The sequence below is a fragment of the Oryza sativa genome, chromosome 11, assembly GCF_034140825.1.
Source record: "Oryza sativa Japonica Group chromosome 11, ASM3414082v1".
NCBI classification, from domain to species: Eukaryota; Viridiplantae; Streptophyta; class Magnoliopsida; order Poales; family Poaceae; genus Oryza; species Oryza sativa.
This window is the reverse complement of record NC_089045.1, coordinates 10,177,686-10,243,139: the sequence shown is the minus strand read 5'-3', so window position 1 is coordinate 10,243,139 and position 65,454 is coordinate 10,177,686. Positions and strand designations below refer to the sequence as shown.

Sequence of the window (65,454 nt, the reverse complement as noted above, 5' to 3'; positions counted from 1 at the left end):
AAACATATGCCCTCTTCACTTGATCTCTAATCTCAAATGGATACTCATCAATTTGCACATTCCTGGATCACTAACAATATCTGAGCAAGTGAACTAGACCCTTGCCAATTTTTGTTGTCTTATGTTCTCATCGTCCTCTGATGCAGTAGTACTGCTACTGCCACTTGAATAATAGTTGAACAATGTTCTTTTCGAGATGCTGAGATTCTAGTCTAGACAAAAAAAGAAAATGAAACTGTGCTAAATTGCTAATGGATTGAATCATTCCAAATTTCCAATCAATTAATCATTAATCACAATTGCATTGCATATTTGCATAAAATTCTAAACATTACATACCTTGTTTAGTTATTCTGCCTGCCTGTTGCTCGCCTGGTCCTGCCTCTTGCTCGCGTGCTCCCGTGACGTCGCCGGCGCCGCCCGCCGCCGACGCCGCGCGCTTCCGCCTGCTGCCTCGCCGGTAGGGGTGAAAACGGTTCGGAATTTTTCCGGATTCCGGACCTGTTTTCGGAAACGGAATCAGCCGGTCGGAATTTTTTCGGAATTTCACGGAAACGGAATCGAAAACGGAAATATTTTTTCGGAAACGGAATCGAATATGATAATATCAGTTTCCGTCGGAACTCGGAATCGGTCGGAAAAATTCCGGAAAGTTTGTCGGAATTTCCGAAGTTAAAAAGGCCCATCCAAATAGTCCATAATTCCTCCCCAAATTCCCAGCCCAACCCAAGTCCCTAACTGGCTAACCCTAGAGAGGAGAGAGAGAGAGAGATCGAGAGAGGCGGCGCATCAGAGATCGAGAGAGGCGGCGGCGGAGCGGCGCATCCAGGGGTCGAGTGCGCCACCGCTGGCCGCCTGGCCGCCGTCCTCGGCTAGTCGGCTCTCTCGCTCCGTCCTCGCCCCCACCATTTTCGCCGCCGCCACCACCACAGACGACGCCGCCGACGCGGACGACGCCGGCCACTGGCCACACCGTCGATGCCGGCTACCCACTAAATCACGGAAAAAAATAAAATTCCAAAAAGAATTCAAAAAAAGAAACCCTAGCCGTCGCCCAAGCTCGCCGCCACCTGCCCCCGCCTCCTCGTCGTCGTCGGCGGCGGAGGTGAGGAGGAGATGGCGGTGGCGCCACCGCCCGAGGTCGCCGCTACTCTTCACCCAAGGCCGCCGTCGGATTCGGGCGGGACGAGGTCCGCCGCCGCCGGATCCGGGCGGGACGAGAACCGTCGCCGCCGGATCTGGCCCGTTGCCTCCTCGTCGTCGTCGGCGGCGGCGGTGAGGAGGAGATGGCGGTGGCGCCACCGCCCGAGGTCGCCGCTACTCTTCACCCAAGGCCGCCGTCGGATTCGGGCGGGACGAGGTCCGCCGCCGCCGGATCCGGGCGGGACGAGAACCGTCGCCGCCGGATCTGGCCCGTCGGCTCCTCGTCGTCGTCGGCAGCGACGGTGAGGAGGAGATGGCGGTGGTGCCGCCGCCCGAGGTTGCCGCCCACTCTTCGACCGAGGTCGCCGCCCCCGCCACCGCCAGCTCCAGGCCGGAGCCCAAGGCGGCCGAGCCATGCCGCCGCCGCCGCCGCCAGCTCCCGCCACCGCCACCGCCGCCCTAGGAGGAGTGGAGAGGAGAGAAAGAGAGTTAAGGAAAGAAAGAGAGTGAGGGGAGAGGATAGAAAGAGAGAGAGTGGAGGTAAAAATATCAGGATAGGGAGAGAGAAGAGGAGATGAAAAAATTTGAAGCGAGGAGGAGTGAAAAACAATTAATTTTAAAATATTAAAACTTTGAATCGAATTTTATGATATTAAATGAACTTGTGTGAAAAAGTTATCAAAAATAAAGTTGTAGAACTCGTTAAGATCTACCAATTTTCTTTTGGCCATTTCTCCATTCAAGTTTGATTGGACTATATAAAGTTTGAATTTTAAAATATAAGAAATTCAAATAATTTTTCGGGTAGTAAATGATTTCAAATGGGAAAGTTGTCAACAACAAAGTTGTATAACTCATCAAGATCTACAACTTTAGTATTGGTCATTTTTCTATATGACTTTGTTTGAACAGTTTGAATTTGAATTTCAAATTATGATAACTTCGAATAATATTTTTAAGTATTAAATGATTTCAACTGAAAAAGTCATCAATAACAAAGTGGTATAACTCATCAAGATCTATAACTTTTATTTGGGTTATTTCTTCATCCGATAAAGTGATTTATAAGATCGTTCACAAAATGTACATATCTCTTATATAGTTTATAGACTATAGGAGATATATGTAAATTTTGTGAATAATATTACTATCACTTTATCGGATGAAGAAATGACCAAAATAAAAGTTATAGATATTGATGAGTTATACAACTTTATTGTTGATGACTTTTTCAGTTGAAATCATTTAGTACTTGAAAATATTGTCTGAAGTTGTTATAATTTAAAATTCAAATTCAAATTATAGAAACAAAGTCATATAGCAAAATGATCAAAACAAAAGTTGTAGATATTGATGAGTTATACAACTTTGTTGTTGATGACTTTTTCATTTGAAATCATTTAGTATTTAAAAATGTTGTTTGAAGTTGTCATAATTTGAAATTCAAATTCAAATTATTGAAACAAAGTCATATAGCAAAATGACCAAAACAAAAGTTGTTGATCTTGATAAGTTATACAACTTTGTTATTGACATTTTTTTCATTTGAAATCATTTACTACCCTAAAAAATATTTGAATTGAGAGGAAGGAGGCATTATAGACTTCTCGGCGAGGGAGGAGCAAAAGGGCTGGGCCGGCGGCCCGAAGAGGGAGGAGGGGAAGGGGAAGCCGGCCCGTGGAGGGAGAGAGAGGCTGCGGGCTGCGGGCTAATAGTGTATACTTTATACCTTATACCATGGTATTTTGCTGTAATTTTTTTAGAATATTTGTTATACAAATTATATGAAGTTATAGAAGAATATATTTTGCTGTTGAGACTTACCAATTAGACTTCATATAATTGTGTTTTATAATGAATTGTTGACTGTTAAAACTTGAGAATTGAACTTCACAAAAGTTTGAAGCTCAGTTTGAGGGGTTTCTGTATTCCGATAAATTTTCGTTACCGTATCCGCACCGGTTCGTTTTCGCTCTGTTTTCGGTTTCGATAATATTCGTTTCCGTTTTCGTTTCCAGGGTTTCCGATTCCGATTCCGATTCCGAAAAAAATATGGAAACGAAAATGATAAAGGTTGTTTCCGTACCGTTTCTGCCGGCGCGTGCTCCGCTGCGCCGCTCGTCTTCACCTCGCCGCCTGCCCCCGCGCCGCTCGCCTCTTGAGCCGCCGAACGGGGAGCTCACTGCCTTGGCTGCTAGGGATTCGGGGCCGGGTACTGGGGAATTAGGTAGTGGAAAAAGTGCACCGAAGGTCCCTTAACTTGTCATTGAATTACAATATCGTCCTCCAACCGCAAAACCAGATATCCGGCAGGTTCTTCGGTGGTTTTTTGACAAATTGACCCTTTTCAAAAACTTATTTCGAAACTAACCCCTGCCAAAAACTTCAACCAAAACTAGGCCGTCGGCTCAGCGCCAAGCGCATTGGCGCTGAGGTTGGCCGTGTCAGCGCCAACGGGACTGGTGCTGACATTGTGCCACCGTGGCGGCCGGGCCGATCCCCTAGCTGACGTGGCAGCTACCTCAGCGCCAACCGCTTCGGCGCTGAGGTGCCCAACCTCAGCGCCAAGTAAGTTGGCGCTGACCTTGGCTACTTAGAGCCCGGCCGAGGCCGCCCCAGCCAGTTCTTCCTCCGTTTTTTCCCCAGCCGCCCGCCTAGGGTTCGATCGCCACCGCGTTCTCCTCGCCCAATCTCCCCCAAAAACCTCTCTAATCGAAGGTGATTTGTGCGGCATTGAGTTTGGGATCGGAAGAGAAGGTAAACCCCTCTATAAACCCTAAGCTCCCCAAAGTTTTATTGGATATTTTGCATTGTTTTGGTTGTAGACGTGGTTTGATAATAGTTGGCTAAGGATGGATTATTAGATGGATAATATGGGTGGGGATGAAGTGTGGAGGTGGCATATCTTTATCTATTTGGTTGTTATTGATACATTTGACAAAATATATTTGGGATGGATGTTTGGTGATGCACTAGGGTTTGATGGGAGATGGATGTGTGGTGATGGCCTAGGATGTGGGATGGATTTGTGGTGATTGAGAGGGTTTGAAAGGGGTTGATGTGTGGTGAAGGGTAGGTAATTTGTAGGAGTAGAGTTTTTTTTTATCAATAATGTGTAGTATTTGAGTAATGTACTTATTTATTGGAAAAATTATACATGTTGTTAGCTTTTGAAGTATTGGTATTGCAATGGTAATTACATATTATTTTCAAGTAATTAATGTTTATGCATGGGTTAAAAATTGTAGATGGATAGATTGGTCCGGCTTCATTATGGTGGTTGTGTGGTAGATGAAAGTACACATGGAAGCCAATTTGAGGGAATGACAGTTAGACAATTAGTGTTTTTTGCGAAGCCTACCTTTGAGGAGTTAATGTCTCGCATCAAGCATGAATTGGATTGGAATGATGAGTCGGTTGGTATGCAAGGGAGATACGATGTGGGCGGCGGTGTCATGTCACATAAATTTATGTTAGACTTGAATGGAGAGATCGAATGGCAAACATATATAGATATAGTATTGGGGTCACATTTCAAATCTCTTGAGGTGTTTGCATGGAAGAAAGATGGTAGGATAGGGAAGAAAGAACTTATAGAGCTTAATGAAAGTCCACTCATAGAATCACCCATTAGCTGTCACGAACTGTCGGAGAGGTGTAGTAGGAAGGAAGAATTGATTGAGGAAGACGTGGAGGGGGGCGAGGGAGTAAATGATATGGCGGATGTGGAGGTCAGGGAAGAGAATGACCCGGTAAGGGAGGAAGTACATGCTGAGGAGAATGTGCCGTTAAGGGAAGAAGTACATGTAGAGGACAATGTGCCGTTAAGGGAGGAAGTTAATGTGGAGGAGAATGTGCCGGTAAGAGAGGAAGGAGATGTTGAGGATGGTCGGGAGGTAGGAGATGATGTGGAGTTGCCTGAGGAAGAAGCGAATGCTAAGAATGTAAGTATGGGCCTAAGGGAGTTGGCTAGGCTGAAATTCTATACCCGAGAGGAGTGTGAGGAGGCTATGATACGCAGTGGATTGAACCCAGGCTGGTTGGAGTATGATACAGAGGATGAATTGGATGAGTCCGCTTCCGACTCCGATGATGATCGTCCAGTGCGTAAGATGTCAGAGCATGAAAGGACTGTGTTTGCGAAACTGGTGGGTAGAAACCCGGAAATAACACAATTCGAGGATCTTACCAGATCTGGTGTTGGTGAAAGATAGCGGCAGACGGCAGCACTTTGTTGGCAGAAGATCTTCAGTGGGTGATTGATGGAAAGAGAGGGGAGGCGCAGGGTATAGCTATTTCGGAGGGAGCAGCTCAGGTGGTTGTGCGTGGCGACGACGGGGGAGATCCTGAGCGGCGTAGGGGGCGGCGATGTGGGAGGAGAGCGATGGCTGCGTGATTTGGGGAGGTCGTGGCGCGGTTGGCGTCGCCAATCTTGCAAAATACTGAAGGAACACAAAGAGAATCAAATCCAGTATGAGTAAAAACTTTTGAAAGTGCAGTGTGACAGTGGAATTCTTCTGTTTGACCATTTTAGTGAATAGTTTTAACAATTGTCAGGAAACATATTCATCTAGATTAGAGTGTTTATACTCAACAAACCAATGCATATGGAAGATCAATATGTACAAAGGTATATTACTACAAGGTTTCGATGGCAATCCATGCAGAAACTAAAGGGAAAAAGATAAATCAACAGAATATTAAGAAATTAGCTCTAAAAACAATGAGGCATTCATCAGCTGCAATGAATATCATGAAAAATTGCACAAACATCAATAGGTTTCGTACGGAATAACATGACGATGAAATCAGAACTCATTCAACTGCATGATTGTCTAGGGTGAACTGAATTTTCGCCTCAACTTTTTTGCCCCCCCCCCCAAAAAAAAAAAACACCCTAAAGGCATATCATCGAGCACTACGGGAGCAATGCCACAATGGTACCTTCTCAGGAGCCACAGTATTTTCGGGCTGGAGGAGCGCGCCACGTGCAGGGGGGGGAGCACGGCGGGGGGGTTGGACGGCGATTCAAACTCCGGTTCTGCCGCCCCTGAATTTTCTGATACGGGGCGGCGCGATAGCAGCTGGGCGGCGGCGAACTGCGGTCGGGGTGAGGGGTCGCCGGCGGCGTGATTTGCGGCCTTGCGGGTGTGCGAGAGAGAGAGGAGAGAGGGGAGGGGCGGCGGCGCGATTTGCGGGTGTGCGGGCGATCTGAGAGAGGAGGGGATAGGGGCGAGAGGTGAGAGAGGAGGGGGAACGTGGCGATACGAGGGGCGTTGGCAGGGTTTATACATTCCAGCACGGTTTTCGACAAGTTTTGTACTAGTACCGAATTTTAATTTTGACCAAATTTACTGTATGATATTTGAATTTGTCTGAAAGCATTCGAAATCCCAATCAAACCGAGCCTTGTCAAAACGTCGAAAAACCGCGAAAATCGATCGGCTTTCATTGGCTTTGTAAACCATGGGCGTTGGATTAGATGATTATATGGATCATCGGATTTGATATAATATAATAAATAATGAATAATAATATAATATATAATAATAAATAAATCATAGGTTAATAGACTATAGTGCAACAGTAACCGTGTAGGCGTGTACTAGTCATGATGAAGGAATTGAACATGGTGAAGGAATTGAACGTGTTGACTTGTGTAACTGGTGGTAAATCTAGCTATCAATTTAGTCTACTATGTTGTAGCGTATCGGGTGAAATTAAGAGAAGAAAGTGATAGTACTCATTATTGAGTGAATTTTTTTAATAAGTGGTTATAGCTTTTTAAGTAAAGGCCAAAATTTTTTGTTCCATTATTGAAAAAATAGCAAAGCCCAGCAGGCATTGAGAGGGTAGAAATTAGCAACCAAATTCAGATTGCAGACACTCATTGTATTCAGCCTGCATACATGGCTGTTCATGCAAATTTGTACACGGACACCGGTAATTTATTCTGAATAAACAGTCGCATGTTCTTTCATGTATTTATTAAGTTTCATCACTTCAAGTGTTTCTGAAACCAGTCCAGCATTAAGGCGAGAGCTTGTTTCCCGGTTTCGAGAGCAAACGGGTCGCTGGTGTTATATCGACCGGCAAATCCATGGGAAACTCCTGGAAAAATCTTGGCGTAGAAATCAATCTGCAACAACAAAAATATCATGGTGTTACTCTGTATTATATGCTAGAAGAATAAATTGGGTCAAAGCCACAGTTTTTTTTAATTGATTTACAAGTGCCTTGAACATTGATGGACTTGTTAACCTGCCAAATATTTCAGTTTCAGTTATTCAGAGCTTTCAATCCTTTATTAGAACACACATAAGTTTTTTTTTCTTTCTCTATTTAATAAAATTTGCCGCATGTGCCGATTTATTAAAAAAATCCCTTATTTATTCACGATGAGTCATCAACACGTGGATTTAACCTATATGTGATTGAGAGGATGAGGGACAAATTAGAAATCGTGTCAACTTTTAGTGGAAAATGAAGATTTTATCCGAGAAAAAAAGGTAACGAGACAAAAACATGCTGGACGAAATCAAACAAGAACTCACATCGTTTCTTTGACGCAAGGCATGCACATACTGGTAGACTAATCTTGGTGGTGTAACTGTGTCATTCTGGCCTCCAAGGATCTCGATGGGCCATTTAACCTCTGTTTATCAACGGGAATAATTAATATGAGTAAATAATACAGATTAGATCAAATGATAAATATTGCATAGCGCCAAAAAGATCAACTTCACCTTTCATATCATCAGCAGTCACTGCGTAAGGATGAGAGATGACAACCGCTTCTACCTCATTGGTTTTCGCTACCTCCACAGCAAACTTTCCTGCCAGATAAACATGTTTTTAGAGACTTTAATTTCTATCAAACATAGTATAATGTGGATAGCAATTGAGGAAGTTTCAAGAATATATGTAGATATAAACACATAAATACATTTTCTTTTGTTTGATCAATATGACTCACCACCCCAACAATATCCTCCAACTCCAACAAGTGATTTCCCTTCGTTTCTTAGAAAAGCAAAGATTGATTTAGCTTTTTCAGCTTCTTTCACCTGCCATGCATGGTCAATTGAATATGCTCATCCCTCGCAAAAAAAAATTGAATATGCTCATCAATATCTACTTGTTGACTCAATTTCAACCTTTTGACTCATTGATATGCATCTTAATTTTCTAAAAAACAGAGGGGGAAACCCTCAGCTTCCTACAGAAACCATCCCTTACCCTCCATAAGCATCTCAGACAGGTCAAGGACTGAAGGTTTTGTTATGCAACTAAGATCAAATCACTCCTTAGTAGGTAAATCATTTGTATTTATTCAACTAAGATCAAATCACTCCTTAGCAACTAAGATCAAATCACTCCTTCGTCACAACAAACTTGAATAAATCATTTTTCACATACCCCAAAATCTAAACTTTAAAAGGTTTTATTTTTTAATGATCAAAATTAGCTCGTATTGACAGCACGTGTTCCAAAACGAGGCCCTATTTGTTTCAGCTTAAGATTATTGTGATCTAGATTATTAAATCAGATTACTATAAGCCAGATTATAATAAGCTGACAAAGAATAAGCTGTGAGTTGTTTGTTTCTCTAGATTATTGGAGGCATCTAAGGGTAGTGAGTCTTTAGCTACTCAATAATCTAGAAAAAGCTCCTCCAAAGGAGATTATTAGGTTATAATAATCTGGTTTATAGATTATAATAATCTACTTATTTGTTTCAGCTTACTCCTAATAATTCAGATTATAATAATCCTAAGCTGAATCAAGCGGGGCCTACTCCCTCCGTCCCATAAAAAACCAACCTAGGATCGGATTTGACACATCTCAATACTACGAATCTAAACATAGTACTAGGATATGTCATATCCGGTTCTAGATTGATTTTTTATGGGATGAAGGAAGTATTTCTCGGAGCATAAGTACTGTAAGAACAAATCACTTCAGCCTCGTTTCAGTGGACCAGTTGCCCCATCCATGTGTATGGGGTATGACTTTGAAATTTTGGCCTATCCAAACGACGGCTTAAGATGGTGATCGAGACGAATTGTACCGGAGAGTGAGACTCGAGCCATTCGGTAAAGTTCACAGTTGTGGTTGCTGGATCTCCATGAAACAAATCAGGTACCACGACGTAATATCCGGCATCACCAACTTTATCAGCTATTTGCCTGTAATTGTCAGCATCATTATTATCACGCAAATGTGTTCTGTTTTCCGAAGTTATAGAGAAAACATATAAGAGCAAAAACACACACACACATACATGTGTTAGGGACTTAAGGTGTGTTCAGAACAACATTTTCCCAATTGCTAATCCCTCGTTTTCCATGCGCATACTGTCCAAACTGTCAAATGATTTGTTTTTTTCAAAAGAAAATTACATGAAAAGTTACTTTAAAATCATATTAATAAATTTTTTAAGTTTTTTTACCTAATACTTAATTAATTATATGCTAATTTGCCACTCCATTTTATATGCTGGAGGTGAAGGGTTCCTAACCTTCAACACCGAATTCAGCCTTACAGCATCTCCAAGAGACTCTCCATTCAACTCTCTAAGCTAAATTTTAGCCAACATAGCAAAAAAAAAAAAATAGTGCTCCAACAGACTTTCCGTCTATATGGCCAAGCCATCTAGCTGGCCAAATATGGCCACTCAATGCTATCGTCTATTTTCCTCCTCCCACGTTCTCTCTCTACCTCCATCAACCATAGCAACATTGTCGTCCTGGGAGCCGACTGTGGCCGTGGCCGAGTACCCTACCAACCACTGACTGCATGCGTGCCGAAGAGGTCGTAGCCGCGCACTAGGTCTGCCGCCTCACCGGACTTCTTCCAAGCACCGTCCCTACCGGTTCCCACTGCCACCCTGCCCCGCCCCACGCCGATTCCTACTGCTGCGGGTGATGACCACCACCACCACCATCTGCCGCTGCCCCTTGAGACCACCACCGACCCCGACCCCATCACCGCCTAGACTAGCGCCCTCCTCCATCGCTCCTTCATCCCTCTGCCAGCTGGACCCGTGCCATTGTGGCCATGGTAGCGGACTAGCAGTTGCTTCGCGGCATCCGCACCCGTGGCCTCCACTGCTTCCTCCCCCGCACCGTCTCCGCCTCCGTTCATCCTTGTCACCGTTGCTTTATGCCCTCATCGCCATCAACATCCCACCCTCCCTCCGTCACGTGTCACCCCACGGAGCGGCGACGTGGAGGAAGGGACGAGTAGCTGATGCACCAGGGAATGTCGCGGCGGCTACACGGAGGGTGGCCATCTAGAGGCACCCTTCCCCTCCCCTTCGTCCTCTCCGCCATCGCCAGCAGCTGCTCCCAGGCTCCCAGCTCCTCCCGGCTCTGCAGCTACTGCTCCGGGCCGAGGAAGTGGCGGCAGCGTGGAGAAAGGGGGAGAGACAGCGGTGTGGAGGGAGTGGAGAGAGAAGAAGAAGAGAAGAATAGAGAGGATGGGTGAAAAAGGGTGGGAAGGTCAACATGTGGGACCTACTGTCACAGACGTAGAGGATGTTGAAGTAAGTAATGAATCTGATTTGACAAATCAGATGAAGAGTTAGCTATATGAGTGTTTGAAGAGTCTAATTTATATAATTTGGATAGTATGTTGGAGAAACTCATAGGACTCACCAACATAGGTGTGTGTTTGTATGTGCGTGAGTGTGTTTGCTTCTGACTTGTACATGAAAAAAAAGTAGGATTTGTCAAAAAGAATTTAATTGGAATGAGAAACTTGGGCAAGCGTTGGTGCATCTTCCATTTAATTGAAATAAAAACAGTTTACCATATAAAATGAACATTTTTCCACGCCATTATTTTCTATGTAGAAATTAAATCAGTCTCTTTCCATAGCAGTTCATGTGTCAATTTTCTTTCCATGCGATTGTGACATGGCTACAAATCGGACACCCGATTTTATGGTGAAAAAGTAGGTGCTCTCCCCTACTACACTGTTGCATTTTTGGCTAGTGCAAAGAGGAGTCTACCCATACGCATGCAAAGCTACACACTTTATATCTCATTCCCATATATTTTATTTTAGCCTCCTTCTCGTATCTTCAAACTATTTTTTCCTAAATTATTTACCATATAAACGATTTGATCATACCATTATATTTGTTATAATTAAATTTTTACAGTAATATCTTACACGATTATATTTTAATCAAAAAAGTAATATGATTTGTGCTAGAAAAGAAAACTAGAAAAGAGGAGGATGACAAAGAAAATTTACCTCAGTAACGGCGCTTGGAAACCTGAGGAGTTAAACCAAATTAACAATCACGCATGCAGCAGCAAGCAATGAAATTAGCAGTTCATCATCAGTCCATAATCACCAAGGAATGAACAAATGGCAGTAGTGATCACTGATCAGTTAGCTAGCTAGCTCAGGCAATCATATGCGTACTAACCGTAGACGTCGGAGGCGAGGACGATGGCCCGGCCGGAGTGGGCGGCGCCGGTGACGTAGGCCTCGTAGCCCGCCAGGTCGTGGACGACCACGCCGGCCTCGCCGCCGCCGGCCTTCATGTCCGGCGGGTGCTCAAAGCACTGCAAGCGCGGCGGAACAGCCGCGGCGGCGGCGCCGGCCGCCGCGGCGAGGCAGAGGAGGAGGCTCAACGAAGCAGTTGCCATATGGTTAATTTGCATACTGATGGGTGAGAGACGATGCTTGGGCTTTTGTAACATGGATTTAACCGGTAGAGTCAGATGAACGCTGCAATCCTGCCCCCCTTTTTTTCTTGGAAAAAATAAACAGAGTGAAACTACCACACTTTGTAGGACGTACTCACTCCGTCTCATATTATAATTTGTTTGGTTTTTTTTTCTTAGTTAAATTTCTTTAAATTTGTTCGATTTTATAGAAAAATATAGTAACGAACATATTAAAATATGTTCAATGTCAAATTTAATAAAATAAATTTAGTATTGTAGATGTTGCTATTTTTTCTATAAACTTGCTCAAACCCTGAAGAATTTTGACTAAAAAATATAATTAAATGACTGTAATATGGAACGGAGGGAGTACTCCCTAACTATTTGTCATTGTCGTTTAGAATTATATGTTATTGTCCTTTCGAATTATTTGTCGTTGTCGTTTCAAGGTGGTCCAATTTAATGTTTGGAATATAGTGAGTTGAACCACATTCGCATCAATTCTACGTGTCCCAAGCTCAAGAAATATTTCGAGGAGGATGAGAAAGACAACAAGGATAACAACGACTTATCTTAATTTGAAGATAAAATTAAAGGAAGAACTACAAGTGCAAACTTGTGTGTCAAATGCTACAAGCTTTCAAAGGAAGTTGAGTTTAGCGATGAAGAATAATCGGAAAGCGAGGATGATAAAAAAGCAGATGCAAAAAGGTAGCCATTTGTAAGTTTATGTCTTACTGTAAAATGCTCGTGCGTTGCAACATGAAAACCTACCCACTTAAAACTGTGACACCTTATTACACATGTAGTATTCCAGTGAAACGTGACATTGCCTCATGTGAATTGTTATCTCGTCACGCTCGCTTCATACAAAATGGGAGGTATCGAATCATATGTGTTGAAATCACATCAATATTGGGGAAAACAACAAAGAAAATAATATCATAAACAATGACTAACCAAATGTAATATTATTTTCTTATCGCCCAAAAATTTTAGACCATTTAATAATTGAGAAAATTCGATCGATAGCATAGGAAAAAAAACAGTACCAAAAAATAGCACAAAAATTTTTCGCTTTCGACTAGAAGCACAGGCCACCGGTTTTTCTTCGCTCTATAGCACTTCCGTCAGGTTTAGAGTTAACAGCATTAGATTGAAGTATAGAAAAATTTTGTTGGACCCATTTGCCCTTCGTCTTCCTGTGTCATCTCGTCCTCTCGGACCGGTGCCCACGATGACGGCGCCATCGCCAAACTGCGACGCGGCGACGATCCCCGTCCCCATCCCCGCCGCCGCCATCCCCGTCCCCAGCCACGTGCCATTCCGTGTCTCTGTCGGCTCCCGTCGCGACGACAACAGTAGTTGTAGGAAGCTGTACGAGCCCCGGCTGGTGGCCATCAGGCTCTACCACCGTGGTCGGGACGAGCACCATGCCATGGAGCAGCACAAGTGGCGCTTCCTCCAGCGAGCTGCACCCACCGTCCCGCTCTCCGACTTCGTGGACGTGGTTCGGGCCGTCGAGCAGCGTGCTCGCTGCTGCTACAGCGAGAGCACGGCCATCTTGAACGACGACGGCGACGGCTTCGCGGAGATGCTGCTCCTCGACGGCTGCTTCATTCTCGAGTTCTCGGCGAAGCTGAGCCGCACGAATTAGTGCACTTGCAAAAAGCTAATTAGGATTTAATTAATTAGTTGATTAATTTGTTGGCGCTGGCGCCGCCATGGTTGCAGATGCTCCCGATGGCCGCCATCTCATCACCGCTGCCCTGTGGAGACGACACGAGCGAGCTGAGCGCGGAGTCGAAGTGCGCCATGGACTCCGCTGCCGCCGGCACCATCATCACCATCTGTTCAGCCGCCACCGCCCATGGCGGCATCATTGTCATCGTCGCGTTCGCCGCCACAGCGGGCAGCAATGCGCCCGCACCTGTGCCGGCGCTGGACGAGGAGGTGAAGGAGGAGAAGTAGTCGCGCAGCGGGGAAGAAGTGCTCGTCGGCCATCATCGTCGTCGGCGGCGGCGTACAGCGGCCCACATCCATCCACGCTCGGGCAGTCGGGGAGACGAGGCGGTCGCCCGGCACGCCGATGGTTGCCGCGCCGCCGTCCACGAGGGAGTGGAAGAGGAGACCTGGTGGGGAATGTGGGGAGCGAAGGGCAAATGTGTCCGACGAAAATTTTCTCTACTCCGATCTAATGCCGTTACTTCAAAATGCGACGGAAGTGCTACGTGGCGAAGAAAAATCGGTGGCCTATGCTATGGATCGAAAGTGGAAACTTTTTGTGCTATTTTTTTACCACTTTGTTTCCTGTGCTATGGATCGAATTTTCTCTTAATAATTTTGGTGATGGTGCTCAATTGAAAAATGAATTGAATTCATGCGTTACAGAGACAAATTCTCAGTGAGAAAATGGTTAATACCAGTGTTGAATTAGCAAAGGATACCATAGTTTACCTTGAACCATGACAATCTCTAAAAGTTAATGTTTTGATATCAAAAGAAACTGATAAACATCAAGCATGTTTTTTAATCACCGGGAAAAAAAAGGCTTGTTCTATTTTTTTTAAAGTAAATTTCAGAAAACTGTAACTATAATGATAAAATTATCAGTTTACTACAATATTAGTGATCTATTTCAGTTTGCTGCAATAATAGCGTGAGAAATTATCACAAAACTATTAACTTTTACGTGATATGCTGCTACAGTTGTTACCTACATGTCATGTAGCAGTATATCACATAAAAGTTACAGTTTTGTGATAATTTTCTACGCTATTGTTGTAACAAACTGAAATAGAAGCCCCCTCCAATTTTTCTAAGCTCCACTGCTGTGGGACTTCCAACTTTCTAAGCTCCAATTGCAGAAGTCCTCTCTTTCAGTTTGCATTTGTTCCAACGTTCAAATTTGAAGATTAGTTTTAACTTTGAACTTGAGAATACATGCATGTGCGTTGGGTTGAATTCCCACCGCTGAGAGATTTCCAGGGGAAGGAATCGGAAAGTTTCATAAATCAATTCAGCAGTTAATACATCGACAAGCTCAATTCAGAGAAAATCATAGCCAATTAATCACATTGACATGGCTGGTTATACTTATACATGGACACCGGCAATTTATTTAGATGAAAATGAATAAGTGCAATTTTCTGTATTTTCACAAATGACTATCTATATTGTCATTTTTTTAATAGAATAATCTATATTGTCATTTCAAGTATTTCTCAAACCAGTCAAGCATTAAGGCAAGAGCCTGTTGAGCAGTTTTGACAGCAAACTGGTTGCTGGCGTTATATCTGCAAGCAAAGCCATGAGACACGTCTGGAAAGATCCTGACAAAGTAATCAACCTGCAACAAAGATGCAGTCCATTAGAGGCACTTTGTAATTTGCATCTTTTCTTAAACATCATTGAGTGGTTGTGTTGAAGAAAAAATTAGGGTCTTCTTGCAAATATAGAACAAGTCAAGAAGATATAGGATATTTTCCGAATTTATGGCCATGTACATGTATGGAACTTTAATTGCAATAATGTACTAGTGTTCAGACTTTAGTTATTGTAAATTTCCCAAATGTTCTTCTCAAAAACAACTTTCCAAATGTTGACTACCAATTAGAGCCAGCATGATCTTTTAATATCTCATCATTTCTGGTAGATTTATATCTTGTCTGTTTACCGTTTCAGTTTTTTTTTTTGGGGGGGGGGGGGTTGAATAAACTCTGTTTCAGTTATTCTTGTGCTTTCTAATATGTATTTTTTTTTACAAAATTTAAGATCATTTGGCATCAGGTGCCAATGAAACACAACAGCAACTCACCTCAGTTGTTTGACGCAACACATTCACAAACTGGTCCACCAAACTTGGTGGTGTTATATGGTCATTCTGACCTCCAAGGATTTCAATGGGGCATTTGACACCTGTGTTCAATGTGAACTAAGTAACAAAACAAAGGCTACTTGGATACAACTTACATAAAATGACTAGATAATTCGTGTATATGTAGTGCAACCAATTAAGCATCAAATCAAAACAAGTTAAATTCACCTTTCATATCATCAGCAATCACCTCTGAAGGATGAGAGATGACAATCGCTTCAACTTCATTGGTTTTGGCCACCTCCACAGCAAACTTCGCTGTCAGTTGAACTTGTGCTGAGACTATAATATGATCTAAATCTAGCTGTGGAATCTAACTAGGAATTTGCAAAAAAAATTTAGAGTGTAATCCTAATGTACTGGTGTATGATATGTAAAGACATTTTTCTTTCGCTGGTTAGTTTCGCTTACCACCCCAACAATAACCTCCAATTCCAATAACAGATTTGCCTTCCCTTTTTAGAGCAGCAAAGATTGATTTAGCATCTTCAGCTGCTTTTACCTGAAATTCAAATTGAATATACTGATCAATATCCATTAATTGACTCCACAATAAGCACCATATGGAAAAGGTTTTTTTTATGCAACTATGATCATTATTACTTGGCGTTTTGAAACGAACCATGTAAGATTTCATATTGATATAGCATTAAAAAATTACAAGACCATAGCCCTAAATAGTTATGAATAGGGGGAAAAAAGAAACAACAGTCACACCACGTGTCTACAAGATGTAAACTTCCTCCTGTTTGGATCCCCTTGAGCTATTTTGGGGCTAAAAGGGGTGGGCTAAAAAATATCCCTAGGATCTAAACACCCCCTATGTAAACGGTGAAACAAATTACCGGAGAGTGAAGTGTGATCCATTTTGTAACGTTTATACTTGGGTCTCCATTGTAAGGTTGTCCATGGAAGAAATCAGGTACCACAACGTAATACCCAGCTTCACCAACTTTGTCGGCATTGTCCCTGTAATTGTCAGCATCAGTAACCACACATCAGCTTGTAAATTGTTTTTGGAATCTAGAATGGGAATAAAAGTAGAATTTGTATGAGATAAATTTAGCTGGGATGTCGTACTATTTGAAGCTCAAGGAAGCACTTAAAACTGGAACGTAAAACATAGATTTCAGTAAAATCCACATGAAGAAATCACGGGTTTGTCGTTGTATTGTTGGAATTCAAGATATTTCTACAGAAACTGGAACACTGAAATTGGATCATTGTCAACCCTTCATTGAGTTCCGAATACGTTTGTCCTAAGGATAAAATCGGATAAAATCTGATGGCTTTTTACTTATAAAACTGTCAGAATTTTTATTTATTTCATTATAATGCATAGACTTTACATATTTTTTGCCCCAAAAAAAAAGTTCCGACTTCGTTTGTCCTAAGGACAAAATCTGACGGTTTTTTACTTGTAAAACTGTCAGAATTTTTATTTATTTCAGTATAATGCATAGACTTTACACATTTTTTGCCCAAAAAAAAGAGTTCCGACTACGTTTGTCCTAAGTACAAAATCTAATGGCTTTTTACTTGTAAAACTGTCAGAATTTTTATTTATTTCAGTATAATGCATAGACTTTACACATAGGTATAATATTATTGGCATGTACAGTATTTTCAATAATTTCCACTGTATTTGTCACTTATATATATGCACGATGTGTGGACTTAAAGTTTGTGTGAACATGAAATTTTCCATTAAAATTATATATATACATATATATATATAAACCCGCTTGACATATTTATATCATTAGCGGGAGGATAGAATATGGAAAAATTGCAAAATGAGTATATCACCTCTTTAAATTATAAATTATTTTAGGTTTGTTATAGATCAAACCTCTTTAAGTTCGACCAAATTTATAGAAAAATTAATATATTGAACGATGGTTGTTGAATGAAATTAATTTGATGTTGTAGATGTTTCTACATTTTTTATAAACTTATCAAACTTAATGATATTTGACTTAGGTCAAACCCAAAGTGGCCTATAATATGAAGGGAGGGACGAATAGTTTAAAACCATGATTAGTCCCAAAATGATCAGGAAATTAAACTATTTGAAATGAAAGATGAGCATTGTCTAATATTATTTATTGAAACCCTGATGATGGCCTTATGGGTGATGAGAACTATTATTCACGCATGTCACTGCAGAAAGATAGGGATAATTCAGTAAAAATGACAATATCACCTTTTAAGTCATACAATTATTTGTCATGTTTGCTCTGTTTATTTTCCCTCAAATTCAGTCTCTTTCTAGAGTTGTTCAGGTGTTAATTTCTTTCACTAAATTTGTGGAGCAAATGAAGAAAATTGCGGAGCAAGATGACAGACAACGACGACGAAGAGAGGAGGAGGAGGTTAAAGAAATTGACGAATACTGTACCTCAGCAATGGTGCTTCGAATCCTGAAGAAACCAAATTAACAGCGACAATTAACAGCTGATCACTCGATAATCAGTTGATAATCACTACTAACCATAGATGTCGGAGGCCACGATGATGGCCCGGCCGGAGTGGACGTCGCCGGTGACATACGCCGGGAAGCCTGCCAGGTCGTCGATGACCACGCCGGCCTCACTGTCGCCGTCGGCCGTCAGCTCCGGCGGGTTGTCGAGGCACGGCAAGCGCAGCGGATCGGCAGAGGTGGCAGCGCCGCCGCCGCCGCCGCCGGCCACGGCGAGGCAGAGGATGCTCCAGCAGAGCAGCAACGAAGACGGCGCCATGGTAATTAATTAGCTCTACTGATCATAGTTGCTGAAGCAGCTTTTGTACATGGATTTAGACGGTAGTAGGTAGCAAAAGGAGACGCACCTATGACATGTTTAGTGTCGCATCGACGTTGCAATCCTACGTCCTTAACCAGGAATGAAATAAATAGGTGACTTGGAAGTTTTCAACTTAAATTTGAGAGTTAAAAGTTAGAATCTAAAGTTTTAAAATCTATACATAATTATTTTTTTAAAATTTTCGAGTTGAAAGATTTGAAAGTTTAAATTAGATACAAACTTTGTATACGTGTATATGGTTTTTATACATCAAAAGTATATACATATAAAAAATTTGTATTATATGTACGTATGTATATAATTTACATACATACGTATAACCTTTTTATATGTGTATATAAAGTTGAGAGAATATATTTTATACCATTGAATTTATCCCAGTTTAACGATTTGCCAATGACATTATCTCTTTCTACTATGTACTGATGACTCTATCAATTGTGATAGGCCTCTTTTTAAAAAATACCCAAAATACCTTAGAGATATACATGGTTAACAATTAATTTATCTCATTAGAAAGTTTCAGAAAATATGAAATTTTTTATATGCCCTCCTTACACAACAGAGAAGTATGTACATAAGTTTCAATTTTTTTATATATTTTTTTAAAAATATTTTTGTGTGGTATATCATAGAGAAATAGCTTACACAAAATATAAGAGAAAAAATCTTATGTTGCATATGAAAGATAATTTATATTAAAAACAACAACACAAAAAATATTTTATATAGTATATAACAAATAAGTTATATTTTTAAAAAATAGAAATGAAAAAAACTTATATACAAACTTTTATACTTACAGGAGGCCACATAAAAGTTTTCATATTTTTTTTAAACTTCTAATGATATAAATCAACTGTTAACCTTATATGTCCATAAGGGTATTTTAGGTAGGCACCAAAATCAGTCGAAACCGTCATTCACACAACTATGATACTCGATTTCCACTGATTTTGATAGTTGACGGATACTATATACTCCATCTGTTCCATAATATAAGGCACAACCATTTTTTTTGGATGTTCTATAATATAAGGCATGCATGCATATATACAATTAATTAGAACCTCTTCTCCATTAAATTATTACTTTTCTAAATCCTCCACCCTCAAGATCTCTAATTCTATTGGATACATGCATTATATTTATTAGAGTGGTCCAAATTAGAAGATGATAATAGATAGTTGTGACTTATATTTTTGAACGGAGGGTTTGTGGTTTAAGGACGCGAATGAAACTAAAAAACGAAACAAGATAAATCAGCCCAGTAGCAAACTGGGCCTGGGAAAGCTTCGGCTCGAGCCCCACGTGCGTCGTCAGAAGGATGGACTCATCGTCCTTAGGTCATGGCCCAGCATCCTGCATATGCCTGAGTCGATGATGGGTAATCCTCCTCCTCCCCTTCTCGGCTTCTCGCTCGCTCCCGACCTCTCTCCACCCTCCCCAAGACCGGTGGCGAGCAGCCAGCTGGGGATGCGCCCTCTCTGCTGCCGGAGAATCTGGATCCGGCCGGCATCGGCGACGGCGACGGCGACGGCGAGGGCCGGACGGCCAGATCGACGGCGCCCTCGACGTGGGGTGGAGAGCAGGTATGCCACGCACCTCTACTCCTCCTAGGTCGCTCTGCGCGCTGTTCTTTGGCTCCGACTGAATCCATCCGGTTATGAGTTTTTGTACCATATCGCCCATTCTGAGACAACACCACCTGTTTATTAGCTCGATTTGATTCTATTCCATCGCCACCCCAGGGACACCCACCCCGACTGCAATGGGCAGCGGTAGGGCGTGTATCCGCCCTACCGTTTCAGCTGCAAAAAAAAAAGGCAGTGAAAAGATCCCCTACTTTGGGGCACGGCAGGCGACCCCCTGCCGGCCAGCTGCAAAAAAAAAAGAAAAAAAAAAGGAGCAGTGAAAAGATCCAACTAGACTCAAATATAAATGATATGTCATTGGCACTTAGCCGATCGGCTATCATTTATAGGTTTAAATGCGGTTTCTTTGTTTCTGTTTCTTGTTGATTGCAGGATCAAATCAACTGGTACGCTAGCATACCCGAAGGCGAGTTTTGGGCCTGCACTGGAGTTAAGCAAATCTCCTAGGCCTCGTGTTTTACGTCAACAATAATTAATTGAAATATCAATTTCCTGGAATATTTAGGTATTTTTAAGTAGGTATGTGTATAATTAAATTAATTTATAAGTAAAGTAAGTGTGAGAAATAAAATGATATGTGTCGGTGATATGGGCCCGGGGGTACCAAGACTAGATGGAGTAGGCTGCCCCCATCGCCACGTGGCCCTCTCCTGAGGGCGGTCGGGCCCGGGGCTAGGCGGCGGCTGCCCCCTCCCATGAACCCGACCCCCTCCGTGGGTTGCCACGTGTGGTGGGTTAAGTGGCCGCCTCCGTGCGTCCACTTACCCGTATTTATGGTGGCTTGAGCGGGCGTGCCATGCCTCATTTAATGCGGTGTACTGCGTATCCATCTGGTCTGTGATCGGTTGATTGACTGACGAGACAAGGGGTGTCAGACGCACTACCGCGCATGCCAGGCGGCGTGTGTCTTGCCCTGTCCCATCGGTCATGATGATGAGAGGTCTTAGCCTCCCATCACAACCGGAGTTGGCTCGTCTGCCCTGATTAGGGCAGGGGTTCCGTTTCCCGGTAAAAATGAGAATCTCAGGCTGGTGGGTCCTTCACTGTTACACGTTTGTAACCACCAAGCACAACGATGACGAGCAGTATGAATGGGAACCCGGAAGTCTTCACCCCATAAATGGCGATTGATAGGGGCGTCCCCCGTGTCAAGCGGCAAGATTTGATGGGCCCCATGACCAGCGCAATATTCGTATTGCTTTCCAAGTCAAGGAACAAGACATGCGTTTAATACAAAGAATGTAATCCTTCTCCCCTAAGTTAGGTTTTTGGGCCCATGTGGTAACCCCTTGAGGTATAAAAGGAGGTCCAGGCCTACTGAGGGAGAGGATGAGCCTTTTTGTGTAGAGCGTACACCCCGCCTCCAAAATCCGCATTAGTCTGCTCTACACGTTGAGCGGACCCACGTTCTCATGGTATCCCGCTTACACTTTTGTCCTCACTTCGTGTAAAAGGGTTAACCCGGGGATACCATGGTTGGAGCACCAAGGCTTATAAGCAGGCCCTCACCCACCTAAACTTCCAAGGTGGTACTAAACTACCACTACACATCCACTTCTGGGCCACATGGGCCAAACTCACACTACTAACAGGCTTCAAACGGGCTGGGGTGTTACATTCAGCCTGCCTTAAGGGCTGACGCCCCAGCAGCTCACCGTTTACACGGCAGAGGCCCAGAACCCCCTCCGGTGCAGACCATGGCCCAAAGCACATGCATCATACAACGGAGGTTTATGCTCTGATACCAACTGTAACACCCCGCCTCCAAAATCCGCATTAGTCCGCTCTACACGTTGAGCGGACCCACGTTCGCATGGTATCCCGCTTATACTTTCGTCCTCGCTTCGTGTAAAAGGGTTAACCCGGGGATACCATGGTTGGAGCACCAATGCTTATAAGCAGGCCCTCACCCACCTAAACTTCCAAGGTGGTACTAAACCACCACTACACATTCACTTCTGGGCCACATGGGCCAAACTCACACTACTAATAGGCTTCAAACGGGCTGGGGTGTTACACCCTCATCATCAACACCTTCTAGTCCAACAAGGAGATATTGTAACTTCTTACAGGATCAGCTAAGCACAGGAGTAGGGTATTACGCTTCTTAGCAGCCCGAAACTGTATAAACCTCCGTTACCTCATCTTCCTCGAGAGGCCCGACCCCCTCCTTTTCACACTTCCACCACAGAGTTCCTCGAATCTCAACCGCTATCCCCGGCCGAACTAAAAAAGGAGGATCTCACAATTCCCTAATAGAGGAGTTCACCCTCTGACAATATGGTTGGATTTAATTTTTACTAAATTAAGCATGATTTAATAACACTCTTTGAAATTTTGTTGGGACATCATTTCAGTATTTATTTAAATAAAAATCCTCATTTCTCTCCGGGCCATTTTCAGCCCATTTTATTTGTCAGACCGCAACTGAAGTCTAATTAGCTTCCCCAAACTCCTCCTCTCAGCGCGTTGTGTTGGACCCACCGGCCTGCCAGTGGCCCATCAAGCGTGCGCGGCACAACAATGATGCAGCATGGCGATGGAGGCGGCCCGACACGGAGGCGATCAGAGCCGTCCGATCTGATGGATGGCTCGGATCGCCTCCGCGCTGCTAAAGATTCGGATCGGGGAAAACCCTAACCCTAACCATCACTTTCTCCCCTTCTCTCTTCCGATCCCCTCCCCCGGCGACGATTGTGAGAATGGACGGCGGTGACTGGACGGTGGTCCGGAGAGGTGGAGCACGCGTGCGACGACAAGCGCTGAGTGCATCCTTTTGTGCCGGCTGGGGGTGTGCCCGAGGACGGTGCCAAGTCGTGCCACGGTGTCGGTAGACCGGCAAGGTGGTCACGCAAGTGGCGGTTAGCGCCGTGTGGCTCGGACCTCATCGGCAACCACGGGTGGGGTGGGGAGGGATGGGGACAGCGAAGCCAAAAGGCGGCACAAGGCCAACGCTTCCAATCCCCGGCAAGGGACGGTGGGGAAAATTCCATGGCGGCGCACGCACAACGGTGAACCGGCACGACCCCGACAAGGCCGGTAAGTTTCTGAAACCCGAAGCTTACATTTTATGATTTTATTTGGATTTGATTTGGATTTAATTAGTTAAGATATTTCAATGTCCTGTATAATGAGGTTATTATGGGGAGTGGACGATATATTATCTGTTAACTCAACCGATCGCTTTTTGTGATAATGGTCTCGCAGCAATAATATTATTGTAGGTTGTCCATAATAGTATGAATAGTTGGACTCAGTGGCGGACTCAACTTTGAAATATATATGGGATGGAAAACGGAGATGTTCACTCGATAAGAGCAATCGAACACAACACATATCTTATATCTTATTTATAGTTCAATCACAAAACTGCCTCGATCATTGTTTATGGCGTACGCGTGTGTAATACCCCGTATATTAAAAGATATTTAGGTTTTTTTAGTTTGGGTTGACTTGTTAAAATAAAGATGTTAACAGAAATAAATAAAAGAAAAATATCTTTAGAAGTGGGCCAACCTGAGAAGACCCATAAACCCAGCCCATTAGTTCTCCCCTAAAACCTAGAGAGAGGGGAACCGAATCCCACCTCCCCTCATAGTGCCGCCACCCCTCTCCCTAGCCGTAGCCTCCTTCCTCCCCTCCTCCTGTGTTCGCATCTCTCCGCTCTACAACAAATTGCTCTCCCTAAATCTCCACCTTCATAGCTTGGATCAAGAAGCGAAGTAGAAAAATGGAACGAGGAGGAGGAGAGGAGTAGAGGGAGGGGTTAGACCGAAGTCTCCCCTATTGTCTCCTCACAAGTTCTCTAAAGAAACCCTAGGTGAGACTTATCCCCTTGTTGTATCAGTTGTTCTAGCATGGCTTTAGTGCTTTAATTCGTGGTTAGGGAAAGATAGAGAATGAGTTTGGGTAGTTGTGGTTCGGTTTGTTGCGGTTCGGTTTGCTGCAGTTCTGCATATGGCCAGATTTGTAGTGCTTCAGTATTTCGATGTTTTGGGCTCTAAATGTATAACTAGGAAGTTGTAGATAATGTTTGGATCTATCTTCTGACCAAAGGGCGCAATTTTATCTCAAGTGGTTTAGGAGATATAATTTTTTAGTATGACTGTTGTTTTTGTGTCAAAATCTGGATAATAGTAGATTGAACTGTTTTTAGAGGGGTTAAACAGTGGAATCATGTCACGCCCGGAATTTCTATCCAAAACTCCAAACGCTTACATGTGTGTAAAACCTTTGTCCAGGAATCAGCCGAGGCACACAATAACAAATTGATAATAGAGTACAATTATTAATCTAATTACGAAGCGAATATAAGGTCATTACAGAGGTAGATAGTTTCTCTCAAACAATAAAGATGTAAGTAGCGGAAAATAAGATAAACGGCGCAGGAGACTCTATCCCACAAGCAGCATGACCAGGGCTACGCCTAATCCTCCACACCTTCAGCATCATTATAGAACTCCTCTTCTGATGAATGATTGCAAGGTGAGTATATGACATACTCAACAAGCCATGCAACAAATATGCAAATGCATGGGATAACAAAGGATGGCATAATATAGTCTGATTTGCATAAATGGCATTTAATAAATACTTCAGAACTAGTAAAACAGTAAAGTATTTAATTAAACAATATTAATCCATCGCTATACAACATACCCGTTGCATAGACCCAACCATTCTGAACAACCATTCCTGACTGCACAGTTCTATCTCCAAACCAGGAATATACCATTCCAAACCAGGAGCTAAACAAATTATTAGGACGATGTATGTGGACATCCCTATATCCACATACATTAACTTAGGAGGGGTTACATCCCTTTTAGATTGATTCTTTTTGGATGGAGGGAGTACATGATATGCTTTGTGGTTAGGATATGTCCCATATAATTTGACGTATGCACCAAATAAACAAGGAAGAACAAAACTGATTGATCTCGGTCTCAATTTTAGTACGTAAACATAACAGGAAATTTACTAGAATAACGACTAACTCATCATAAAATTACAAATAGATTAATGCATTTGACATCTTATTATAGACGTTCTGTTCTGTCGCTTTCTATCATTCCAAGATGGCCATTATCAATTCGTGTAATCAACATGTTGAATAAATAAATTTTCCATCTTTTCTTATAAAAAGTATAGTACATGCACGAGCTATTCTAAATTACAACATATCTGCGCTCACAAGTCAAAGATAAGGTGACTTGCGTTTTTGTCCTGTCGATATCCATGGGCAGTCACCCGACAAGATGATGTCGGAAGAGCTTAATTATAGAGAAAAATGAATGATTGTTTTTTTTAGCTAGCGATGTTAGAGTTTACAATTCAAAGTTGACATGAACCAAAATTGTAGTTGTTTTATAATAATTAATGACATGTCATATCTCAACAAACTGTTCAGTGTTTGTGCCTTCGTGGACTGAGGGCATGAGGGTGGGCTTTCCTATAGTCAGCATTACTAAGTTTTAAGAGCAACATTGGGCGTCCGATGAAGGAGTGAAAAAATCGGGCGCTGACGTCAGCATAACGCATGCGTGCAAACCATTTTAAACTATATTTTTCTCTTAAATTATTTATACAAATCATGATTCGATTGCACCATTAAATTCATTGCAATTAAATCTTTAAAACAAGACCACACATGTATATATTCCGACGAAATTATTTTTAGCTTATTATTGAATTATTTTTAAATGTTGCACGCTGTTCCACCAAGTATATCGAAAATGTTTCACTAAATAAATCTAAAATGTTTCAATCGTTTAAATCGGACGTTGTTTCACCTTATATAAAAACAATGTTTCAGCAAATAGCGAAAGAATGTTTCAGTTCACTGCAATATTTGATCCATATATAGTGAAATATTATAAGTACACTAGGTGAAACATTTTTTTATGGAATAAAAAAATGAAACGAGTTCATTTAATAAAGGGATTCTAAAATATGTGGGTGATTTATTGCAAAAGAATGTTTCAGTTCACTGGAGCATTTGATCCATACATAGTGAAACATTTTGTTCACTGCAATATTAAATCTATACATAGTGAAACATTGTGAGTACACTAGGTGAAATATTTTTGGTGGAACAAAAAAATGAAACGAATTCCCTTAATAAAGGGTTTCCAAAATATGTGGATAATTTGTTGCAACGGAGTATGTGGTGGAGACACGTGGCAGGTGGGGGCAGGACACATGGTGGGGCCCGGGGGGGAGCGACCGATTTTGCTCCCCTCCCCCCTCCCGCCGGTCGCCCAACGCTAAGCAATTTCGCTAATTTTTACAAAGTTGTACAATGTTTCGATCTACTCTATATGCTACTTATCATAAGGCAGAAGTCATGGTCCACTTGGCCTACGGGTTCGTCGTTCATTTCCTCGCACGGAAAACAGAGTAGCTCATTAGGCCATAATTTATTAAGTATTAGATAAAAAATAAATTATTATAATATTTGAAAGTAACTTTCCTATAGAGAATTTGTGAAAAAACTACACCATTTATTAGTTCGGGAGTGTGCGTGCAAAAAAATATACGAAGTCTTTTAAACCTGGACACGAAAATTGAGGACGATTTTCACAGACATGACCAGTTATGGTGCGTCTGCAATCCAAAATCTAAAGAGATCTCTTTATAAGAAAATCGTTTTTGTAGGAGTGCTCTGGACACTTAGTAGCATTAGAGCTAGCCGGTGCCTGTCCTTGGTGGTGCCTGGCTTCTGGCCCTTCACTTCAAGAACATTCTTGTTAATTTAAATCTGAATTTAAATTAAAAGAAATTATGTAAATACTTTGATTTTCTTAATACTTCCTCGTTCAAAAAAACCAACTTAGTACCGGCTGTGACACATTAATTCTAGTACTATGAATTTGTATATGCATATGCCTAGATTTATCGTACTATAATAGTATAATAATAGAATATGTTACATCTGGTGCTAAATTTATTTTTTATGGGACGCAGTAAGTACATGTTAGCATTTTTGGTAAAATAATATATTTATTTGTCAGGTAGTTTTGCCCTTGACGATCAATCGTGCGCGACCCTGCTCTCTCACGTTGTATGGTGCCCCACAGCGAAATCAACGGTTCCTCCATGCTGCAATAATAATAATAATAATAATAATAATAATAATAATAATAGTAATAATAATAATAGTAATAATAATAATAGTAATAATAATAATAGTAATAATAATAATAGTAATAATAATAATAGTAATAATAATAATAATAATAATAATAATAATAATAATAATAATAATAATAATAATAATAAATCAGCGGTTCCTGTTGCTTTCTGTCATTCTAACATGCCCTATTATCAATTCGGGTAATCGAAATAACGTTGAACAAACAAATTTGCCATATTTTTCTTATAAAAAGGAGTACATGCAGGAGCTATAAAGTACGTATCACGAGTCTAATAAGTTCACTTTTGTTTGTCATGTCGATATCCAAGGAGAGTCACCCGACGAGATAATGTTGGAAGAGCTTAATTATAGAGAAAAATCAACGATTAATATATTGTTGTTGGTTGAGGTAGCGATGTTAGAGTTTATATTACATAATTCAACGTCGACATGACATGTTGTGTACTATTATGGGCCTATTCGGCTGCTTGTTTTCGCAGCTGCATGCATGGCAGCTAGCTGCAACAGCAAGCAGCACAGCTGCAGCCGTAGCACTGCCCCCAAGAATGGGAGCCGAACAGATCCGATGTCTCAATAAGTTGTCCTCGAATGGGCTAAAGGCTTGGGTGGGCTTCCCTATTGTTTAAAAATATTACTACCATCATCATTGATGATAATATCACTAACTCGGATATATAACAATAAATACCTTATGTATTTAATAATTAAAGATGTATACTTTCTATGTACGATTTATATATTATATATTTAAATAAACGATACTGCACCATAAGTATTTTGTATGGTTTCGTTTTGGGCATTTGCTTGGGTAAAACTAGCTTGGCTCGACTCGAGTTCGGCTTGAGTCTGTACCGAGTCCGAGCCTAAACAAGAAAACTAGCTCAGCTTGTGTTGACAGTACTAGTCCCAGCCAGGCTGCCGACCCCTCTATTGTTCTTCTTCCCCCTTCACCTCTTTGTCCAGTCAAACAACCACGCGCACAGTCATGTCATTCCACCTTAGTTGTCTCAAGCTGACACAGTGCAGTGCCAACCATCGCCATCAGATGTGACACCAGTGACACCGCCTCTCATCCACCATCACCGAACCTGCAATAACCTAAAGCATTATGATCAAGTACTGGGATGGCAGTGACAAAGACAAGTAATGACACATTAAGTAGTTTTAGTATTAATCATAAGTGTGAAGTCTGACTTTTGTGAATTCATTTGTATTTAGGCGCTGCGTTCATTCCTGCAACTTGCTTCCATTTCACTGGCATATAAAACAAGATGAGGGGTTATAGTATAATTAATGAAGTATTAATTATATCAACATGGAAAATTGACTTATTTGATTTTTTAATGATATTTTAATATATAAGTTATAGTAAAAAAACAAACCTTTTAGTAGGTTAGGAAATGAGGAAGTTCCCATTTGGAGTTGAACAAAAGAACATACCTTTTTTTACCTCAGTTATTTGCTGCTGGCTAGGGAAAAGATAATAATTACCCGCTACCCTATGGATGGCACCAAACAACAACTAGGGTGGCGTCAAAGCAAAAACAAACAACCCCCGTAGAGCTAAAGCAGATCAATCCGTAGGATCTCCTATGGCTTTCCAAAAAATGGGTGGAAATGCGCCAATTACAAGATTTCTGTATATTAGAATTTTGTATCTACATATGTATATGTATAACAATATAATGTAGTGGATATGTGAAATTTTTAACTCACGTAACTGATCAAAAAGTCTACATGAACAAAAAGAAGGAGTGCCAAGCGGTGGAAAAACAAGTTATGGCTCAACATTTGTTAGATACTACCTCCTCCCCATAAAATGCCGCTTTTAGCCACAAATCTTGACAAAGAATGAAAACAATATCATGACGTAGATTTGTACTAGTTGTTTAGTATAGTAATGAGATTATGTCTAAACGTTATCATGACACAGCAAATTGTCTAGTGTTTGGTGCCTTGGTGGAATAATAGGGTGAGGACCTGGACTTTCTCGTAGTCAGCGTTACCATGTTCTACAAAATAAAATAAAAATAACAAGTAGAAGTATAACAGGAGACCAAGTAAAAGGGGAGGGATGTTGTTGTGACAAAGACTGTAAATTACACATTAATTGTTTTTGGAAACCATAAATGTAGAGTTGTCATACAATATGTATTATATATACGGACTCTACGCTAATACGGGGATCTCACCATGTGTATATATTAATCATGAAATTAGAAGTCGTCACCCTCTCCTGGCTTTGGACAGGGTGGAATCACAACAAGGGCAGGAACGACTTCCGTCGCCTGCTAGAACAATAATGTATACTTTTTGACAGGTTGTCAATTCGATTGAATAAGATTTGTCAATATTTGTTAGATACTACCTCCGTTCCCATAAAACGCTGCTTTTAGCCACGAATCTTGCCAGAAAATGAAAACAATATCATGACGCAAATTTATACTAGCTATTTAATATAGCAGTGAAATTATGTCTTAATGTTGTCATCAGACAGCAAACTGTCTACTGTTTGGTGCCTTCGTGGAATTATTGGGTGAGGACATGGACTTTCCCGAAGTCAATGTTACCAAGTTTTACAAAATAATATAAAAATACCAAGAAGAAGTATAACAAGAGACCAAGTAAAAGGGGAGGGATGTAGTTCTGACAAAGACCCTAAATTGCACACTAACTGTTTTTGGAAATCATAAATGTAGAGTTTTCATACAATTTATATTATATTGATTTACTCTACGCTAATGAGGGCATCTCACCATGTGTATATATTAATCATGAAATCAGAAGTCATCGCTCTCTCTTGGCTTTGGACTGGGTGGTGTCACAACTAGGGCATGAACGACTTTCGTCGCCTGCTAGAACAATAACGTATAATTCTTCACAGGTCGTCAATTCGATTGATGGAGATTTGGCCACATTTGTCAGATAGTTCCTCCGTCCCCATAAAACGCTGCTTTTAGCCACGAATCTTGACAAAGGATGAAAACAATATCATGATGTAGATTTGTACTAGTTGTTTAATATAGTAATGAAATTAAGTCTAAACGTTATCATCACACAACAAATTGTCTAGTGTTTGGTGCCTTGGTGGAATAATTAGGTGAGGACCTGGACTTTCTCGTAGTCAACGTTACCATGTTTTACAAAATAAAATAAAAATAATAAGTAGAATTATAACAAGAGACCAAGTAAAAGGGGAGGAATGTAGTTGTGACAAAGACCCTAAATTGCACACTAATTGTTTTTGGAAATCATAAATGTAGAGTTTTCATACAATTTGTATTATATCGATTTACTCTACGCTAATGTGGGGATCTCACCATGTGTATATATTAATCATGAAATTAGAAGTCGTCACCCTCTACTGGCTTTGGATAGGGTGGAATCACAACAAGGGCAGGAACGACTTCCGTCGCCTGCTAGAACAATTATGTATATTTTTTCACAGGTCGTCAATTTGATTGATGGAGATTTGTCCACATTTGTTAGATACTACCTCCTTTCCCATAAAACGCTGCTTTTAGCCACGAATCTTGCCAAAGAATGAAAACAATATCATGACGTAGATTTGTACTAGGTTTTTAATGGGACAATTTCGTTTTTGCCCCCACTTTAATTTGTAATATTTATTTTGCTCCTAGTTTTTAGTGTTTTCGTTTTTACTCCCACTTTTTTGAACTGAAAGAGGCGTTTACCTCTGGTTTGGATGGAAGTTAGTGGGACCGGGTTTATGGCAGGAAATAAAGAATTTTTGAATTAGTGATTTACCATTTTACCCCTGTGGAAGTGTTAACCATATGGACTCTCTCTCTCCTCTCGCTACACAGCAACCCGAAACCTAGCCCGTGTCAAAAAAAAAAAAGAACCGTAGACCTAGCCTAGGCGGCGGCGGAGGAGGAGAGCGGCCGGGGAGAGGCGGCGCGGCAGCGAGCGGCCGGTGCCTAAGCGGCAGCGGCGAGTGGGTGAGGGCGAGCGGCGCGGTAGGCGGCGGCGAGCGGGCGGCTGCGGCGGCGAAGGAGGGGAGCGAGCGTCGGCCTGGTGCCGCTCCTCCCGGCGCGTGCAAGAGAGCGGCCGGGGAGAGGGCGGCGCAGCGGCGAGTGGCCATCGCCCAAGCGGCAGCAGCAAGTGGATGGTGGCCAAGCAGCGCGGTAGGCAGCGGCGGAGGAGGAGGAGGAGGAGGAGGAGAGCGGGCGTCGGCCAGGCGCCGCTCCTCCCGGCGCGTGTAGGAGAGTGGCTGGGGAGAAGGTGGCGCGGCGGCGAGCGGCCAACGGCCAAGCAGCAGCGGCGAGTTGTTGAAATTTTGTTGAAATTTGGACAAAATTTTTGTTCAATTTCTATCAAAATGCTGCCAAAATTTTGTCAAAATTCCATCAAATTCAAAATTTGTCCAAATTGTAATGTCAAGATCCGTCCAAATCTGTCATTTGATTTTAAACATATTCACAAAAATAATTTTCCAAAGCCATTGCAGGTGGCCGTGCACCACCGCCCCAGCTTGGCGTCTCACCAGCCGAAAATGATCATGCGATGGTCACCAGCGGCAAGGCCGGGATTCGTCGCCCGGTCGATCGGCTCAACCTCCACGCCATGCCACTCTCGCTAGTTCCTCACACATATCGTGTAGCTCTAGCTGATCCCCACTGGCGCACCGCTATGGAAGAGGAGTACAACGCTCTTCTGGCCAACCAGACATGGGACCTGGCCAACCAGACATGGGACCTTGTTCCGCGTCCACCCGGCATCAACGTCGTCACTAGGAAGTGGATCTTCCGCCATAAGTTTCAGGCTGACGGGACCCTTGACAGATACAAGGCTCACTAGGCCTTGCGTGGCTTCACTCATCGCCCAGGTGTTGATTATGATGAGACCTTCAGTCCGGTTGTCAAACCGGCCACAGTACACACAGTTCTTAGTATTGCTGTCTCCAAGGATTGGCGTGTTCATCAGCTTGATGTCAAGAAAGCCTTTCTTCATGGCACTCTTCAGGAAACAGTCTACTATTCTTAGCCCGCTGGTTTCACTGATCCTACCAAGCCTGATATGGTCTGCTGCCTCAACAAGTCCTTGTATGGTCTGAATCAAGCACCCCGCGCATGGTACAGTCGGTTTGCCAACTTCCTGCTCACCCTAGGATTCACCGAGGCTTGCTTTGACACATCATTGTTCATATACACTCGTGGCTCTGATGTGGTCTATATTTTGTTGTATGTTGATGATATTGTGCTCACCGCCTCTTCTGACAGTCTCCTTCGATGGACTATCGCTGCTCTTCAAGCCGAATTCTCCATGAAGGATCTTGGGACTCTGGATCACTTTCTGGGGATCAGTGTTTGCCGCACTTCTGCTAGTATGTATCTCAGTCAGCGTCAGTACATTCTGGATATTCTCGATCGTGCTGGTATGTCAGATTGCAAGCCATGCTCCACGCCGGTAGACACCAATGCCAAGCTTTCTGCTGTTGACGGTGATTCAGTTGCTGACCCAACGGACTTTCGGAGCCTTGCTGGTGCTTTGCAGTATCTCACATTCACTGACCTGACATCTCATATGCTGTCCAGCAGGTCTGTCTCCACATGCATGACCCACGGGAGCCGCACCTTGCCGCTCTCAAGCGCATTCTTCGGTATGTTCATGGCACTCTTGATCATGGACTACACATTCAGCGATCTCGAGCAGTTGATTTGGTTGCCTACTCTGACGCCGATTGGGCGGGTTGTCCTAACATGAGGAGGTCCACCTCAGGCTATGTCGTATTTCTTGGGGATAATCTTGTGTCTTGGTCTTCCAAGCATCAGAATACCTTATCCCGCTCCAGCGCTAAGGCAAAGTACAGAGCCGTGGCTGAAACCTGTTGGCTCCGCCAACTCCTGAATGAGTTACATTCACCTCCCTCCAAAGCTACAGTGGTCTATTGTGACAATGTCAACGCAGTTTATCTCTTCACCAATCCAGAACAACACCAACGGACTAAGCATGTTGAAATCGACCTACACTTTGTTCGTGACCGTGTTGATGCTGGAGTTGTTCGTGTGCTTCATGTGCCTACCACTTCACAGTACGCCGACATCTTCACCAAGGGGCTACCTAGTTCTGTTTTTTCCTAGTTTCGGTCCAGTCTCAATGTTCGTTTCACCGACGTTGCGACTGCGGGGGAGGGGGGTTAGAATATATCTCGTGTATAGTTGTTTCCTTCTGCTGATCCTATCCATATCGTCTCTCTCGGTTTTGTTTCTATAAACCGGTTGAGTAGATAAGGTAGGGCTTGTGCCTATATGTACTCCACATCGATGTCAATCTAATAATTGCGTTGAGTCTATTCCGCTTTCACCTGCCAACCCCTCCCCAGTCGTCTTGTTCCTGTCCTTCATGTCCATGCCTAGTTCAAGGTCACCTCACCAAATCAAATTATCTTAGTGAAGGCGCTTACTCCAACTACCCAAAACAACTCAAGCAAGCACACGCAAACATGTCCTTTCGCTCAACTTGGCTCAAGTTGCCAGCTGTACGGGGCCAGCCTTCGCTACTAGATGTGACACACCACAGTCACACCACCTCTCATCCACTATCTATTAACCTGCATGACCTAGCACATTAAATACGAAGTCTGACTTTTGTGATTTAATTTGCATATATTCATTGCTAGGTATGGATAAGAGAATAATCACCCACTACCTAGAAGGAACGGAACAAGAACACAGCATAAAAGTGAAAACAAACAGCCCCCATACAACTAAGTCAAACTATAGGTTGCTATGGGCCTTTCATCAATCTGTAGGATCTCCCATGGCTTTCCGAGAAGTGGGTGGCATACGCTGCTGAAGTACCAATATGATGTTACAGTTAACAGATGAACCTTATCATGAAAAATAATTGTACTAGTTGTTTAATATATTAATGACATTATGTGTAAACGTTATCATCAGTCATCACAGCGCAAACTGTCTACTCTTTAGTGGCTTACTGGAATTGGATGAAGACCTGGGCGTTCCCGTAGTCAACTTTATATTACCAATTTTTTCAAAGGAAAATAATAATTACTTTCTCCGTTTCATAATGTAAGTCATTCTAGCATTTTCCGCATTCATATTGATGTTAATGAATCTATGAATGCGAAAAATGCTAAAATGACTTACATCGTAAAACGGAGGGAGTAGAAGTATAGCAAAAGAGACCAAGTAGAAGGGGACGGGTGTAGTTGTGACAAAAACTCTAAATGGCCTCGTTGATCGATTCGCGACGGCGGTTTCGCTGGCACGACGCACATAGAATGATATTCTGTTAATGAGATCTGCAGCACATACATCAATTATATCACAGCGGCCAAAAGATCAGTGTTTGAAAAGGACGAAAAATACTGAATCAAAAACATGAGAAACAGTTGGGAACTTGGGAGGGTATTCGATCGGCTGGGAGTTGGATCATCACACAGCACAAACCGGGCATGCTCCGTCTGATCTACCGCCCCCGTCTCCCACCGAGATTCCTATCACGCGCAAACCCGCCGGCTAGCCAAATCGCGAGCGTTTTCGGCCCATATCCTCACGCGCGGCCCACTAGCTACAACTTCTTTTTTCTTTTTTTTCGCAGCGACTCAGACTTTTTTCCCTTTAACTCCCGTTATACGCAAGTATGGTCTATTAAACAAACCATTCTTTTTTTTCTCAGCACAAAAAAATTGAAAATCTACAACTTTCAATGTAAATTTTGAAAACTTTTAACTCAAAATTTGAACTTTCAAGTTAAATTTTGAAAACTTTCATCTCGAATTTAAAAAATTTCAACCTGAATTTGAAAACTTTCGACCCAAATTATAAAAACTTTCAACTCAAATATTCAAAACTTTTGACACGAATTTCAAAAACATTCAACTCGAATTTAAAACTTTCAACTTAGGTTTGAAAACTTTCAACTTAAATTTAAAAACTTCCAACTCAAAATTTAAAAACTTTCAACTCAAATTTTAAAACTTTTCAACTCAAATTTATAAACTTTCAACTCAAAATTTAAAAACTTTTCAACTCAAATTTAGGAACTTTTCAACTCAAATTTAAGAACTTTCAAATCAAAATTAAAACTTTTTTATTCTACATTTGTAAAGAGGTGTGCGAAAGATTGAAAAAAAATTGGGAAAAAACGGCGAAAAAGAAAAAGAAAAACGTGCCCGGAGGCACCAAAATCGGGGAAAAAAGTGCAAACAAAAAAATAAAAAAAATACGGGGAGGGGGGCAGCTGGCATGCGCGCCAGCTAAATTGCTGGCGCAGATGCGCGCATCAGCCACCCCCGCCTCCCACCGCCTCTGCACAACCATTTGCAGAACTGGTGCTCTCTCTCGTACGTCATCCTATAATCCGTCACAACGCTGGCCGGGCACCAACAACGACACCCCGCACAGCTAGCTCGTCGCCCGGCCGATCTTAATTAACCATCTAGCCTGTTGCCAGATCCATCGAGCGATCGTGTGCGATGACCATGTGCGGCTGGGGTCGAGCTGGACAGCCTGGGTTGGATGTGGGCTTTTACTTGCCGGACGAAATTGACTCTTCCTAAGTATTGATGTACTTTAATTTTGTCCAGGTTTTTTTTCGAGGAGCGTAGAAGCTTGCACTCTCAAACTATTATTATGGGAGCATGTAGCCCCCTAAACTATTTTCTTCTCATTTTATACCCATAAATGTTTATGTGGATTGTCTCGCTCACCGAGAAATCTCTACGGTGTTTTTTTTTTCACTAACAATATTGACATTATGCAAATTCTTGGAGTTGGGTTTTGCTGAAATGCCATCCTCACATGTGGTTTCATTAAAATGCGATGCTCAAAGGATCAAGGATGCCATAATGCTAGAGTGCCATTTTCTATATTATTTGAGGTGTTTTCTCAATGTTTTTACCCTCGTTTTTGTGCTGGCTTGACCGAAATGCCCCTTTGGTCGGCTACAGTGGTCGCAACAGCCGGTGACCAAGACTAGATGACAAGATGCCTTGTGCTCCCTCAGGGGTGAATCCACTGTTGTAGGAGTGGTGTCAGATGACACCAATGATTTTTCGCTAGTACATGTATCCTCTATCCTCTTTGTATTTTATCATTGGTGACATCACTCTCAGAATTATTTCGGCCAACATTTGTTCTGATTCTCATCCGTGGACAGCAGCCAACAGAAAAAAATTCATGCAGCTCAACCAAACTCACGATGATTGGTTGATTTCTTGCAGCCTTCTTCCTAGCCTTTCACGATACCAGAATGGCATTCACGCAGTTGTATCGCACAAACAGATGTCCGATGTCTCGATGAGGAGCAGCTAGTGTATGGATGAGTTTTCATTTGCTCTAGACCACTGAATATCCCAATTTCGTACACACCTAATTTGCATACAAATTTTGATCTCACCTATGTATTGTTGAGAGGGCCTTACTCAATTAATTTCCTTAATCTCACATGATTATTTAGATTCGGGACATTTGGTTTGCAGAGATTTCAATCCTTCGACGGATTGAGGGTTGTTATTCTTTGATGAACCACTAGATGCTGGGATATAGGATATCTGATCTTCTTTTAGTCTTCTAGCTAGTACATAATATATTTACTTTGAACATGTTGTATCCTGTAGTTTTTGTCTAGTAATTTATAATTTAATTTTTACCAATTATGTCACCATTGCTTAAATGACTGAATGTTTGAATTAATAAGTTGTGTTCATGGTTACTCTCTGTTTTTTACATTTATCATACATATAATTAATTAATTATATAAGTCATGCTAGTTGAGAACCAATGGTGACACCATCCATCTGAAATTCTGGCTCGGGAACTATCGCCGATGGCCCGGGCGAGGGGCGACAATGGGGTGGCTACTGCAGCTATGGGTGGCGGCAGCCCGCGTCAAGAAGGCGCCGGGGCTCGTCGACTGGTTCCTCGACCTGTGTTTATGCTTGCGGTGGCAGCAGCAGCTGTGGGAGGAGGTGCGGTGTATTCTGGGCAGCGGCGAGGCTAGGTTCACGGAGGGAGGAAGGGATCAGTGCGATATGATAGGCATCGATCGATTCCCTTTCGTACGCACATGAAGGAATAGCCTAGGGGAAAAAAGGTCAGTGTATGTGCCAAAATAAAAAGAAAGAAATAATTAAAAATGGAGAAAATGGCATACCAGCAAGGTTACCTTGTGAGTGGCTGGTTGAACTTAACGACATCTCCCCCAAATTCGGCGCCCACGATTGAAGATTGGTGGATCGATTTATGCAAAATTACACCAAAAGAGATTAGAAGACAGAACTTGGGTGCTTTGATAACAACCTGGTGGAACGTGTGGCTAGAGCGGAATGGGAGGATTTTCAATCATAGATACCGGAACGAATTCCAAGTTGCCCTCCAAATTAAGGAAAATATTGAGTTATTTGTTAAATCGAGAGACTAGCTCTGCTTTCAGTTTTCTGAGTCGCTCTCTCTTCTTTGTAATCTTCCAGTTTTTCTAGCCTAGGCCTATGGCCTACCAGGCGTTTTTCCTTTTCCTTCATGAGACTTTTGTATGGTTTTTTTTGTTCCTTCTAATATATCCAGCAAATCTCCTGCCGTTTTATCGTTTCAAAAAAGAGCAAGGTTACCTTATTTAATACTGGCTTTATTTAGATTCCAACTTTTTTCTTTAAACTTTTAACTTTTCCGTCACATCGAACTTTTCTACATACGCAAACTTCAATTTTTCCGTCATATTGTACCAATTTCATCAAACTTCTAATTTTAGCGTGGAACTAAACACACCCACTGTCATTTTAACAAAGTCACATCGTGGAGTGGCATTACAATGTCAATTTTCTCGCTTTTACCATGCTTTGTCTTGGGGCATGAGCCATGGCGCTCCACTTGCGTTGCGTGGGGGTTCTCTTATACTTCTTCTCTATTCAAAAATATAAAGGATTTTATGTTATTTTCGGTTACTTAGATATTAAAAGAAAATATGGTCTCCTCATTCCTTTCATAGTTGATTATATACTTACTAGAGACTTAAAAACGATATAAGTTATGGATAAAACTTTTATATATGTAGTTTTAAGCTACTTAAAATAAATGCTGAAAAAAATAAACTATATTAGAACTGAATTTAGAGTTGACTTTAAAGAAAATATTTCAAAGAGAACTTAAAAATCAACTTTAAATTAAGTTTTAAAATTTAAATTTTGGTTATAACTGATAAGGTCAAGATCAAACGATGAGATAGTAATCTAAAATAACTTTTATGATGTACAAAAAATATTTTTCTATCAATGAGGCGCACAAATGGCGACTTGCATTGCAACGCAACCTTCTCCAGTCTTATGATCTCCCCGGTTCCTCGAATAATGAGCAATGTGCAACGCCTAGCTAAGTTCCTATTCCCGACCACCCAGTTATTCCGCTCGAGACAACAACAATGGCGACATTCTGCAAGGTACGGAAAAGAGATGATGGTATCTACGTCCTGACGCTGGCCAGCAGCGACGGCCACCACTATCTGACCACCGAAGCCATCACCCAGCTCAAGCAAGCCCTCGAGAGAATCCGCAGCACCAAGGCGAGAGGCCTGGTGACGACCACCACGTCGGGCTCCTTCTGCGACGGCATCAACGCCGTGTCGGATGACGACGACGACGAGCCGCTTTCTTCGTTGGAGCGTGGCATGGCCGAGGTGGTGCGCCTGCTGCTGGACCTGCCGATGCCGACCGCCGCCGCCGTCCGCGGCGACGCCAGGTGGCTGGGCTTCGTCCTGGCGCTGGCGCACGACCACCTGTTCGTGCATACGGAGGCCGTGCTGGGATTGGCCGCCGCTGCCGACACGACGGCCAAGCCCCGACGGCGCCCGCTGCCGGACTACGTCGTGGCGCTCCTCCGGGAGAAGATACCGTACGCGCAGCTGCGGAAGCTGCTCTTGCTCAAGGCGCACGTGTTCACCGGCGAGGAGCTCAAGGGGAACTGGCACTCGGTGCACGAGGCGATCCCCAATCGGGATCATGTGGTTGCTGTTGCTGTGCAGAACCTCCAAAGCGTGGTTGTGGGAGACGGGATGGACTACGCCAAGGTGAGGCGGACCATGTACACCAACAGCTGCGTGGCTGTTGCGGTGACGACGACGACGACGACCATGCTGCCTTTCGATGGATCATCCAGGTATATATCATAGATATTGATGATGATTACATAAAAAATAGTACTCTTTTTTTTTCTGAGAAACATTTTTTTGAGCAAGGATGATTCCATTAAAGTTAACTAGAATATCTTGAACATCTGTTAATCAACGTAACAAAGCAGCGTAGCCAACGGTGTGACGATAAGCAGTGAAATGACGCCTTCGGGGGAATCCTTCAACTCAAGGTATGCACCCATGTATCAATTTCAAGTTTAAAAGCTCTCTCACGATTGAACAAACCATGCAAAAATCGGTCTTTAATTTAATTTTCCTAAAAACGTACTTCTCTCACCCAAAATAGTACTTATATATAATAATTAAAATTTGTACTAAAATGTAAGCGCTTTACTATTCAGTATACTACCTAAATAAATCACTACCTACTCATTTAGAGTACCTCGACACATTCAAACTTCTTGACGTCTGACCCTCGACATCTACTGTTTAACGAATTGAGTTCTATGATCTTTGACAATGAGAAGCATTTGTTAAACAATTTATACGTGAACGCAAATAACCGATGCACTTATTTTACCATTAGTTTTGAAACTATATATTTCTAAAACTGTTAAAATAAGGCCCCATCGTTTCGCTTGTTCGGGAAATGAGCCCAACAACATATCTGCAAACGAAAATAATAAAAATAAATCTACTAAAATAATAAAAATAAAAACAATAAAATTTTGTACATATCTGGAAACTAAAATAATAATATTTGTGAATAAAACATTTATACAAGTATTCTTTACGATTTAAAAATAAAGGCTGAAAAATAAACTTCAACAAAAAAAACCCCAAAATCAGCTCCAAATTTCAAGATGAAAATTCAAATTTTGGCTGATAAGTATAAGCATAAACAATAAAAAAAAGATAAGGCTGTTTAGTTTTATGACAATAAATCTACTATTATATTTTTACATTTTATATCATGATCCTCTGACACAAAATAATTGACCTACCATTTTAGGACATACTATTTTTAATAGCTTTTGAATATATAAGTCTTTAGTCCATATAAAAAATATAAGGCATATCTTGTTTCATAAGGATAAGTCTTTAACCAACTATTATTATTATTATTATTTTATTTTTTTTGTGATGCAAAATTAATGTTATTATACTTTGTTATACAAATGAAATGATAAGTGAAGCAATTGGTGGACATAAAACGACTTATTTACTTTAAAATAGAGGGAACAGAGGGAGTACGTCTTTACTCACTAGTTCTTAAGGACAAAAATGAATCAATGTGCTAGATCTCCTCTAAAATCAATAGAAAAGCACAATACAATTTGTACTCTCAGTTTTGATCATTGAATTAATTGGCCAGGTCTATTCCCCGTCTTAATTACCATTAATTATTAGAACTTCAATTTCTCTTGCATGACTTGCAAAGCTATAATTCAAGTACTACACCAGTGGATATAAGTCTAGCTGCCATAGAAGCCTGTACCGATGGATTTTCGGAATCAAAAAAAGTTGGGAGTGGTGCGTATGGAAAGGTTTACAAGGTATATCCCTTATGCTTTGGACTGTTTTCTCAAGTGATACTAGTAGCTAGCACCAGTAATAGCGGGAAGTAACTTTGTATGATGTATTAATTACATAAGCCAAATATAATAGGGAGTTTACAACGAGGAGGAACTTGCATTCAAGAAGATTGATGGCTTGGCCGTGCTTAACGAGGATCAATTCAAGAATGAACTTAAACACCTAATGAGTGTCCAGCATAGAAATATCGTTCGGTTTGTTGGTTACTGTTCTCAAATAAAAGAAAAATTCATCTGGCGAGGAAAGGAATACGTTAGTGTTCAATATATAACAAGAATTCTGTGCTTTGAGTATTTGCCAGGTGGAAGCCTTGACAAGCATCTGGATAGTAAGTTCCTACATACAATTCCGGACATATTTTCTGTTGCGAAAATGAGATAATTTTCGTAAGTTCTCTCTTTTCTCTACATTGCAGAAGAATCTGAATCTGATGGATTTGACTGGCGCACACGATACAATATAATCAAGGTGATTTCCCAAGGATTAAATTACCTCCATGAATTGGAAAAACCTATTTTCCACTTAGACCTGAAACCTGCCAATGTATTGCTTGATGAGAACATGGAGCCAAAAATTGCAGACTTTGGGATATCAAAGCATTTCACTGGAACTAAAACTCACATAACAATATCAAAACCTACAGGCACACCGTAAGCGAAATCTCCTCTTGCACCTAATTTATTTTACCCTGCAGTTAATAAATTTGTGACTTTCTTATATAAACTGGTCATGACCTTAACTTCCATTGGCCCCGTGCAGTCGTTACATGCCGCCTGAGTATTTGAATAAACTCGTGATCTCAAATAAGTATGATGTATTCAGTTTTGGAGTTATGGTCATGGAAATCATTGCTGGGCCTACTGGTTATGACAACTTCAGTGAAGCGAATGATCAAGACAGTTTTAAATATATTGATCGTGTAAGAAAATTTATTTGTCTACATGACCTATATTTTTTATTAGAACACATAGTTTGCACTTTTCCTCATGCATACAACTACAGCAACAATTCTGTTTTTATATCATATATAGGTGTATAAGCAATGGGAAAAGAGGATAACAGCAAAGTCGCACGATCCATCTGCAGAAATAAATCAAGTGAAAAGATGCATCAATATTGCGGTGAAGTGTTTAAATCAGAACAGAGATGATAGGCCCGAAATAAAGGCTATCGTGGGCGAACTAAATTAAGCTGAAAGTGTGCTTCCTACCTATAATTGACACATCAATCGAGCCAGAAGAAATCGGCGCATGCACCGCCTCCCATATATAGAAGTTGTGTGTTCAACTAGAGATACTCGTTATGTATTTGATGAGAGTTGTTGTAACATTTTAAACTAAAAGAATTTATTTTTTCTCTTGTATGAATTGTTTTATAATCCATTTGTTTTTTTGAAGAATTTCCATTGTCTCAACCACCCAAGAAAGCCCTGCATGCAATGCCAAAAAAAAGACACACACACACACATATATATATATATATATATATATATATATATATATATATATATATATATATATATATGTCATCGATCTGGAGTCGCCTAAATGCAGGAGCGGGGCAGCCGGGGCAAAATCGAGGAGTCACAGTAGTGCAGGTCATCCAAAGCAGCAGGTTAGTATCTGTGTATTTTATACGGCAAGATCGACGCTCGATTCCTAAATTTTTCTCGCTTGCAGAGTCATGGGAGAATCAGTTTGTCACCGCAGTCCAAGGTATGTCACCAGAAATTGATCATCTTGTTGCCTATAGAGAGGGGTTATGCATAGTTCGGTTCATGCATGATCTCAGTTGTGGATGGCAATTTCTTGACTCTGAATGCATATGCTGTTTTATTTGGGATAATGTATATGCCGATTTTACACCTGAAGTATATGCTTTCCATACATGGGTATGTACTTATTTTTTTTAAACATAAGTATCTATTGAACATTGTATATTCTGCATTTCTGTGGATTGGTATATGCTTCTTTTTCCCATAGAGAGGTATATACTGACTGGTACATACTGGATTGGTATATACTGCAATTATCCATAGAGAGGTATATGCTGTTTTTTTTTTTCATCTGTAGTATGTTCTGAACTTTGCATATACTGCATTCCTATGGATTGGTATTGAACCTTGTATATACTGCATTTCTATGGATTGGTATATACTTATTTTTTCCATAGAGAGGTATATACTGACTGGTACATACTGGATTGATATATACTGACTGGTACATACTGGATTGGTATACAGTATGTACTGCATTTTACAAAGATATACTGCTTATTTCCTTAGACATGCTTAGTTTTTCAAAGAGGGGGCAAATACAGGCTGAATTTGCTTCACAGAAATATATCCTTCATTTTTCCAGAGAAGGTTATATGCAGATTTTTTAAAACAGAAGTACATGTTGAATTTTTAAATACGCTCAATTTTTCTCAGCCTTAGTATTTGTTATATTTGTGTTCTGAAAAATAATTATCCGTAGGCTTTCAAGGTCTCAGGCACAAGGGGTAGCCTTCAAAAGACGGCTGCACGGGTGGTATCTAGGTATCGGCAAAGCAGGGTACTAAATAGACAGAAGAAAGACAACACTACCTTTGGTATCAATTGCAGGTGCCAGCCCAAATGCATAGTGAATATCACTAAAGACTTCGATGATAGGAAGAAGGAGTTGATTGCTGAAATTGGATTTGATGGAATTTTGGATATCAAACTTACTAAGGTAAACAGGCAGTTTGGGGCATGGCTTCTGAGCAAGGTTGATCCAAAATCAGGCACTATTGTTACAGATTTCAACCAGGAGTTGCCATTTGGTCCCAACGATGTCAATGCAGTTTTTGGCTTGCCATGCTCAGGTCAACTTATTATCCCTTGCTCACAAGATGAATTAGACGGGAAGAAACAAAAATTGTGTGAAATATTTGAGATTCCAAACTTTTCACACCTGAAAATATCACTCTTAGAGAGAGTCCTAAAGAAGCAGTATGTTCATCCCATGACAATAGATGAAAAGAGGGAATTCAAGGCGGCTTTTGTGTAATATGTCACAACAAAGCTCTTGGCACCGCAATCCTGCGCAAACTTCATATCTCCTAGGTATATTAGAGCTGTGGCTGATGTTGACAACATAAAACAGTACAACTAGTCCCAGTTCGTCATAGATGAGGTGAAGAAAGCAGCAGAATCATTGCCCAAACGCTTTCCGAATACGACGCAACAATCCATTAACGGGTGTATCATCTTCCTAATGGTTAGCACTAATACCTGCCTTCCTAATGCAGTATATAATCAACACACATATTGACATTTTGAAGCAATTGTGCAGGCAAAATATTTGAGCAAACTCGTGATACAGAAGGTTGGGATCACGAGTGTTAAATCATGCCACATTTCTCAGTTTGAGGACAATCAAATTGCTATGATGATCCAACAAGATATAGTAAGTAAACATAATCCAGGATACACTTTCCCTCGTTATGGGAAGCTCCAGGTATGTATGGTGCCCTAACTCTAATATACCTATTTAAGGCTGCAAAAAATAAGCTAATTAGCAACGCATATGTTCTTCAGTTGATGAAGGCTCCAAGAGAAAACTACCCTCAAGCGCCAGAGGTGTCTCCCCTCAACTTATCCTCCGTTTCGAAGATACAATGCAGAGGCAATGATGGAGGCGCCAATTTAATCAAATTCCTGGAATCACACTTCAATTCGTTAGACGTGAGTGCAATGGTTGGGCCACAGGTACGTGAACCATAGTTACAGTATGCTACTTCAGACTATATCCGACAATGGGATTAAGTATAATTTGTGGTTACTATGATTAAAAACACAGGCCTATAAGGAGTTGAAATCTTACGTTCAGGATGGATTCAATCGGATTGATGAGATTTTGCCTAGCATAGCAGATTTCGTAGACATAAGCAACCTCAAAACTGCTACTGAAGCAGCAAACATGTTCAAGAAAGCTTTCAAGTATAATATGGCAGCGGCAGTTAAGATAGCGACGAGGGCAGCAGTTAGGAATGTTATTGATACCATTGAGGATATGCAAGGGCCTCTCCATCCATGGGGAGACCCCTCTGCCATGGGATACCACACACCCACGAACTACTCCACACATGCTACAGAATATGAAAATATAGTGGAGCAACCAACAGGTAACGCTTGACTATTAACAATATGAACACACAAAATCCTTACAAAATGTGACTTTAACAAATTTCTTACATTCTTCATTTATCAGATACCCGACACTGTGATCACAAATTTGGAGCCTCGCAGTGCACTCCTACAAAATTTAATGGAGCTCCAGGTTGGTGTGCTAAAAGATTAAAAAATCAAATAAAAAACCTGATTACTGCGTACTAATCAGTCTCACATATCCAGGTTCGAAAGAGACTAATTCTTCAATGTCGCCTACGTCGGGAACACGCATGACTAACCAATGTTCAATTATGCTAATTGAAGAATTCGGAACCGACGAGCAGAAGAAGCGCAAATATACTGTTGAAAACCACCTTCTCACTTGCTGAAACACAAATCAAAGCGTGCAGTTAAACCAAACAGGAAACTCATGTCACCTTTCCTGTCAAAACAATGTTCGACTGAGAGGCTGGACTCCAGGACTACTGATGAACTGTATTCCTATGTTATGTCTATTTCTAACGAGGCATCGTTAGAGTAAGTCCTGTTATTCAACTATACCAAGTATCACACCCCACCTAACCTGACATTCTTTTATTCTCTTATGGTTTATTTCAGCACAAAATGGCTGCAATGTTCCTATCCATTCAGGATTTCATTGACGCTACGAAACATCCAGGAGACTATAAAGATTGGGAGCCGAATGGATTCAGATTCTCTCAACCTTGCTATTCGAATAATGTTCTAACAAGAAGTTGAGAGATTTCAAAACACAAACTACTTGGGTTGGTGGCATTTCATTAACCAAGATTTTGGGGTAACATTGCACACGTCAAAAAAATATTCTTCTTTTGCTAATGGGCATTCAAATTCAATGATTTTTTTTAGATGTATGCTGTAGCTGGAGATGAATTTTGGGAAGCTAGTCATCAACTTGCACACTTCACGGGCCCCGAAGTTGTATATGATGTTTCAGATAGTCACATGGTGAGTTTGATTTTTCAGTACGTAATCTGTAGTCTTATTTGTGAACAATAACAGAGAAGCCATCCCACTAAGAAACAATTACTTTGCAGATACTAATACCTGTTCACCTATTCAAACATTACGTGTTGTACGTATTTAACATGGAGAGCAAGAAGGTATTAGTCCTTGATTCACTGAACACCCAAGATCCACTGGGGAATCACGTTTCACCAGGCATGACAAGATTAAGATCATGGTGTCCCGGTGCGTAATGGAATGCATGCGTCTGGCATCTCCAGGGTGGAACAAGGACATACTGAACTGGGACTATGAGGCAGTGGAAAATATACCAGAGCAGCAAAACGGGTGAGTTACTACTCCACCAAACAGTATACAACCTCTCCATAGCTTGAACTGACAATACTTTTACAAAAACACATAGGGATGACTGCAGCTTTCACGTATTCAATAATATGGTGAACTGGGATGGTCTTCGTCTTGTGAACTCTACTTCACAGGTATATAATGGCTTCCACCCTTTGTAGACCACACTCCACCATAAAGTCTTCGCCAATAAGCTATAACGAAAAACTGTAACATTCACAGGACCCGTACTACCTCCGGCGACAATTTTTGATCCACCTATTGGCTCTGCGTGATAACGAGGCAATACTTCCAGAATATGTGGTGCACCGTCTTCGACATATTAAATACAATTAGTTCAACAATTTTATCCTTATAGTTTTACCATAACTTTTCATGTAATTTTCGATATTCACTTATGTCTTCGCTTGACAGAATCTTAAATTCGTTGCTATGCATGGACAAAGAAACATCTGTGTTCAAATGACAGTTCCACATACTTAGTTATTTCAATTTTTCGCTACCCCAAACAATAACAGTATGCAAGTGTTTATTCAACTGATTGTATGGCTTATTTTTGTATCTACACCCAATGGTACCATCCATAGGGATGTGGTTATTCACTTAATCATCCTTCCAAAATCCCCGCTGCCGCGCTGCAGCTTAAACATGAACTGGATGGAGCAAACCAAAATCCTTCGGTCCTGGCCTAATGAAGTAGTACGTGTCTTCGTTGATGTAGAAAATACAACTCAAACCCACGCAAGTGCACATACCTTTTCCAAAGGATAAACATCACAAAAAAACACTTCCATTTCTCTCTTTAAAGAGAAAATACCATCATGTAAATGATATAGATTCCTGTTAACACACATCCATTTGTTTCCACTGAAGATACAACCACCAAAAATATCCAATTGTAAAAAATTGAAGCAAAATTTACTTAATATAGTAAAAACTGACCAATCCACCACTTCCATAATCATAATAAATTGCTCACAGAAAGCAAACGCAAACATCTCTCAACTTAACTGGAAACAACTTAAAGCAAAACCACTTTAAACATTCAGAAGGGGCTATACAAAACTACAATGAACCATATACTAAAATTTTCTCTTGTACGTAGACGTCCGGCCGCAGGTTCTTGAATTATGTCCTGCTTGGTGGCATGTGTGGCAAAACCTACGAGGAAAAGGCATTTCATCCGCATGATCATTGTCTTGGTTTTCTTCTTCAACGGAATCACCCTCATTTGCTGCTTTACTCTTTTCACTCCTTACTTCTTTTCTTCTTTTCATGCTGGCAGCCTCACCGCTAGATTTATACCTATTCACTTTTGGCCTTCCTCTGCTTCGCTTTCTCACGGGTGGAAGTACATCACCAGTATTATCTCCACTCTCTTCCTCACTCGACATATCATACGCACTGTCGACGTCAGCAGCGCCAACATCTTCATTTCCATCTTCGGATAATACCGTTGGCCTTGATATTTGTATAGTTGCTCGCTTTGGGGCTGCTCCACTATTGTCATCGTCATCTAAAGATAACCGACTTTTCATGTCTTCCAAAAGTTGATTGATGACTGTCATTGCCATCTTAAATGTCTGCACATCTTTGTTTGCAACACTAGCCACCTCCACAGACTTTTTATTCAGCATTACATGTCTATAACTCCTCTATTGTGAAGCATCGACATCATCTTTGTATCCATGTAGATGAGGTGGAACAGAATCCCGTGCATTCTTCGTCCATCTTTTCAATATGTACCTATCTGGAATTTTTGACAACCCATACTGAACAAGCACCTAACAGGACAAAACAATGAATTACAAAATAATCAAGAATACTTCAATAGAAGTTGCAAATGAAGAAACATATACCCTTAAAACGTGGCTGCACAGTATCCCCTTATGCTCAAACATCTTGCAAACGCATGAAAATTCCTCTCTTTCCACATCATAGTACACCTGATATTCCTTCCGAAGGAATGAGCTAGACTCTTCTGTGCACATTCGTACAACTTGCACTGTGCTTTCGTCCTCCCCAGGTTTCACCATGTATGATAAACTATCAGTTAACTCCTCAGAGAACAACTGAAAAACAGCTCTAGTATATACTTGGGAAGCATGAATCTCTATCGGTGAGCTTGTTTTAATTTCAACCTTGTCCTGCACCGAGTGACACCAAAAGATGATTATAATAATCAATTAAATAAGAACAACAAAAATGTCAAAATGGATACTTACGTTACTAGTTTGGAATTCCTCTGAGTCGTCCTTTTGCAGTTTCTCATTGAAAAACCGGTCATACCTCTTAACAAACCCGTTCATAGAACTAGAGGGTTTCACAAACATTTTGAACACATGGTTTGCAGACTCACTTCTTTGCGTAGTAGTCATCCCAGCAAAGAACCTATGGGCAAAATATACAAACGCCCATTTGCGCCTTATGTCCCAAATGTGACGCAAATATACATTGTTTTCCAGTTGGTAATCACTAATCAGTTTGTGCCAAGCAGCTTCAAACTCATCCTCTGTCAGTGTCTGCGTGAGAACCTTGTGAAATGCTTTCTTGAATGATCGACGCTTCGAGTAGATGTTCCCCATAAATTCTTTTGCTTTCTTCAGAACGTGCCACTTGCACACACGATGGATTGTGTTGGGAAATACCTTTCGAATGGCAGCTGCCATTGAAGGACAGTTGTCTGCAATAAAAAGGTCAAATACTTACAATAAGCATAGTAAACTTTGAAATCCTATCGAACTCTGAAAACGACCAAATACGCGCATACCTGTTAAAATTCCAATAGGTTCCTTCCCATTCATGCAGTCTTTGAATGTCTCGAACAACCATGCAAACGATTCTTTGGTCTCTTCTCTCAGCAGGGCACACCCAAAGAAGGTACTCTGAAAGTGATTGTTTACCCCAACAAATGGTGCAAATGGCATATTATACCTATTTGTCTTGTACGTAGTATCAAATGTAATGACATCACCAAAATGCTCATAATTCAATCTAGACACAGCATGAGACCAGAATATGTTCTTCACACGGCAAGCCTCATCGAGCTGTATACTATAAAAGAAATTCTTACTCCTTTTTTGCAAATCCTTCAGGACATTTAGTGTTTTTTTGCATGTCGTCGCTGCACTCATCCCGCCTAATTGCATACGCTAGCCTATCCATAGCTTTTCTCATGAATGGAACCATGGAAGCTCCGCCATGCATGCTAGACAACAAACCATACATATTTGTCAGACTCATGCTATTGTCCACCATCTCTTCAATAATACCCCGAGTCCCCTCATCTATTCGATTGTGTGAATGATAATTCTTTGTAACCCCTATACTCTTTTTCATTGGATGGTTGTGTGCAGCGACGACCTTAGTTACTGTCCAGCTTCCTGCACCTTTCAACCTATTTATCTTGATCATTGCTGGGCATCCAATTCGAACAGAAGGTTCTTTGGTATTTGTGTTCTTCCCCTACAGGGATCAATTACAAATTAACACATACTCCATCACAAAAAACTATCAGTTCATTGCCACAACAAACATACTGTCATAAATGTTGGTACCTGGTGTGAACAACAAATCTGCCGCATTGTTCTCTGCTTATTAACATTAAGGCGCTCTTTATTCAGACGGATCCCAAATCCTTTACTAACAGCATAAACATTATAAAAATTAAAGGCATCTCTCTCAGTCTTAAATCTTTGCCCCAATGCGGGAGCAAGAATATTAGCATCAGCATACTCCAGAGGAATGGCAGCACTGCTGTCAACATTATCTACTACCATTCTGAAAAGATTGTATTCATTCAGTCTTCAGAACATACAACCAACAACATGCCATTAAAATCAAATAAAGCGAAAAGAAATCAACATGAGATCCAAACCTTTCCATCGGTATCCCTGCCCCATCTTTTTCAGCTGGGTTTCCTTCAGTCCAATCTAGTGAAGGGAGCACACTTCTGTAATAGAGACAGAAAATGATTTTATACCACTCAATTCCAAAGTATATGATCAACTGATAACTATGCCAAGAAAGATACCTTGTCACCGGAGTTCCATGACCTGAATCATGCGAGCCAACTGTCAATGACATGTCCTCCTCCATGGCTACAGGACTGCAGAACACAACTCAATATGCATCAGTATCGGCCGATTATTTCTACAATTCAGAAAATATGGTATCTTGATCTCACCTTGTCTGGACACCATGTGGGATTGAATCGCCATCAGGTATGCCGAAGGAAGGGTTGCATTCATCCATAATAATTTGACTGAATCAATGATCCAGAATCATTCTTGTTCACACCCATAAATCAAATGAAAAAAACCCAACGGCACATACTGAAAAATCAATCATCAAATCAGTATAACATACCTAGACCCTGTGGTACAATTGAAATCGGTGTGGTTCTTCACAACGTCATCCATCCAAAATCACCAGCTCCGCGCGGTGGCTTATACTCGACCAGGACGGAGCAAACCAAAATCCTAATGAAGCAGTACGTGACTTTGACGATGCAGATACCGTTCCTCACCACCCACTAGCTGCACTGACCTATTCTTCAGGTGGTTAGTTATGCATTATCGGTAATTAATCACTTTTCAAATTAATACCACGCATCGTTCGGCTAATGGGTACATACTGCGTGACTCTGCGTGACTCTGCACTGCCAACCCGTTAACAGGTACAGATCTCAAAGTTAATCAATGGTATGAGGGGAGGGAGTATGTACACCCGGGTGTATATAAGAGTCATCCTATATATATATATATATATATATATTATATTTATATATGTTTTTCAATACATATACATGCATAATATATATGTATTTATACATATATGTATGCAAATGCATATGTATATATTAAAGCACTTAACATTTTATGTGCATACATATGACCAAAATATATATTTACACTAAAGTAAATGTGTACATATAGAAAAATAGACATGTATTAATTACAATTCATTATGTCCTAGCTAGCGACCTATGAATTGTATTTCCGTCGTAGTAGAATTCACCTCAGGATCAAGGACTTGTTCGTTGATGAATCCCATGAGTTGTTCTTGAACCGCCGCGATAAATTCCTTGTGTATGAGTTATCCCTCATGCGAATAACCTATGAATGTATGAAATTAATTAGTAAACAACAAATCTATATGTACGTAACGAAATTTTGAATTTATTTGTACGTACACCGAGCTCTCTTGTGGTGATGATTTGGTCTGCAAGGCAGTGGCAATACTCGCACACGTAGTAGCCACACAAGTTAGTTCCCTGGTCTTGCTTTGCACACTATATATACTGTAGGACCTTAGATTGATCAAGAATCATGTTGAGGTTCTTTTTACCATCAGAAAATCTTTGCAAAGAACTTTTCAAGTAAGAAACCTCTTGAGTAAGAGTAGCACAATTTTTGCAAGCATCCAAAAGACCTTTTTGTTTTCTACAAGTTGAGCAAGAAAGCACCTCATCTTATTTGACAATTTCTTCCATGTACTTAACACGACCCAAAGCATCTTTTAACTTCATCTCATTAGCAACACATGTCAAACAAGGTTTGGTACTATATTGCTTAATCCTCTTAGAGCTAATCAAATTAAACATCGAGCTAGCAAACAAAGCAACTTGACATTTATTTAAAGCTCTCTTAGTCAAAAACAATTCATCAACCAATCTAGTGTTCATGGCAAAGCTAAGTGCAAGACAAGATTCAAATTTCCGAGTTTTCTTAGATTCAACATCAAGCTTCTTGGAATAAACATCTCTAATTGACTTAATTTCAGCAAATAAAACCTCACAAGATTTGCATTCATCATCATCAGAAATAAGAGATCTTATTCTACTATTTTCAGCATTAAGAGACTCAATAGTAACTTCATGTTGACTTATCTTTTTCTCAAACTTAGAAATTTTGTAACCAAGTCTAGCAATCACTTCTTGAAGATATTCAACACTAGGAGTAGGAATTACCTCATTGTCATCGTCAGAATACTCTTCAACGCTTCTAGCCATGAAACAAACTCCAACAACGTTCTTGCCTTTGTCATCATCTTCATCACTTTTAAAATCAGCATCACTTGATTCTTGAACAGCTGCAAATGCCTCATCAAGTGCCTTCTGGTAGAACTTCTTCATCTTCATGTTCTTGAATTGCTTCTTGTTCTACTTGGTGTTCTTAGTGTTCTTGGAATCATCTTGAGGTTCTTCCTTTGGATTCCTTCCAAGCTTGGGACAACGAGCTCGAAGATGACCAAGTCCTCCACAATGAAAGCAACGAGGTGGTCCTCCTCTTTTCCTAGACCTGAGATTACTTACAGCTCGAGAAATTCTGTTAGCAAGACAAACCAAGTCCTCCTCACTTATTTCCTCCAGTTGATCATCGGACAAGGCATTAAAAATAGAAAGAGCTGCCGTAGGAGAAATATCCAAAGAAGGTCCAGAAGAAGACACCAAAGCAGTAGATTTCGAATCTGTTCTTTTTGAACTTTTTGAAAGAATATTCATCTCATAGGTTTTCAATTTAGTATAAAGAACATCCAAAGTCAAAGTGTTCATGTCAACAGATTCCTAAATAGAGGTCACTTTAACATCCCAAACCGTCATATCAAGACCATTCATAAAGTGACGAGCAATCTCAGATTGAGAATAGTTAACATCATAAGAATCATCAACAGATCTAAGATCACTCAAAATTTTATTGAAACGCCCCAAATAATCATCCAAAGATTCACCAGAACTCATCTCAAATTTAATGTAGTCCTTTTTGAAAACATCTTTTCGCAACTCCTTAATGTTTGTAGATCCAGTATGAAAATTATTCAAAGCTTTCCAAATCTCATTAGCAGCTGCAAGATGTGAAACACGATCAAAATCAGAACGAGAAATCCCACTGAGAAGAATATTTCGTGCTTTACAATTATTTTCAAAATCAGTTTTCTGGGCAATGGTTTCAATACGATCAGGAATCTCATAAACTGTAGCAACTTTCATCCAGATATCATAGCCTTGAGATGTAATGTAAGACTCCATCTTTTTCTTCCAATAATAAAAATCAACTCCATTGTAAATATGAGGTTTGCTTGAAAACTTGTCAGCCATGGCAACAAATCTAAAGACCGGTAAAGATCAAATAGAAAAACGTGGCTCTGATACCACTTGTAGGATCGCACAAGACCAAACAAACCTACCAGAGGGGGGGTGAATGGTAGGGAAGACCAAAAACCCAAAAATCTTTTGCGGAATTAAAGATTACCCTCAAACGAAGTCGATGACGAAGTTCAGTCGCCGCCGGTCGAACCGCCCACCTGCCGCCGGTCAGACTGCCGAAGCCTTGCCGGTCAGACCGTCCGGACACCTGCGGTCAGATCGCCGCTATCCCGCTGGTCAGACTATGCGCACATCTGCGGTTAGACCGTCGGGACCCAGAAACACCGGTAGATGATAAACTCGAAGATGTAGATTGAAACTTTTCGACTTTATTGCATCAACTAGTGTTTACAAAGTGCACCAACAACACTCCTCACCAAAATCTCGAACTAAACTCGAAACCCTAACTTTCTCTCAACTTGTGTCTCTCTAAAACCGATACCAGGAGGCCTCACTCTCCCGCTCTATTTATACCTCAAAATCCTCTACTCAGAGTAGGTGTAGAACTCCTATTTACAATAGGACTTAATCCCTCAATTTCCTTTTTCTCCACAGCCGCACCAGCCATGGAAAATCCAGCCGTCACCATGTCGGACTCTATCTACGTTCGTGATCGAATCCATCTTCGACACATGTCCTTCTCCGTACTGCTCACGCTCGTCTCGCGTGGGCCGACGCCTCGACCTGCTCGGCCTCCCAACACTTGCATGGCACGGCATGCATACATCACATGCACACGCATATACTGCTCGCCACAGTACACACACATATGCATGCTACAGTACATCGCCGTACTGTAGCGCTATATACTCCATTCCAATTTCTTCCTGTCTCCTTCGCGAAAACCGACGCTTGCACGCACACCTCATGAAGCCCGTTGTGAAGATCTCTCCCACATGGTGTCTATCCACCGTGTGCCATCTCGTATCCAACTTCGTCACCCGGTATCCTTGACCGTCTGGACCTCAACTCATCCCTGAGTCCAGTCCCGATCCCCACCGTTGACCGAAGTTGATCTCTAAAAATCCTGACTCTAGTCATATTCTCACATGGTATCCCGACTACACTAGACCTCTGCTCCTCTCTAAGCATAGTCCCGGTTCTCACCATTGACCAAGGCTGACCTCAAGTCACCTACACACAATCAGACAAAACGACCGTTACTGGGCACAGATATCACAACCGGACCCACATTAGTCACACGCACTCACACCAACATCCACACATCTTTTCAAACCAATTCATTGATTAAATCATTTGCACAGCCAATTGTTCATCACAAATATTAATCATGACAATGATTTCATATATACATGACAAACGGCGAGAGATCTAATTAATATACGCTTGTATTTGAATTGGAGATTCAATATAAATTTAGAGCATGTGTACTCACATAAAATTTAAACTTCCGCCTAAGTTTTTCTTTCCAATTGCCGCGGACCAAATGACAGAACCGATACCAAGCCCTACATGGAGTTTAAAGCTATGATTCATAGTAGCAATTAATTATATCAAAATTCGTAATAACATTGGAACTTATGACATTACATGTCTATATGTTCAAAAACCTGGTCAAACGTAGACTCTTTTTTATCCATTGAGTCATATACATTGACTACGCAAGCCTCCAAGTCGAAGAGTAAAAGGACCCAGTGGAATCTGCAATGTGCGTCGGATGCATGACATATGAAACACTTAGCATGTACGTACAGGAATGCAATTTGGTAGGAAGAAAGTAAAAACTAACTGTGTGTTGTACGGCAATAGTACGAACGTCTTGTAATGCTGCTCTTTCAGGAGATGGACGAGATTGTCCTCTGTGGCTTGCGGATACTTGTCGATCATTGCGACGTTTATTTTCCGAGGGTCGATGAATCCAGTTCGAAAACCCCCCGCCGTCGAGCCCTTTGAATATCCATTCTACAACGATAAAAGGAAGTATATATTATATATGGTGCACTTATATACAAGGACCTAATTAATTAAAGGAAACGTAATAAGAAATCTAAATGAACGATACTTACAAAATCCAACAACTCATAATAGAGACGTCGAGGGCGTCCAGCTCGTATAGTTCGTAGATACCCTTGAAATTGATCCAAAGAATATCTTCTCCTTGCAAGAAGTCCATGTCCCTGATCCTCGCTCCGATCATCTCTCTACCGGTGGCGCTCATTTCCACGTACGGTTGATGGAATTTGTATATCTGTGTCGGTAGGGACTGCAGCTGCTCAGGCTTGACAAGCGGTTTACCGAGTTCGTACTTGTATTTCACTTCCGCCTTTGGGATTGGTGCGCCTCGTAGAAATTGATCCGTAGTTAGCCCGGTGTCAGAAATAAAATCTTTTATTCCAATTTCTTCACCGGTCACCAATGGCTCGACCTCCTGGTTTGGTTGCTCTCCAAGCTGAGGGACTGGTTTGGACTTTGCAGAATATGCTTTCTTAAGTGTTCGATCATAGTCCGATAGCTTTATGGCCTCCTTGGCAGGTGCAGACATACCCCTGAAGAAGTTTCTGACACTAGGGTCTATAGGAATCTTCTTTTCTGTAATTTGAGGCTTCAATTACCTCTTGACTTCTGCTGCCACATAAGATTCAAGCTCCTCTTGCGTGCAATCGTACGCCGGCTGCTTGTTTCCGGCGGCGTCAACTTTCGCCTTCTTCGTTGCCCTTGTGCGGGCAGGCGGTGGAGCTTGGTGGGACCTTGACTTGGAAGGTGCCGGACGAGGAGCTTGAGGAGGAGTCGGCGCAGGAGCTTGAGGAGTCACTGTAGAAGCTTGAGTAGGAGGAGCCTGAGGCAGAGTCGGTGCAGGAGCCTGATGAGGAGTCGGTGCAGGAGCCTGAGGTAGAGACGGTGCTGGAGCCTGAGGAGGAGATGGTGCACGAGACGCCGCTTGTCGCCCAGGGAGGATGATGTACTGCTTGCGCCATAGTATAATGGCGTGGCTTGTGTCTCGTAGATGCGTCTCACCGTCTCCTCCAGGGTAGTCCAACTCGAAGTCCTCGTACGCGGCTTCCACCAACTCAACTTCGACCTTCGAGTATCGTACTGGAATTGGCCTGTAGTGGTAAGTCCCTGAAGGGTCTGTTGGGATGGCCATTCCCGATGCCACCTTCACGTGGTGAGAGGTTATCTATTAGTAATCAACATAAGCAGCAACTTGCGGAATGGACAAGTCAAAAATCATAAAACTATGAGCATACCTTGATTGATAAGTTCTTGAAGGGAATATGCAACTCACATGGTGTCCGCTGAGTGATCTCATCAACGGGGCAGGTGGTTTCGTCCTGAGTTTGCATGGCGTCCATGCTCTGTGATCCTACCTGCCCCGTTGATGCGCAGCTGCTATGATTGCCTGATGGGCTGACCATTGCAGGAGGAATGTACGGCTAGGGATCCTGAGACCGATGTGCGGCCATGCGTTCATCCACCTTCCTTGCCACCTCCTCTTGCATGCTGAGCTCGTAGCTCGATACCCTGTACTAAAGATCTGCAATCTTTGCCTCGGTATCTCGCTTGCTCCTCATCCGACTCCTGTACGTGTGGATGTTCTCCTTGAATCCAATCTTCCAAGGAATCACCCCTTTCCCTCGTGTTCGTCCTGGATGCTCGGGAGTCTGCAGGTTGAGTGACAGCTCGTCCTTCTCTCTGTCGGGTCGGAACGTGCCCTGAGAAGAGGCTTCCACTGCGTTCGTTAGTCGACTGGCAGCCTCGTGTATCTGATCGCTGAAGACCAGGGAGCCATCAACTGGGTTAAGCGTTCCACCGTGAGCATAGTACCAGAACTTCGATCGATCCGGCCATTTAGCGGTGGCCGGTTCGATACCCCTCTCAACCAAGCTTGCCTCCATCTCCTCCCACTTCGGCATCACGACGCTATAGCCGCTTGACCCCAAGTGGTGATGGTACTTCTTCTTGGCGGCATTTTCTTTTTTTCTGTCCATCATCGCCTGCCCTTGTTTCCCTGTCTTGTAAGCAACGAACTCGTCCTAGTGATCCCTTAGCTTCAGGAATGTGTTGACGTTTGGTGTCTGCCCCATCAGGATGTATTTCTGGTAGAGATCTCCCTTGAATCTCTGAAACTGTTCTGCCATTTTCTTTAGAGTCCACCTTTTCACTATGTTCTCTGTACCCGTAGGAAGGGTGAATCTCTCGAGCATTGTTGTCCACATCATCTCTTTCTCCGAATCTGGGACCAAGCTGTCATGATCTCCACGTGCCCATGTTCTGCGCCAGTACACCGTACTGACAGGCACGTTATCCCACACAACCCAACCGCTGTGTCGTACTTAATTCTTGGCTGCTTCTGCCGGGGCACTAGGTCGGCCGTCTTCGTCCACTTCTGTTGTGATGTGTCGACCCTCTAACTTCTTCGCGGCACCTCATTGTCCGCGTGCCCTCTTCTGTCCAGCGGAGGGTTGACTTCCACTAGCCTCCTCTCCTCGTTCCCCTCCGCATCCCTCTCCACGTAAACTCTAATAATCTTATATTAAAATTTTAGTAATGATATATGCTAAGTCTAACATTCACATATGCTAAGTATAATAATCTTATATTAAAAATCTAATTATCTTATATTAAAAATATAATAATCTTATATTAAAACTCTAACAATCATATATGCTAAGTTTAAGTGTCGTATATTAGAACTCAAATAATCATATATGTTAAGTCTAACATCGTATATTAGAACTCAAATAATCATATATGCTAAGTCTAAGTGCGTATAGTAGAACCCTACATAATCATATATGCTAAGTCTAATTAAGTTTTGTATATTAAACCTCTAATAATCTTATATTAAAACTGTAATAATCTTATATTAAAATTGTAATAATCATATATGCTAAGTCTAACACTCACGGCGACGACGTCTTTTCTGCAACATGCAAAAAAATGTATTAGTCTAAATGCAAAGGAACATATATTGTATTTCACGTTTTCAAGTATATATAATCATATATATATATATATATATATATATATATATATATATATATGCTAAGTTTAATAATCGTTTAATTATCTCGTTTGTACACGTTTCGTTCACGTTTCAATGGTGTTCGTTCACATTTCATTCACGTTTTGTTCACGTTTCATTCACGTTTCAATGGTTCGTTCACATTTCATTCACGTTTCATTCACGTTCGTTCACGTTTCGTTCACGTTTCATTCACGTTCGTTCTCGTTAAGTTCACGGTCGTTCACATTCGTTCGCGTTTCGTTCACGTTCGTTCACGTTTCATTCACGTTTCGTTCACGTTCGGCAATGACGGGGCGGCAGCGGAGCGGCGGTGTGGCGGCGGCATGGCGTTGCGGCGGCGTGGCGAGGCGGGGGCGGCGGCATGGCAGTGGCATCGATCAGCGTCGTCGGCAGTGGCGGCCGTGTGGACGTTACGTCCTCGGTGGTGGCGGCCGCGTCGAAGTCGGGGTCGGCATCGGCAGGAGGCGGAGTCGGGGTCGGCCGCGTCGTCGGCGGCGGCGTCGGCAACAAGGCGGCAGCGGTTTGGAGAGAGAGATCGAGATCGAGATAGAGAGAGAGGCGGCGGCGACGTTGGCGGCGGCGGCGACAACGATGACCGCGAGACGACGGCGAGAGACGATGGCGGCGTCGGCGCGGGGATGCCCTAGGCTGTGGCGGCGAAGGAGAAGCCGAGATCGGAGAAAAATCTTCTAAGTGTTGGTGGAGAAGACGATGGCGCATCGGGAATATATATACCCCTAGATCTTTAGTCCCGGTTGTTCTCTCCAACCGGGACTAAAGTCTCGGTTGGTGAGAACAACCGGGACTAAAGATATTTTCCCACTATTTCCAAATTCCTTTTAAACCCAGTTAGGGTTAAGAACCGGGACTACAGATAATAGCACCGGATATTGAATTTCATTACATATGTGTTTCTAAAATAGTAAATAATTCATTAAAATTATTTAAAGTCAAAAAAGTAATGACAAAACCTTCGAAAAATTATTGTTGTCTGTATTAAATTAAGTGGATAATATATAATAAGCACATGAATGATTTAAAATTGTTAAAAATTCTAATAATCATATATAATTAGCATATGCATGATATTAAATTGTTAAAAATTCTATAACATATGTAAATACCACATGCACGATTTAAAATTAATAAAAATTCTAATAATCATATATAATTATCATATGCATGATTTAAAATTGTTACAAATTCTAATTAACATATGTAAATACCACATGCATGATTTAAAACTTTTAAAAATTCTAATAATCATACATAATTAACATATGCCATAAAACAATTGATTTATATGGATATTCAATACATCTAAAATAGTTTACATCGTGTACACAACAATTACGGCAATACATCGGCGGTGACGGTTGACCGCACGTACTTTCTCCTCACTATTGATCCTTCCTTGTGATCGCTACGTGAGTAAGGGGTATCTTCATTTGATAGGAGGATGCTAGGATCAATTGTCACCGTGAAAGGGGGTTGCCCATCAAACTGATCGTAATCCTCGTCAGTCTTGTCCTCTACTCCGACGATTTTTTTTTGCCTGGGAGAACCACGTGGCGCTTCGGCTCGTCAGGCCCTTTGCCCTTCTTTCCTTTGCTAGACATGTCCTTCACGTAAAAAACTTGCGTTACATCATTGGCAAGGACAAAAGGTTCGTCCGAGTATCCAACCTTGTCTACCGTTGTCATCCCACTGTCATCAATCGTTACGCCTCCACCAGTCAACCTAACCCATTGGCACTAGAACAGAGGGACCTTGAGAGGTCCATAGTCAAGTTCCCATATGTCCTTGATGGCACCGTAATACGTGCCAGTTGTACCATCGTGTCCCATGGCATCGATACGAACAGCATTGTTCTGGTTCGTGCTCTTCATGTCTTGGGCTCTCGTGTAGAATGTGTACCCATTGATCTCATATCCCTGGAATGTCGCGATCGAGCCAGATGGTCCCCTCACCAGGAAGGCCAGTTGTTGGTTAATCGTCTCGTTACCCATGAGATGTCGTCGCAGCCACGCGGGGAAAGTATCAATGTGATGCCGTGTAATCCATGCATCGGACTTACCGATGTTTCTGGCGCGAACTAGACCCAAGTGCTCCTCGATGTAAGGAGCCACCAATGAAGATTGTTGCAGAGCCGTGAAATGGGTTTTACGGAATAAATTGTTGTCTACCGTCATTATTGCTTTCCTTCCGAGAGTCCCCTTTCCCCGTAGTCTCCCTTCATGGTGTGATTCAGGTACCCCGATTAGGCGAAGGTCTTCAATAAATTCTACGCAGAATTCAATGACCTCCTCTGTTCCATACCCCTTGGCGATGCTTGCCTCTGGACGAGCACGGTTACGAACATACTTTTTCAGAACGCCCATGTACCTCTCGAAAGGAAACATGTTGTGTAGGTACACAGGCCCGAGAATACCGATCTTTTTGACAAGGTGACAAAGCAGATGCGTCATTATATTGAAAAATGAAGGTGGAAATATCAACTCAAAGCTGACAAGACATTGCACCACATCATTCTGAAGGGCTTCTGCTAGGCCCCTTTCCAAACACTACTTTAAGATCTTTTACCATAGCAAACACTGTTTTCCCGCTGCGATGTTTAGTCTTCTTACGGTAGTCCGCCTTATGTTCAAAGTGCTTGCCTTTCTTCCGTACTGGATGGTTTGCAGCAAGGAATCGACGATGACCCATGTACACAACCTTCCTACAGTGCTTAAGATACGTACTTTCTGTTTCATCCATACAGTGAGTGCAAACCTTGTACCCATTGTTGGACTGCCCGGATAGGTTGCCAAGTGCAGGCCAATCGTTGATGGTTACGAACAGCAGCGCTCGTAGGTTAAACTCCTCCTGTTTGTCCTCGTCCCACACAGGGACACCTTCCTTCTTCCACAACAGTTTAAGATCTTCGACCAGTGGTCTTAGGTACACATCGATGTCGTTACCAGGTTGCTTGGGGCCTTGAATAATAATTGGCATCATTATGTACTTCCTGTTCATGCATAGCCAAGGGGGGAGGTTGTAGATACACATCGTAACGGGCCAAGTGCTATGGCCGCTGCTCATCTCTCCAAAAAGATTCATGCCATCCGTACTTAAACCAAACCGTATGTTTCGTGCGTCCTTTCCAAAATCTTTAAATTTTCTATCGATGTTTCGCCACTGCGAACCATCGGCGGGGTGTCTCAGCATCCCGTCCTGTTGACGTTCTTCAGCGTGCCAACGCATCATTCTAGCATTCCCCTTGTTCCTGAACAAACGCCTTAGCCGTCGTATTATAGGGAAATTCCACATCACCTTAGCAGAAATTATGTTCTTTGTTGGCTGCCCGTCAACTTCACCTGGATCCTCTCGTCTAATCTTGTATTGTAGTGCTTTACAAATAGGGCATGCTTCTAGGTTCTTGTACTCCTCACCGCGATATAGGATACAATCATTCAGACATGCGTGAATCTTCTGAACTTCCAGTCCTAGAGGGCAGACTATCTTCTTAGCGTCGTACGTTGTCTCGGGCAATTTGTTTCCCTCCGGAAGAATAATCTTGACGAGTTTCAATAAATCGCCAAATGCCTTGTCACTAACACCATTTTTTGCCTTCCATTGCAAGAACTCCAGAGTGGTATCCAACTTTTTGTGCCCCTGCTCATAACCTGGGTACAACGACGTTCTGTGGTCCTCTAACATCCGCTCCAATTTATGGGCCTCCTTTTCACTTTCACAGTCCTCCTTTGCGTCCTGCAACATCTGACCAAGATCATCCACAGCGTCGTTATCGCCAGCATCCCTGTCCACCTCACCCGTTTGATTTCCTTCAAATCTAGCGTACTGAGCCCAGTTGGGAATGTTCTCGTCCTGCGCTTCATCTTCTTCCATTTCAACCCCTTGCTCACTGTGGGATGTCCAACAATTATAGCTTGGCATGAACCCCGACTCAAACAAGTGGAAATGAATAGTCCTGGATGCAGAATACTTTTTCTGGATCTTACACTTATTGCATGGACAACAAATAAAATCGTTACGCTTGTTAGCTTCGGCCACTCTCAAAAAATAATGCACGCCCTCGATAAACTCTTTGAACCGCCGGTCAGCGTACATCCATTGCCGATCCATCTACATGAAATGAAAAAAAAATCGTACATAAATAAATTTTCGTACAATAATAACAGTCAAACAATAATGATAAAATAATTAAAAACTCTTTCGACAAGCATAAAAAATAATGACATATAATTACTCATACAATTAGTAATTATAAAATAATCCAACAAACAATTCTTATTAACAATTTTTGAAGTTCTGAACTAATATTAATGTTGTACTTCTCTTAATTTTCAATTTAGTTTGTTTTCTATTTTTTAAGATTAATTTTCATCATATTTTAAACTATGAGAATAAAACTTTTTTAAGTAAACAAACAAAATTTCTATATATTCTTCTTCCCCACACAAATTTTCTCTCTCATCAACTTACAACAAAGTTTTGGAGACAATTAATGTGTGAAACATAACTCCAAAAGTAATATAACAACAAAATACATTGGAGGATGAAGTTACTAACCTTTTAGACACTTCCGATTTGTATATAATCACTAAAAAAATTTCACAAGTAATTTTGGCATGACCTCCCCTCTTTCTTTGAGAAATTTTGAAGCTTGCTCGGGCTGGAGGAGGAAGAAGACATATATAAAGGGGGGACCAACCGGGGCTAAAGATCGCCAGGATCTTTAGTCCCGGTTGATAACACCAACCGGGACTAAATATCACGTATGTCCGTTGTAGCCACCAACCGGGACTAAAGATCATGTTTAGTCCCGGTTTTTAATGGATCCTGGACTATTATGAATTTCGACCGACCGACCAAAAATGGTTTCTCCACCCGTGTAAGCTTAGAGCACAAATGTGATCCAGATAAAATATGTATATTGTTTATGTGGATTACACTTGTTCAAACCAATATTTTTCATGTGAATTTGAATATATGGATAGGCCTCATAAAAATATGCACGATATCTCCATATTGTGTAACCGAGCCTGTGCCATATGTCCAGATTCGTAGTTTTAGGATGGGTCTAATCTCGTTCTAGGTTTGCTACATATTAGGACGGAGGGAGTATAATAGAGCTGTATACAGAGGTTGCTAACTGATAAGGTATGTACATAATATAAAGCAATTATTAAGTAAATGACATGGACATCAACAAACTTAGATAAATAATTTTTAGCTGTAATTTAATTTGTAAAAGCAACTAAAGTAATCGCACAGCGACACACACAAAAAACATAATCACAGTATAACATAACACATAGCATAAACTGAGGCTGAAATAGTCAGCTCAATGCAACAACTATATATGGAGTTAAGCCTCGTATACGACGTGTTCTAAAGTCCGTTTTGAAGCGAATTATTAGTCGCACGTAAAAGGAGAAATATGATTAACATATAATTAATTAATCATTAATTATTAAAAAATAAAAAGTAGATTTGTTTTATTTTTTAAAATTACTTTTATATAGAGAATTTTGATGAAACGTACCAGCTTGATAAAAAACGTACGAAGTAGGCTATCCAAAAACAGTTTATTTGCGTGGCTAGCTCTTGCAATCATTTTAGCTGCCTATTGCTCAATTTGAAACGAAGAAAATCGCAATGATTCCGCGTTTGCCCTTGGTCAGCGATCCACATGCATATATATTAGGTACAAGCTGTCAATTAACCTTATGCCCCACGTATAGACAACAGGGACACATGTGTGCATTTTCTTTTGCTGAAAACATAGGTCGCGAAGATCAAGTCAACGTGTTTCGGTTAGCAGTCGTTTTTTCCCTATGCAACCAAGTGGTCACCTCTCACGATTAAATGGCGCGCCTGTGCTCGATCGCTCCCTTGCAAGAGAAGGTGCAGCCCCGGCTTCTCTTGCTCCTTTTTCCCTTTGGAGCCTTTCTCCAGCTCGATCAGTTCAAACTGCGCCACTCTTTACCAACCTACGTTGCTAAATCCAGTAAAGCCACTCTCACGTTTTGTTTTGCCTCCTCTTTTTTTTTCTGAATTGAGTTCTTTTTACCAGGAAATGGTATTTTGTATTTGTTATTTGGGATTGAAATTTTCGGAAATTTTTGTTCTTTACAAGTTCTGTGCAACGAAATTCTTCCGGCCAAAAGTTTCCTTTTTTTGTTTTGTAAATTAATAGTTCTTCCCCTAGATATTAGTTTTTTTGTGAAATTTCGGAAGTTTCAGTCCTAAGGAAATTTTTTTTTCTTTCATAGTACCGTGTTGGAGTTGTTCCAAATTCACTTCAAGATATTGGCCGGGCTTCTGACGAAGCGGAGCGGAGGCCCAAGCCGGAGGGTATATATGCCCTTTGCTAGGGTTTCGTGGAGACTTGATTCTCTTGTAAGCCGCCATAGGCGTGTAACCCAAAACTCTTGAGATAGTGAGATTGTTGCTGGCTGGTGCCCGTGGTTTTTTCCCCTTTCGCATTAAAGGGGTTTTCCACGTTAAATCGTGTGTCTCCGCTGTGATTGTTTTTCGTTTACTTTGTATTTCTATACGTCGTTCATAACAAGTGGTATCAGAGCTTTGGTTGCTGTTAGGGTTCATGACGACGTCGATGAAGTTCGATCTTCCGCTGCTGAACTACGACACGCGGTTCTCGCTATGGCAAGTCAAGATGCGGGGGATTCTGGCGCAGACTCATGACTATGATGAGGCACTGGATAACTTCGGCAAGAGGAGGGCCGAGTGGACTGCTGAGGAGATCCGCAAGGATCAGAAGGCGCTCGCCCTAATTCAG

The 65,454-nt window shown here is 41.6% G+C and overlaps 6 protein-coding genes and 1 pseudogene across 9 annotated transcripts; 2 read left to right on the top strand and 5 right to left on the bottom strand.

The window, feature by feature from the left end:
* Window positions 1–7,002: 7,002 nt before the first annotated feature.
* LOC4350270 (endo-1,3;1,4-beta-D-glucanase) lies at window positions 7,003–11,935 on the bottom strand. The gene is made up of 7 exons (XM_015760013.3): window positions 11,585–11,935; window positions 11,407–11,428; window positions 9,215–9,332; window positions 8,120–8,210; window positions 7,890–7,979; window positions 7,698–7,798; window positions 7,003–7,282 (listed from the first exon to the last, which is right to left on the bottom strand). The coding sequence occupies exons 1-7, from the start codon at window positions 11,859–11,861 to the stop codon at window positions 7,142–7,144; spliced, it is 840 nt and encodes a 279-aa protein (XP_015615499.1). The 5' UTR covers window positions 11,862–11,935; the 3' UTR covers window positions 7,003–7,141.
* Window positions 11,936–14,817: 2,882 nt separating this feature from the next.
* LOC4350269 (endo-1,3;1,4-beta-D-glucanase) lies at window positions 14,818–18,556 on the bottom strand. The gene is made up of 7 exons (XM_015760258.3): window positions 18,200–18,556; window positions 18,107–18,128; window positions 16,551–16,674; window positions 16,117–16,207; window positions 15,874–15,963; window positions 15,646–15,746; window positions 14,818–15,177 (listed from the first exon to the last, which is right to left on the bottom strand). The coding sequence occupies exons 1-7, from the start codon at window positions 18,444–18,446 to the stop codon at window positions 15,037–15,039; spliced, it is 816 nt and encodes a 271-aa protein (XP_015615744.1). The 5' UTR covers window positions 18,447–18,556; the 3' UTR covers window positions 14,818–15,036.
* A 20,065-nt stretch (window positions 18,557–38,621) lies between these two features.
* Window positions 38,622–42,426, top strand: LOC4350268 (cysteine-rich receptor-like protein kinase 29). Of its 4 annotated transcripts, none has more exons than XR_010737310.1 (8): window positions 38,622–39,457; window positions 39,599–39,661; window positions 40,873–40,987; window positions 41,100–41,355; window positions 41,443–41,495; window positions 41,608–41,677; window positions 41,787–41,946; window positions 42,059–42,426. XR_010737310.1 is itself a non-coding variant. In XM_015760306.3 (7 exons), exons 1-7 carry the CDS (start codon window positions 38,724–38,726, stop codon window positions 42,215–42,217), a joined length of 1,722 nt encoding a protein of 573 aa, XP_015615792.1. In that variant the 5' UTR covers window positions 38,622–38,723; the 3' UTR covers window positions 42,218–42,426. The 4 variants fall into 4 exon arrangements, 2 of the variants coding, with proteins under 2 accessions (XP_015615792.1, XP_015615790.1); XR_010737309.1 differs by having other exon boundaries at window positions 39,596–39,661; XM_015760306.3 differs by having other exon boundaries at window positions 41,443–41,677.
* Window positions 42,412–47,113, top strand: LOC107279444 (uncharacterized). Its single transcript, XM_066305135.1, has 13 exons — window positions 42,412–42,641; window positions 42,707–42,742; window positions 43,505–44,269; window positions 44,345–44,509; window positions 44,590–44,760; window positions 44,852–45,176; window positions 45,263–45,331; window positions 45,406–45,699; window positions 45,781–45,947; window positions 46,051–46,149; window positions 46,239–46,494; window positions 46,571–46,646; window positions 46,735–47,113. The coding sequence occupies exons 3-8, from the start codon at window positions 44,267–44,269 to the stop codon at window positions 45,549–45,551; spliced, it is 879 nt and encodes a 292-aa protein (XP_066161232.1). The 5' UTR covers window positions 42,412–42,641; window positions 42,707–42,742; window positions 43,505–44,266; the 3' UTR covers window positions 45,552–45,699; window positions 45,781–45,947; window positions 46,051–46,149; window positions 46,239–46,494; window positions 46,571–46,646; window positions 46,735–47,113.
* A 303-nt stretch (window positions 47,114–47,416) lies between these two features.
* On the bottom strand, window positions 47,417–49,189 carry LOC136353919 (protein FAR1-RELATED SEQUENCE 5-like). The gene is made up of 3 exons (XM_066305244.1): window positions 48,738–49,189; window positions 48,372–48,659; window positions 47,417–48,296 (listed from the first exon to the last, which is right to left on the bottom strand). The coding sequence occupies exons 1-3, from the start codon at window positions 49,179–49,181 to the stop codon at window positions 48,168–48,170; spliced, it is 861 nt and encodes a 286-aa protein (XP_066161341.1). The 5' UTR covers window positions 49,182–49,189; the 3' UTR covers window positions 47,417–48,167.
* Window positions 49,190–50,285: 1,096 nt separating this feature from the next.
* On the bottom strand, window positions 50,286–50,958 carry LOC136353911 (uncharacterized). The gene is made up of 4 exons (XM_066305214.1): window positions 50,881–50,958; window positions 50,699–50,776; window positions 50,546–50,620; window positions 50,286–50,464 (listed from the first exon to the last, which is right to left on the bottom strand). Exons 1-4 carry the CDS (start codon window positions 50,931–50,933, stop codon window positions 50,308–50,310), a joined length of 363 nt encoding a protein of 120 aa, XP_066161311.1. The 5' UTR covers window positions 50,934–50,958; the 3' UTR covers window positions 50,286–50,307.
* A 520-nt stretch (window positions 50,959–51,478) lies between these two features.
* On the bottom strand, window positions 51,479–62,537 carry LOC136354148 (uncharacterized; annotated as a pseudogene).
* Window positions 62,538–65,454: the final 2,917 nt, after the last annotated feature.

Excerpts from the sequence above, each read along its gene's own strand:
- LOC4350270 (XM_015760013.3), bottom strand. The coding sequence starts at position 11,861 with ATGTTACAAAAGCCCAAGCATCGTCTCTCACCCATCAGTATGCAAATT. Across the intron at positions 11,429-11,584 it reads CCTCGCCTCCGACGTCTACG|GTTTCCAAGCGCCGTTACTG; the intron begins GTTAGTACGCAT and ends TTAACTCCTCAG. Across the intron at positions 7,283-7,697 it reads CCTTGCGTCAAAGAAACGAT|ATTGATTTCTACGCCAAGAT; the intron begins GTGAGTTCTTGT and ends TTGTTGTTGCAG.
- LOC4350269 (XM_015760258.3), bottom strand. The coding sequence starts at position 18,446 with ATGGCGCCGTCTTCGTTGCTGCTCTGCTGGAGCATCCTCTGCCTCGCC. Across the intron at positions 16,208-16,550 it reads GGATCACACTTCACTCTCCG|GTAAAAGCAGCTGAAGATGC; the intron begins GTAATTTGTTTC and ends TTTGAATTTCAG. Across the intron at positions 15,747-15,873 it reads GATTGCTGATGATATGAAAG|GTGTCAAATGCCCCATTGAA; the intron begins GTGAATTTAACT and ends CATTGAACACAG.
- LOC4350268 (XM_015760304.3), top strand. The coding sequence starts at position 38,724 with ATGGCGACATTCTGCAAGGTACGGAAAAGAGATGATGGTATCTACGTC. Across the intron at positions 39,458-39,595 it reads CCTTTCGATGGATCATCCAG|CAGCGTAGCCAACGGTGTGA; the intron begins GTATATATCATA and ends AACGTAACAAAG. Across the intron at positions 41,356-41,442 it reads CCTTGACAAGCATCTGGATA|AAGAATCTGAATCTGATGGA; the intron begins GTAAGTTCCTAC and ends TCTACATTGCAG.
- LOC107279444 (XM_066305135.1), top strand. Across the intron at positions 44,510-44,589 it reads CTCGTTATGGGAAGCTCCAG|TTGATGAAGGCTCCAAGAGA; the intron begins GTATGTATGGTG and ends TATGTTCTTCAG. Across the intron at positions 44,761-44,851 it reads GTGCAATGGTTGGGCCACAG|GCCTATAAGGAGTTGAAATC; the intron begins GTACGTGAACCA and ends TTAAAAACACAG.
- LOC136353919 (XM_066305244.1), bottom strand. The coding sequence starts at position 49,181 with ATGGCAGCTGCCATTCGAAAGGTATTTCCCAACACAATCCATCGTGTG. Across the intron at positions 48,660-48,737 it reads AGGAATTCCAAACTAGTAAC|GACAAGGTTGAAATTAAAAC; the intron begins GTAAGTATCCAT and ends CACTCGGTGCAG. Across the intron at positions 48,297-48,371 it reads TGTGCAGCCACGTTTTAAGG|GTGCTTGTTCAGTATGGGTT; the intron begins GTATATGTTTCT and ends TTGTCCTGTTAG.
- LOC136353911 (XM_066305214.1), bottom strand. The coding sequence starts at position 50,933 with ATGGATGACGTTGTGAAGAACCACACCGATTTCAATTGTACCACAGGG. Across the intron at positions 50,777-50,880 it reads AATTGTACCACAGGGTCTAG|TCAAATTATTATGGATGAAT; the intron begins GTATGTTATACT and ends TCATTGATTCAG. Across the intron at positions 50,621-50,698 it reads CCACATGGTGTCCAGACAAG|TCCTGTAGCCATGGAGGAGG; the intron begins GTGAGATCAAGA and ends TGTGTTCTGCAG.